Source organism: Bos taurus, chromosome 6 (genome assembly GCF_002263795.3).
Source record: "Bos taurus isolate L1 Dominette 01449 registration number 42190680 breed Hereford chromosome 6, ARS-UCD2.0, whole genome shotgun sequence".
Lineage (NCBI taxonomy): Eukaryota > Metazoa > Chordata > Mammalia > Artiodactyla > Bovidae > Bos > Bos taurus.
Window position 1 is genome coordinate 13,330,935 of NC_037333.1, and position 72,089 is coordinate 13,403,023.

The 72,089-nt window shown below is 38.8% G+C and overlaps 1 protein-coding gene and 1 long non-coding RNA gene across 2 annotated transcripts; one reads left to right on the forward strand and one right to left on the reverse strand.

Annotated features, from left to right (window-relative positions):
• Positions 1-1,445: 1,445 nt before the first annotated feature.
• FAM241A (family with sequence similarity 241 member A) lies at positions 1,446-44,727 on the reverse strand. Its single transcript, NM_001076961.2, is given in 2 exon segments — positions 1,446-3,630; positions 44,419-44,727. Coding segments are annotated over 2 exon segments (417 nt in total). The 5' UTR covers positions 44,590-44,727; the 3' UTR covers positions 1,446-3,384.
• Positions 5,156-33,330, forward strand: LOC101902721 (uncharacterized). The gene is made up of 4 exons (XR_807152.4): positions 5,156-5,393; positions 11,582-11,652; positions 28,156-28,307; positions 31,304-33,330. It is a non-coding gene; the product is annotated as an uncharacterized lncRNA (long non-coding RNA).
• Positions 44,728-72,089: the final 27,362 nt, after the last annotated feature.

The window sequence follows — 72,089 nt, forward strand, 5'->3', positions numbered from 1 at the left end:
AATCCAGCTTGTACATCTGGAAGTTGTTGGTTCACGTACTGCTAAAGCTGAGCTTGAAGGATTTTGAGTGTTAACCTTACTAGCATGTGAAATGAACACAACTGTACGGCAGAGAAATAGGACTTAGAAAATATTCAGTCCAGCAATAATCCTGAAGCAATAGTTTGTACATTAGTTGATATTCTTCTTGGCCAATTCTAGTACTAGAAGTACTAACAAGTATGACAGTCTGATTTTTTAAATTCTTATTTCACCCTGTCAAGCCATTAATTCACAATGAAAACTTCTAAAATAAACTGAAATCAATAAACATTTGTAAAATAACTAAATAATTAAAATAATAAATAGCTAAAATATGTAATTATATTATAGAATCACAAACCAGACAAACAGCCCTTGATTGCTCAAATACCCAGCTTTGATTATTTTGAGCTTAATACTTTACAACAGACCTTATGCTGTAATTTGCTCTCTCTCAGTTCTGTAACTGTTTCTTATTTCCTGATCATTTGGATAGTCTTTAATAGATTGGCAGTTTAGTGATAGCCCAGGAAGATTTTCTCTGATCAAAACGTGATTAAATAGAGATACACTTTGGTCAGAAGACAACTATGGTCCATAGTTCCCACATGGAAAAGATTCAAATGCAATTTTGGATGGGTCTGTGGGGATTTGCCTTGATATACTTCCTTTATCTTTTTAAGAGTAGAAATGGAAATGTGGCCTCTAGAGTGGCTAATCAGTGATGTGCTGATGATACATGTTCAACAACTGGCTTCCCACAAAAAAAGAGCCCTGATTTGTTGTGTTTGCCAATTATAGTGTAAATACTCCCTTCATATTCAATGTCAGGCCACCAACTTGATGTCACTGAAGGCAAAGAGGGATTAAATGTATACAGTTGGCTTTTGCAAGCCAGTGTAAGCTGGCTCCAGCACACTAGTGAACTAAGAATGATCTGACTGGTGGCCAGGAATGGAAATATACCTTGCATATGAGTTCAGCATATGAGACAACTGAATTCTACATAACTTAGTTTTTCCTTTAGTGAAAATTGATTTATTCATCTACAGTCAGTTTACTTATAGGTCTTGACCTTTTCCTTTTGAATAGAGGTATGAGTGATATATACATACACAAATCTAATAATATAGCACTATAATTTCTCTTTATTCATAGTAATAGTAGTTTCTAAAATTGCCTTGTGTCTGAGATTGAAATGATTGAGAATGTTTGTGAATCAATTCCTTATACCATGAACCAAAGAAATGACCAGTTTCTTTTTATTTCAAGATATCAGTATAATTTGCATTCTAATACCTTTCATAAAAGAAAATATTTTATTTCCATCAAATGAGCAAAGTTTGTTTTTTCCCTATTAAAGCAAATTATTTGTTGGTATGCTCTTCTAATAATATATGCAGAAAGGATAGCATCAAAATATCTCATTTCTTTATAGAATTTAATATACATCCTATTAACAGCAGTGTACAGATGTATAATATTTGACAATTAAAAATTACTTTTAAAAATATTTTCAATATTAGCTCTGGTAGAACCAGAGCTGCTATTATGCATACTATTTCTTTTTTTACATTCCAAAAGGAAATTAAAACTTCTAGTAGTATTACAAAGGAATACACTTTTAAATATTGAATGCAGATATACAAAATCTCATGACTTCTGTTAAAAACCTCGCAACTCTACTGGACACGAATAATGTCAAATAACTTGCTCTTATGCCAGGTTCATAAAGGTTACTATTAAAAATACTGCAAACCCAGTAAAAACACAATGATATAGTACAAAGTCTTTTTTCAAAGTCAAACTTTAAAAGATCTGTATTTACACAAAGGAATAATATTTTTTAGTGCCCTCTGATTGGTACTGTTGTTCAGGATAATCTAATTTTAGAAATCTAAATTGAACATTTTCACCATTTTTCTGCTTCAGTATGGAAGATGCTGAGGACATACAGAATAAATTTTAGAAACAGGACTGGGTAAAAACTTTATAAAGTAGAATAGTAAACATTTTACACACTTTAGTTATTGCCCTGCCAAAGATAAAAATAACCCATTGCTCCATCTTCCTCTATTTAACTTTCTAGATAACTATCTCAAATACCTATCTTTTGTCTACATAGAAAGTTTTTTTAGACCAAAGTATAAAGATTTTAGATTTTTTTTTTAACAAAATCCAAAATATCAGTAAGCCGTTTTTCATTTTCTAAATATGTTTACAGAAATGCTATTTTTCAATATAAAACCCCAAAGTGTTGAATTAAGACACATTAATAACATGCCTGGCCAATTACTGACTTGACTTTAGCATTAGAGGAATATGATACAATTGGCTGTTGAGTTCCAAATTTAAGCATTTGGTTTTATATTGTAATACTGTAATGTCTAATACAGATATTAAAGAAAATGAGCTTTTTCTTTTAAAAAAAGGAATAATAAAGAATTTCAGCCATAATACAAATCAACTTTGAGGGGAAAATCCATATCAAGATAGGAAATAGATTTTTAAAATCTTAGACTAATTGCTATAAAAGAATTATAAAAATGTAAATTTCTAAAAAAAATACACTGAAAATGTTTATCTAGGAAAAAATACAAGGAAAACATTCACTACTACGGGGTACAGTCAACTATGGACCTGGCTTATGAGCCTTTAAAAATTCACAAAAACTAATTAGCACCAAAATTGTCTAAAACTCCAAATGATATACTGAAGTAATTCCAAGCCCAAGTATTACATTATAAAAAAGTTATATTTAACTTGGAAGTTTTCCCAGTTATAATAAATATATTTCTTTACAATCTTTAGAAAATGTGCTAGCTTTACCAATTTTCAAAATATTAAGGTAGTGTATAGAAGTTGTCATTTACATTAGTTTTGGCTGAGCAGGGACAATGGAAATTCAAGTTATTTCCCAGAAAATATGGATTTATTTGGTTGGGGTAAGTGAAGAGCAATTCTCCAGTCAAAATTTTTCACTCCCTGTTTCACCCTTTTTCTTCTAAAATGTTTTATTAGAGCTTTTACAAGATCTATATTGTCTGATTTGAATTTTGTATCCTATTTTCCCTGCTCACTTTTTGGTGTTATTTAAGGTCTGGCATGGGAATAGGAGTATTTAAAAGTGGGCACAGATCACAGTAGTTAAACAAGTTATGAATAAGCTACTATATATATTCAACCCTCTTAAAATCAAGTTGAATTTAATTTTAAACATCAACTTACAAATTTAATTGCAAAACAACAACACACAATTTGAAACAAGGCAAACTTTTCAGCCTTTATGTAGTGAAATGTATAACTTCACTAATTACATATCTGGCTACCAAATGTCAAACCAAATGTTCATTTGGCCATATTTTACTGCTGCACATAAATAATGACAAGGCAAAGAAGAGCAACTAGTCCGAAGGCTGGTAGGCCAAGGAACCACAGCATAACCCAAAAGAAAATGACTATTACTGGTTCTACAATTTGTTCTCCAAAATACATCCTTGTGAAGCCCATGTTGAGGAGGCTTTTGTTCAGTTCACCAAAAAGCGTTCCCATCTTTTTGTAGTCATCTCCCACAGGCTCGCCAGTGTGGTTTTGTGATTCTTCAATATCCTTTGAAAAACAAAAACAAGACAAAATATAAACATAAAATGAGAAACAGGTGAAGGTCTTTTAAGAATAATGATCATTTCATAGTTCTTTATCTTCCAGAGTATGTACTGGGCATACTTGTGATAACCATTCGATAATATCTGGGAATGTTCCTTTTGATTGTCACCCAGAACAGCTGTGACTGTGATCACCTTTCAAGAATATGGAAAGCACTGATTTATTGATTTATGTGGCCTTGACATTGACTGGACACTCAACTACTAGAACACAGATTTACAAGATGAAGGAAGTAGCTGATCATTTCATTTTCTAGCTCCCTGGAATTGCACACAACAACTTATTAAGTGAAAAATCATGTTCGTATTGTTCTTATCAATGATTGTGATTACTGAACAACCTTTTTATACCAATCTGCTGTTCAGAGGCAGGCTCTGGATTGCTCTGTCCTGCTAAGTAAGCTTCTTTTCAGTCCATTCATTTGACACTAAGACTTCAATGACCCAGCCTCCTCTCTCTGGAGTAGAGCTTGCTGCTACTGTTGAGCAATTCTCAGCTATTATGTCTGTGATCCTTCGATTTTAGCTGGGAAGCTAAGAATTCAGTGTAGGTCCTTGATGTCCTAAATGCTTATTAATCTCATCAGAAGAAACATACAGTTTCCACATAGGAATAATTTTGTATAATAAGCCTAAAAGTTTACCTACATATCAGTTCCCCAGAAAATGTCCATGTGTACCCAATTATACATACCAAAAATTATGTACTATTTCTATTACCTCTCAGTCTTATTACAATTAGGGTCTTTATACTACTATCTTGCTGCCAAGTCACTTCAGTCGTGTCCGACTCTGTGCGACCCCATAGACGGCAGCCCACCAGGCTCTGCTGCCCCTGGGATTCTCTAGGCAAGAACACTGGAGTGGGTTGCCATTTCCTTCTCCAATGCATGAAAGTGAAAAGTCGAAGTTAAGTCGCTCAGTCGTGTCCGACTCTTTGCGACCCCATGGGCTGCAGCCCACCAGGCTCCTCCATCCGTGGGATTTTCCAGGCAAGAGTACTGGAGTGGGGTGCCATTGCCTTCTAGTAGATAGATATTAAGTTACTATCTCTTAGCTTCAACCCTACTCTTTGAAATTCTACAAACATATCTGGTTCCCTGTTAGGCTCTGCCAGTAGAGGAACTAGAGAGACACTGCACAGCAAGAGGAGGAGGAAGGGGCTTGCTCTTTCTTGTTTGCCTCTCATGGGTTTCTTGGTCCTCTTGGTCTCCAGTGATAGTTCACTCTGGCGGTAGTAGGTCCTTCTGGTAGCAGCTACTGATTTCAGTTTAGTGACTTCCCAGCACCTGCAGAAACTATCTCAATGTGCCTTCCTGAGACACCAGATCAAACCTGTGGGTTCCTTTCCCTCAGATCTCTGGTCCCCAGGGTCTGTGGTGTTCCTCCTTTGAGCTCAGAAACACCAGTACCAGGTGGGCGGTGATTGGCTCTTGGAAGCCTGAGTCTCAGCTGCGTGTCATGGGGCCTTCCCCAGTTTTCTCAGTTTTAGTAATTCTCTCTCTTCTCTGCTTCCTCAGGCCCAGGAGTGGTGGCTGGTTCCTGGTGTTACTACCTGTGGCACTCTAGCCTACTAAAGTGGTTTTTAAAACTTGATATGTTAGACTCCCTTGGAGGGCTCTGAAAGCCCACTGCCAGGGTTTCTGATTCAGTAAGCCACAATTGGGGCTTGGAGTCTGAGAATTTGCACTTCTAACAAGTTTCCAGGTAATGCTTATGATGCTGGTATTTTTTTTACATCTTTTGACTATGACTGCCTTCATGTTTTTGCCTTTCCTGTTCTTCAATGCCTGCTTAACAATTCTTTGTATTAACTTATCTTTGTTAAAATAATTGGTATAGTTTCTCTCTTTTCACTAGCCCCTAATTTGGTCACAAAAGAAAACCTATGTCACAGTGACACAGTTGTAATTGTAATTTATTAAACCTAATCTCTTTTAGGCATGATGATTCAAATCAGTAATTATTTATTGAACATATACTTGCTCATAGTAGGTGCAAGATAGAAAATTGGAGTTGGTGATGGACAGGGAGGCCTGGTGTGCTGCGATTCATGGGGTCGCAAAGAGTCGGACATGACTGAGTGACTGAACTGAACTGAAAAAAGACGACTTTGGGTATAGAGTTTCATATAATAACAAGTAAATATTAAAAGCTACTAAGTAGGCTGTCTAGGCCAGAAAATAGTTAATTAACTTAACTTGAGACACACTTCAAACACATGAATTGGACTTAGATTCCTTTAGTAGAAACCAAAACTTAATCATTTCAGTAATCAATAAGTAAATAACTAAAAATATTTTTTCACTTAAATGCATTATTTTTTATTCTACATAATAGTTTACATATATAAGGAAAAATGCAAAAAATCTAACTTTTATGTGCAATAGTCAGACAAAATGATTTTCAGTGTTTCACTGAAGTGTTTCACTTAAAGTGTTTCATTTTAAGGCAGTGTTTTCCCATATAATAGTAATTTATGTTGAGTACAGAGTATCATTGATGTAATGAAAAAATGAGACTCAATGGGGCATCATTGTTAAATGTATATAAGTTTAAGCCAGAATTAGAGTTAATCTATACATATAATTTAATAAATTACTTTTGGATTTTAATTTCTACCAAAAAAAGAATGAGAAAAACAAAATGTTGTTGAGATATTTGGAGAGTTTAAATCTAGGCTCCCAACACTTAAACTGAATGACCTTGATCAAACTACTTCAGTTTCCTGAGCTTCAGTTTTCTAATCCATAAAATGGGATTTTATGAATCCTTTTTGATACAGATAATATACTCGTGAATTATAGTTTATTTGTTAACCTTTCCTTATTTTTTGTATTTTAACTTTTAAATTATATTTTTGTTCACTGATGTGCTGTGATTAATTTTGTTTCTTAGCTTCTCATACTTTTTAATGTGTTCCACAATAATACACTATATTAAAAAAGAAAAACAAAAATCTTGAGATTTTTTTTGTACTTACTTGAGATTAAGGCTTTCTTTTCTTTAGGACAGAACTCAAAGAGTTCTTGATTTAGTTTGTAATTCTTCTGTTCCCTCAACTTCTCTTCTACTCCAGTGTCTATCATTGCTGGTATCATTTTTGGCCTCTTTCTTTATTTTTTAATTTCTTTTTCTTTTTTACCACCTCTAATTTCTTTTAATCTATGCACTTATTGTACTTTGGGGTTTTCTGTTGTTACTGAAGCTTTTTAAAACTTTTTCAGTATATTTGTGGTTTTAGTACAAAGTGAGTACCCTAATCTAAAACAGTTCTTTCTGAAGATTCACTTTAAATTCTTCTACAAACTGTTTGTGGGTTTTTCAGGGGAAGAAGTAGGTGTTGCAATGCTCAGTTAACTCCTCGAGGCCAGGGGGAGAGGCAGCAGTCTGAGATCCAGGGAGCAGCTAGGGGGACGGGGACTAGAGATGGGAGGCCAACTGGCCTGGGGATGCTGTGGCTGTGGCAGCCTGCTGCTGCTTCTTTTTTTTTTTAATATGAAAAATTTCAAACACAAAATTAGAGAAAATAGTACAATGAACCCCTAAATACCTATCAACCAGATAAAATAATTACTAAAAATCTGCCACCTTACAGAAGCATTTAATCTGGGCAATCTGAAGGAGAAAAAAAAGTCACTAGAAGAATGCCTAAAAGTGGCATATCTTCACAAATAAAGTTCTCTGGAAACATCAACGATATTCAGCAAAGAACTGGATAAAGGTTCAAATAACCCTAGAGGAAAGACACTTAAAGACATGGAAAAGAAAACAGGCAGCATTCTTAAATCACTGACATTACAGTCAGTCTCACTACAGTGTTTTCTGTATCAGTAAATATCTGTTGAATACATGGGGAGAATTTATCTTGTGGCTGGCAAGCATTAGAGCAATATCTTGACAGATTTTTACCTACCTGCTCCACTTCTTGCCAAACAAAAAGATGGCCTTATTTTTTCCAAATATTATTTGGATTATTTATATTTTATATTTATATTATTTGTATTATTTATAATTGTAATCTCAAAGCAATTATATATTTTTATGGAATTATCAGTATGTTTTGTTGTGGATATTATTAAGATCCACTTACTTTTTCCTTAATCCAGACCAAACTTTAATCCAGTCCATATTCTTTACCTGAGGAAAACCCATCTATAGCTTCAGAGATGGCAAGTCTAAGAGTAATCCCCTGTCCTTGATGAGAAGCTGGCCTTGGAAAGGGCATGGGATCTACTCTGGACTGATGACTTTTGAGTGTCTTCTGGGGAAAATTCTTTCAAGCTCTTCTGATACAACTTTGGACAGTGATTCTTAACACTTTAGGAGAAATAGAAGAACTATTTCTGCACAGATAGACAGTAAGTAAAGAGAATTTACTATATTTGGATTAGCTTTCCATCACTGCCATATGAAATTAGTACAAACTTAGTGACTTAAAATGACACGAATGTATCACTGTTTTCTAACCTGTTTTGCAGGTGAGAAGTCAAAACTGGCAGGCTTGTTTCTTTCTGGAGGCTCAAGTAAAGAATCCATTTCTCTACTTTTTCTAGCTGCTAGAGGGTGTCCGTCTTACTTGGCTCCTAGTCCCCTTCCTCCACCTTCAAATCCAGCAACATTGTAACTCTCAGACCATCCTTCTGTAGTTAACTTTTTCCTCTGACCATAACAGGGTAAGGTTTTCTGTGTTTAAGGACCAATGTGATTAAGTTTAGTCCACTTAGATAATCCAGGTTCATTTTCCCATCTCAAAGTCCTTAAATTTGATCATATCTACAAAATCTTTTTTGCCATGTAAGATATCATATTCATAGGTACCAAGGATTAAGATGTGGACATCTTTGAGGGGGGAGAAACCATTATTCTACCCACCTCAATATTTAATTTTAAAATTATTTCTTTATAGATCTACTTTCTGTCACTATCTATGATAGGAGGGGTAAGGTCACTGAAGACAAGAACCATATAAATTCGAAAAAGAGTACTTATTATACTGCATTATGCCTGGCCCTTAGCAGGCTCATAATAAATATTTGTTGAATGAACAATAGAAATATTCTATAATAATAACATATTAGGCAAAAAGCTCCTCAAAAATAAAAACAAAATTTACAAACAACATCAATTATTTTATTTCCCCATGAGTACATCTGTGAATTTGTTCAAATACATATAAATAAATTTTAGAGAGACTGTAAGATATAGTAGCTGTTAGCTAAAATTTACATGCTTAGTTCATTTGCTAAACAACTGTACTTTAAGAGCAGAGGCTAATATGAACAGATGAGTTCTTAAGTCCCTGACTTAGTCAGAGGTCTACAGTTTTCGAGTGCTCAGTGCCTACTCTGTGGCACACACTGTGCTGTACGCGCGTTTCCTTGTGTCGTCTTTCCAACAGGCTGTGAGGGAGGCACTATGATTTTCGCCATTTGCAGATAAGGAAACTAAGTTTCAGAGGAGTTAAATGTTGGCCACTGACTTATATTAGTAATTGAAGGAGCTATGATATGAACTCCGACATTCTTACTCCAGAGACCACACCAGTAATCCCTATGTTATACTCTCTCCAGGTATTATATTATTAATAGCTAACATCTGTGTAATGTAAGCTTTCAGAGAACTTCTACATATTTGATCTCTGAAAAAAGAAAAACTATGTAAACACATTTTCATTTTTCACAGAAAGAGTACATTTAACACAGTGAAATGAACATCAGTATCTTTCTGTGCTTTACATCTTTTCCCAGTTTATAGCATACTTGAAGGTGAGTTTTATCAAGCATAAAATTGCTCAAATTTTAATTTCTGTCTTATATAACAATTTAGACAAGGTAAAGCTATTTGCAGCAGTTTAGTAAATCTTTTTATAGTCTATTCAGTATTGACTAGAATTCAGATTCAAATGCAAAAAAGAGAGACTCCAAGCAAGAATGAGGAGATACGCTTGGCAGAGTTGCAATAAGGCAAAAACCCAAACCAACCAACCAAATACACACACACACACACAAAACTCTTTACACATAACACACACCAATATGAAAATGTAGATGGCATTTCTCCCGTCCTAACATTAATCACTTTGTATCTTTGCCAAATTTTATTCTTTGTATGTGAGGTCCCAATGGAAGAATATTTATCAAATGACAGTTTACTTCATGATCATATAATAGTACAGACCATGACATGCACATTAAATAGTGATGTTATTATTTTGTCCATAATTAATGACATACGAGTGTTATAATTGACTGAAAATCTCTTAAAACTATGCAGAATTAGTGATGAGAAATTAAAGGTGAGCCCTGAAATCATCATAGGATTTTTGAGAGCAAAGGATCTTTAAGGATAATTAAAGTCTCTTACTTCAGAAACAAGAAATAAGAGGTTAAATCAGACAATCATCACTCAGTGTATGGTAACTAATATTATTACTACATTTTTGGTAGAAATTATATCTTGTGATTTTTTTTTTATTTTGTTTTCTTTCTACTTTAACATGCTGCCTAATACCTTAGTGATTATCTTTCTTGTGATAATTAAATTCAGCTGTGTTTTTCTCCATGTGTTACGACAACTTAATCATATAGAAGTTGAGGTGGGATGTTTTCTATGGCACAACCTTATCTATGGAACAATCTGTGCACATTAGTATGGCAGAATCTGCTTATTCACTTTAAGAAGAGTACAAGCTACATTTTGTAAACAGGTTTTCACTGAGTGGGTAACAATTCAAGATTCACTTTCAACTGTTTTTTTCCGAGTGTAATATTGGAAGTCTGCTGGTTTTGCCTGTCTGGTTTTTATTCTACTTTCTTCTGTTGATATCATCTTGATTTAACCTTGGGAAAATCCTCCCCCACCCACTCTTGGTTCCTGTGTTCTGCTGGAATGTGTGCCCACTCCCAAGTTCCAGGCCTGGTCACTCAGAACATTTCGTTTCCTTGAGCACGTGATTAGTTAAGGAATGAGCATATAACCCAAGACAGGCCAGTGAAAGTTCTACCAAAGATGTTTGCTGCAACTACTGATAAATGGGCATCCCCCCTCCCCAGCTGGTAACGGTTAGCTGCTAAGGTGTAGAGCCTCTTATTACAATGAGGAGGAAGCTTGCTATGAATGAAGTCAATATAAAATAAAGCCAAGAAATGACATAGTGGATATTGTCTGAATACTTGAATCCAGCTAGGGCATCTACCTCTGTTTCTTGTTTGTTTTGTTTTTTAAAAATAACATGAGCCAATAAATTCCTATTTTGCAAAATCTAGTAAAAGTTGAATTTTTGTCACTTGGAACTGAGAGTTCTGATGATGATGATGATGATGATCAAAGTAGTTAACAGCTACCATTAGAGACTTCCCTGGTGGTCCAGTGGTTAAACCTCCACCCTTCCAATGCAGGGAGCGTGAGTTCCATCCCTGGCTGGGGAACTAAGATTAGGCATGCCTCAGGGCATCGCAAAAAGAAGAAAAGTAGCAATAGCTTCCATTAACTGAATGTCTACTATATGCTAGATACTGTGCCAAGTGCTTTATATTCATTATGCTATTTAATCATTATTTATTATAATAAGTATTATTAGCTAATTTCAAAGCCCTGTGTTAATAATAGTGCTCAAGAACTTCCTCATTAATTTTGTTTTATTGTTACTAGCAATAATTAACATGAAGAATATATTAATAATATTAAAAAATAATAATGGGGTTAGGCAAGTAGAAAATTTTAGATAACTTCTTGAAAGGTTTTAAAAACTACACAAGAATAAACCAACAAAACACTGTAGAGCAATTTCCCTCCAATTAAAAAATAAATAAATAAAAATGGGTAAATGGTGACTGTATTCAGATAACACAAAGAGTAAAGACTAAAATGCTGATTTCTTCTTGCTACTTTAGGTTAACCTTCCTGAGTTGTCAAGCAGAGCCAGCCTCAATAACCCAAGTCCATGGAAACCATAACTGAGAAGGTAAACTTATAAATGCACAGCGAGCAAAAGGGGAATGATTTTTGGATGATGTGAAGTGAAAGTTGCTCAGTCATGTCTGACTCTTTGTGACCAGGTCAGAATACTGGAGTGGATAGCTATTCCCTTTTCCAGGGGATCTTCCCAACCCAGGGATTGAACCCAGGTCTCCCGTATTGCAGGTGGATTCTTCACCAGCTGAGCCAATAGGGAAACCCAGAAGAAGGTCTTCCCTAACTGGGAACTGAACCTGGGCATGGTGGTGAGAGTGCCGAATCCTAACCACTAGACCGATAGCACATAGTAACCTGTAGACTGAGGCTTATTAAATGAATGAAGAAATGAACGAATGAATGAACAACTCCTAAATCTTTCTGCAACTTCTCCTTTCAACTGTTTTTTCAACTCTAGGTTTTCCCTGCTATCCAAAAGTAGAGTGTTCCTATGAAACCTTCGGTAAACTGAAGTGGTATAAAGTAAAGAAGCAATTATCTTAGGGCACATCTTGGTATTAATAATAGATACATAAAACAAACTGAGAAAAAGCACAGATGCTCACAGACACAATTCAGAGCGCTGTTGGCCTGATGCTGAGTGTAGTTCCTGAGGAAGGAGGCTGGTGTGGTCACTCTAGCTACTTGGGAGTGTGCTGCCCTCAAACAGTTCACTACAAACAAAAACTGAATGCTGTTTTTGCTTTAGACTTTTTTTTTTCTTATAAGAAAAAATCCTCTTTGGATTTCTTTGCTCATCAAAAACAGGTACCAACTTTCACAAAGTGAAGTGGTGCAAAGCAAATTTTTGAAAGCAGGGACTACCTGTATGTACTCCCACTAACTTCTTTTCAACTTTACTGGGATTGTACTTCTTCACTTTTCTCCTTCAGCTTGAGCTCTATGACCCAAATCTCTTTAAAATTTAAAACTCCATTGTCTCATGGGGAAACTCTAATCTTGGAATAAGAATTATTTTCTATGTCTGTACCTGAGTACCTGTGGTGCTGGAGAAAGTTATACCATAGGGTACCAACAGTTTATGACAACCCTAAACAGATCTTCAAGTACATTCCTATTTCATTTCTCTGCTGAATGTTTTTTTTTTTTTGCTCTTTACACAGAGCTATTTCAGATCTCTTTTAAAAATCTTCAACTGCCTCCTACTCCTTTCGCCCTCTCCTCCAGCAAATTGCTTGACCTCCTATTTCTCAGGAAAAAGAGAAGTCAGAAGAATTTCCTTAACTTTGTGATACTAAATGTATCAGCTACCAAAGTTTATGTCCATCTTTTCTCCTCTTTCGTTACAAACACAGAAACAAGGAAGTATTCCTTTTCCATTACCCCTCTGTCTCATATATATTCAGTCTTTCCCTCTGTTGGCTCCTTCTCATCAGTATTTAGACATGCTTAGATTTTCCTCCATTAATGCCACTAGCTCTGCCTGGCCTTTTCTTCTTCATAACCAAACTGTTTGAAACAATTCCCTCTGCTTGTTTCCATTTTTTTAATCTTTGTCAGGAACTGTGAAGGGACTGGTGTTTCACCCCAGCAGTTCCCAACCTTTTTGGCACCAGGGACTGGTTTCGTGGAGACAGTTTTTCCATGGACCAGGGCTGGGGTGGGGAAGGGATGGTCCACGCAGACTGTATTATTGTGTGCTTTATTTCTAGTCTGTGGTGATCTCAGGATATTCTGCCTTGACTTTAGGGTTAGGGTGCAAGCTCCTATGGAATCTAACGCCACTGCTGATCTGATGGGGGTGGCGCTCAGGTGATAATGCAGGAGATGGGGAGCAGCCACAAACACAGATGAAGCTTCACTCACTTGCCCTCCACTCACCTCCTGTTTTGAGACCTGGGACTGGGGACTCCTGTTTTATCCTCCAAGTTAGGATCCCTGTCTTGGCATCAGGGATATTGGTACCAGACACAAGTCTCCTGGGTCAGAGAGAAATGACTTCACTACTCATGCCACAAGAAGCGGCCTGAGTTTCATGTTGACGTTGGTTCTCTTTAAGTCCCACAGGGTGACAGAGTAGCCAAGCAGATGCTGCATGCAGTGCGTTTCTGTCACAGCTGAGGGACTTTGAGCTTAGGGAACTCTCATCTTTTATAATGGGCTGTAAGCAAATCTGCCTGACGTTTGTCCCGGGGGAGACATCATCTTTATTACACTGGGTGGCAAACAGTCTGTCCTCTACTCTGAAAGGAGACACTATTCCTATCTTCCAAGTCTGTTCATTTAGCAAACATCTTTGAAAAACAGTCCTTAACAAAAGTTCTCAATGCAAGAGACCCATGGAGAATTGCTCCTAACAATTTTCCAATCAGACCTCAACTTCTGTTGGCTTCTGTTCTTTTATACCACCAAAACAGCTCTTGTAAAGATTACCAATAAACTGCCATATCAATAAATTAAGAGATCTGTTAGGGGGCAGTCCCTGGCAGTCCAGTGGTTAGGACTGTGTGCTTTCACTGCTGGGGGCTCAGGTTCAGTCCCTGGTCAGGCAACTAGGATCCGACAAGTTGTGCAGCATGGCCAAAAAAAACCCCAAAAAAAACCCAAAAAACAAACAGAAAAAAGTTTTTCAGTTCTCATTTGATTCAACTTCTAAGCAGAATTACATCTACTTCTGCTTCATTGACTATGCTAAAGCCTTTGACTCTGTGCATCACAACAAACTGTGGAAAATTCTTCAAGAGATGGGAATACCAGACCACCTTACCTGTCTCCTGAGAAATTTGTATGCAGGTCAAGAAGCAACAGTTAGAACTGGACATGGAACAATGGACTGGCTCAAAATTGGGAAAGGAGTTATGTCAAGGCTGTATATTGTCACCCTGCTTATTTAATTTATATGCAGAGTACATTATGTGAAATGCTGGACTGGATGAAGCATAAGCTGTAATCAAGACTGGTGGGAGAAATATCAATAACATCAGATATACAGATGACACCACCCTTATAGCAGAAAGCAAAGAGGAACTAAAGAGCTTCTTGATGAAGGTGAAAGAGGAGAGCGAAAAAGCTGGCTCAAAACTCAACATTCACAAACCTAAGATCATGGCATCTGGTCCCATCACTTCATGGCAAATAGATGGGGAAACAATGGAAACAGTGACAGACTTTATTTTCTTCGGTTCCAAAATCACTGCAGATGGTGACTGCAGCAATGAAATTAAGATGCTTGCTCCTTGGAAGAAAAGCTATGACTAACCTAGACAGCATATTAAAAAGCAGAGACATTACTTTGCCAACAAAGGTCCACATAGTCAAAGCTATGGTTTTTCCAGTAGCCATGTATGGATGTGAGAGTTGGACCATAAAGAAAGCTGAGTGCCGAAGAATTGATGCTTTTGAACTGTGGTGTTGGAGAAGACTCTTAAGAGTTCCTTGGACAGTAAGGAGATCAAGTCGGTCAATTCTAAAAGAAATCAATCCTGAATATTCATTGGAAGGACTGATACTAAAACTCAAGTTCCAATACTTTGGCTACCTGATGTGAAGAGCCAACTCATTAGAAAAGACCCTGATGCTGGGAAAGATTGAAGGCAGGAGGAGAAGGGGACAACAGAGGATGAGATGGTTGGATGGCATCACTGTCTCAACTGACTTGAATTTGAGCAAACTCCGGGAAACAATGAAGGACAGGGAAGCCTGGTATGCTGCAGTCTGCAAGGTCGTAAAGAGTCAGATACGACTGAGCGACTGAACAGCAATAACTTTTTCTTTTCTTCTGAATTATATGGTATTATTCTATTTTTCTCTCTCTGGCCACGCTTTTCTCAGTCTGCTTTGTGAGGTCACCATCCCCAACCTAGCTATTAAGTATCGATCCTCAACCTCTGGTCTTAAGCTTTCATCTCTTTTCTCTCCATATTTTCTTCCCAAATAAGCTCAATCAAATTTTACAGTTTCAATTACCACCAGTACATTAATTACTTAAACATTATATCCAGCTCAGACCTTTCTTCTGCACTCTAAAACCATATATTCAACATTTACACTTGGATATCTTGAATATGGGCTTCCCAGGTGGCGCTAGTGGTAAAGAACCCACCTGCCAACGTAGGAGACCTAAGAGATTCAGGTTTGATTCCTAGGTTGGGAAGATCCCCTGGAGGAGGGCATGGCAACCCACCCCAGTATTCTTGTCTAGAGAATCCCTGTAGACAGAGGAGCCTGGCAGGCTACAGTCCACATGCTTGCAAAGACTGACTGACACAACTCGTAGCACAGCAGCATTTATCTTGAATATACTTCAATATTCAACACATCCAAGGCCAAACCTGATTTTCCTCCTCAAAACTGGTCTTCATTCAATGAACAGACCCTCAGGAATAAAATCTATCCTTAATTTCTACAAGTCAGAAACTCAAGAATGATCTGTAAAGCCTTCTTTTTCCTAATTTCCTGTAACCAATTTATCAATGGGTTCTGTTGATCTTAAATCCTAAATATTTCAGGCATTTATAGTTTTCTAATTTTTCTTCCGTGTTGACTGGTATACAGTCTGCCTTCTTAACACCTCCCTTTCTGGTTCTTTTTATTCCTTCCTATGGATGTGAGCTACTAGTTGGTGTCATTTCCTTACTCCAATACATCTTGATTTCCACCTTTGTATTTTGTGCTGATATTGTCAAAATATATTTCAGTATGTGATAGGCTCAACAATATAATTATATATATACTTTATGCAATTGCTTTTTTAAATCCATCAAGAGAAGATGTGCTATTATACTATCGTTTGTAATTATCCACATAATTGCCTTTATCAATCCTCTTTTTTTCTGGGTGTGTGGATTCAAACACTGTCGCTATCAACTGCTTTCATCCTTATGATTGCCTTTAAATGTTCCTGTAAGATAGATGTTTTGGGAAAAAATTGTTTTTATCTGGGAATGTTTCACTTTTATTTTTGAAAAGTAATTCTGCTGGATATAGGACGGTGAACAGGTTTTAACTCTCAGCACTTTTAATGTGTTGTCCTTCTGTCCTTCAAGTTTCTGATGAGCAATTGACTTGATCTTACTGGGGTTTCCTTGTATGTGATGAGTTGTTCTTCCTTTGCTGCTTTCAAGACTTTCTCATGCTCTTTCAACATTTTGACCACAATGTGTCTGGATTTCATTGTTATTTCTTGTATGTGTAGCTTAATGCTTTTCATTAAGTTTAAAAAATGTTAAGCCATTATATCTTAGAATATTTCTTATATTTTTAAAAATTACTTTATTATTCTTATTTTTTATTTAATTTTTGGCCATGTCACATGGCATGTGGGATCTCAGTTCCCTGGCCAGTGATCAAACCTGCTCCCCCTGCTTTGGGAGCATGGAGTATTAACCACTTGACCACCAGGGAAGTCCTGAGTATCTTATATTCTATAGAATATTTCTGTCTCTTCTCTTCTAATATTCCTATTATTTGTATACTGATGTGTTTAATCATGTTCCACAATTCTCTGAGGCTCTGTTTATTTTTTTCTATTCTTCTCTCTCTCCATTCTTCAGGTTGCATAATTTCTGTTGCTCTACTTCAAATTCACTGATTTTTATCTTCTGCTTATTCAATTGGGCTACTGTACTTTCAACTAACAAGCCTCTTGATAAAAGTGAAAGAGGAGAGTGAAAAAGTTGGCTTAAAGCTCAACATTCAGAAAAAGAAGATCATGGCATCTGGCCCCATCACTTCATGGCAAATAGATGGGGAAACAGTGGCTGGCTTTATTTTTTTGGGCTCCAAAATCACTGCAGATGGTGAATGCAGCCATGAAATTAAAAGACACTTACTCCTTGGAAGGAAAGTTATGACCTAGATAGCATGTTGAAAAGCAGAGACATTACTTTGCCAACAAAGGTCCGTCTAGTCAAGGCTATGGCTTTTCTAGTGGTCATGTATGGATGTAAGAGTTGGACTGTGAAAAAAGCTGAGCACCAAAGAATTGATCCTTTTGAACTGTGGTGTTGGAGAAGACTCTTGAGAGTCCCTTGGACTGCAAGGAGATCCAACCAATCCATTCTAAAGGAGATCAGTCCTGGGTGTTCATTGGAAGCACTGATGCTAAAGCTGAAACTCCAATACTTTCGCCACCTCACATGAAGAGTTGACTCATTGGAAAAGAGTCTGATGCTGGGAGGGATTGGGGGCAGGAGGAGAAGGGGAAGACAGAGGATGAGATGGCTGGATGCCATCACCGACTCGATGGACATGAGTTTGAGTGAACTCCGGGAGCTGGTGATGGACAGGGAGGCCTGGTGTGCTGCAGTCCATGGGGTTGCAGAGTCGGACACGACTGAGCAACTGAACTGAACTGTACTTGCAACTCCAGAATTTCCATTTAATTAAAAAGAAAAACAATTTCTCTCAATATTGTCTACTTGATGAGACACTGTCATCATACTTTAGTTCTTTAAGCATGTTTCCTTTAGTTTGTTGCATATTATAATAACTGTTTTGAAGTCTTTGTCTGCTAAGTATATATCATTCAGTTCAGTTCAGTCCAGTCACTCAGTCATGTCCGACTCTTTGCGACCCCATGAATCGCAGCACGCCAGGCCTCCCTGTCCATCATCAACTCCCGGAGTTCATTCAGACTCACGTCCATATATCATTGGGCCCCATCAAAGACATTTTTTATTGTCTGATTTTTTTTCCTATTGATGGATCGTATTTTCCTGTTTTTTTTTTTTTTTACCATGTTTCATAATCTTTTTTCAATAATTGGACATTTCTGATTTATTTTTGCAACACTAGATACTGACCCCTACCACTACTCTGGAGGTGGTGGTGGTGGTTTGCTTATTTGTTTAGTGAGTTGGCTGAGCTAATTCAGCAGTCTAGTCCTTTGCAGTGTTCAGCCTCTGATGTTCCTATTCATGTTTTCTCCCTTGTTTTCATCTTTTACTCTCATTACCTAGAGGCTCCCCCTGGGGTAGTATAGCCGTTTATTGGTTAGAGGTTGTGCTTATGATTCCTTAGCCTTTATTTTTATTCTTCACCACTAGCCGTACTAGAAACTGCTATCATAGTTCAGAGACTTTACTTCTTTGCCCTACATTCAGCCAGGGGACTGGTAGCGTGGAGGTGCCTACACTTACTACTCATGAGAGGGTACAGCCTCGGGCATGTATACAATTTTCCGGACTGCCGCAGGTGATTGTGAAATCTCTGATCCTTGCTTCCTAGGAGTTGTCCCTGGGTCAGCATAGCGTACCATTTAGTCAGTGTTTGGTCACAGGTTGTAATGAAGCCCCTTGTTCTTACTGAGGCTTCTGCCCTATGTCAGTGGGTCTCTGTGCAGCTTAGGGAATGCTTTCAAGTCTGCTCCACATCCTGCTGTAATGCTCCCAAGTAGACGCAGCCTCACACCTGCACACTTGCCTTCCTGATCCTCACAGGTGACTATGAGCCCAAGAGGGTTCTTCATGGCCGACTCTCCCTGGCTCTTTCTGCAAAACTTCTGGATGCTCTGTTGTTTTCATGTATTATGGGGCTACCAGACTCCTTTCAATTGCGCTTCAGCAAGATCTGTACTGTTTTCAACACCACCATTAGGCATGGAGTTCTCCACTCTTTCTTCCCAACGAAGTCAGATCCAAAGACCTCTCTATTTTTATTATTTGCCTTTCCCCTGGGCAGAACACCCGCACCACTGCACTGCAGCTGGGGGCAGAGACTCTGTTTTCCTAGAGTGACAGTCCTGCTCTGTAAGTAGGTACTGAGGGTGGGGAGCCGCTCTTGGTCTTGGCTTGCTCCTCTTGGTGTGGAGCCTCTGCTCTGTAGTGGTGTGGGGCAGGGTAACTGGGCCTCAGTGTTCTCAGCTGCTGTGCTTAGGGTGGGGGTTGCTTGGGGGAAGGGAGACTTGGAACAGACTTCAGCCACATAGACCTGAAACAGACTTCCTGTAACACGGAACTGAGAGGGGAGGCAGGGAAGGCATGAGAAGCCCTACCCTTCCAGGGTGAAACTATAGCCCTAGACTGAGAGTTAGCGGGACAGGGGAACCTAATTTTCTTGGCTACACATGCTGGGGATGGAGCTTCTGTAACACAGCACTGTGATGGGGAGGTAATGGATTAGGTTGTGGCTCACAAATACTTACTGCTCTTACCTAGATTTGGTAGATTTTTTAAAATGAATGTTTTTCACTTGCTGTATGCTCTTTAGGGTGATTCCCAAAGATTTTAAATGATATTTTATTTTAAATTTTCTCCTCTTAAATTGTTGTTTTCCTGGGACAAAGTCTGCTGAGTTCCTTACTCCATTTTTCTGGAAGTCCTACCACAGTTGTTTCTGGACATTACTTACTTTTGATGGTGTATTGAAGGATAATTCCTGTAAGGATAAGCCAGGGGATCCTGGGTAGTACTCAGCATGTTTTCTGGAATTAACTGTAGGACGTTAAGCATTTTGAAGAGTGTTTATTTTTCATATATGCTGTGATAGTCAAATTCTGGGTATACAAGTTCAATTTTTGAAGTTCCCATTTAGTCATATGGTCCCACTAACACTTTATTTTTTTAAAAAAGGACTTAAAAAAAAACTTTAAGCATTTACTTATACATAAAGCCTAAATGAATAAAAAACAATGGCTCTTTTGTTCTTTCTCATTTCCTCTCATATCAACCATTAAAGAGGCAGTTTTCCTTCTTTACACAGCAGAGTCTAGCAAATATTTTAGTTGGTAATTAATTCATTTTTTAAAAATTAAGCCTAAGGAAAGTTAACTGGAAATTCAAATCTCAGAATAGTCTTGCTTTTCCCTTTACTTGCTTCCAATACATTAAATCTTGTACCCCCAAGTTGTTTTTTAAAATAATTTTTACCATAGTAAAATACTTTGTTCTTTGTTATCAGTATTTATAACCCTCTGGAAAAGCTTGTAAGAGATGCAGAAATGTCAGAAGTAAATCAAGAATGCTTTGTGAGCATTAAAATCATCTCTTCCTTTCTAACTCCCCATATTATTAATAAATCTTTACAGCCCAGAAAGAAAAAAGTAAATAAAGAAATAAACATATTAATATATGTAAGAACAAATAAGGCTATCTTAAGCTATCATGTTTATTCAATAAAACATTTAAAATTATTTTACTTTCAAAACACTTCTGCTTTGAGAACCAATTCAATAAAATTTTCCTGATACCTAAAATGTATTAGATAAATAAGACTATATCCTTAACTCCAAGAACAATTGGAGTAACAATTCAGTAAAATGTTAATATTTATATAAAAATAAGTAGATTTTTAAGGCAAAGTATGATGTGTTTAAGAGTTGCAAAATGCTTGGCATTTAGATAACAAAAGGTGAATTTAGTAAAAAAAAAAAAAAAATTAAATCAGGAGAACTGGCAAAAAAAGTGACTGCAATGTTTTCAAATATTTAGATGATGTCTTTAAAAACGATATAAGCATGTTTAACTGCTTTTGTCTTATTATATAACAGAATAGTGGTTTATAGCACTAATGCACTATAAACTGACTCCATGGTTAAAACATCTTTACCTCAGCATTTCGTTACCTGAAGAGACTCATTTTTCCTCTCTTTATTCCTTTTCATCTCAAAGGCTGGCCCTCTGTGGAGATGCTCTAAACACAATATGCTTTAAACACAATAAATAATGCTTAAATGAAGTTTTTAAAGAATTTCACAACATAGCATTAATTTTTAAAACCCTAATATTTATTGAATATCTATTATGTGTTGGCTAGTGTTTTAAGTACTTCAATCTTCAAAATATAAAGAAAACTGAAGAAAGATTATGTAATTTAGTCAAGATCACTAATAACTGGTGGAGTGAACACACACGTTCAGACAGTCTGCCCTAAAGCCCATGTTCTAAAGCCCTATACTGTAAGCTCTCTTATAAATAAACATAAAATCACTCTTGTAATCACTCACATTCTATTTGTTTTAATGCATCAGTTTTAACAGCAGTTCAAAGTTATACTTGTCTTGGTTAATTTATATTCAGTAAAAATAATGGCATTTAAAAATAGCTTTGACTAGTTTACATTTGACTCACTGTACAATATAGCAACTGGTCTTCATTGTGATAAAATTTGACTAAGATTTAAAATTTTTCTTTCTTTAAAACTAAAAACCAAACCAACATCGAATTCTTAATTCCACCACTTGAGAGAAACATGTATTTTATTTGGACAGAAAATAAACACCTTTTCTTTCCCCTTGAAATGTTCTTGTCCTCACAGTATGAACAATGAATTTCTAATACAGTAGAATGTGCTCCAATGATCACAGAAAGGCTGCCTTTCTTAATAAAATGATTTTTGATTGATTATAATTAAGGAGAGGCAAAATGAAGGATCAAGAACAACAACAGAAACAAGCTGGAAGTCAGTTTCAGAGGGGTTTTAGACTGAAAGGGCTTCCCTGTGGCTCAGCTGGTAAAGAATCTGCCTGCAATGCAGGAGACCTAGGTTTGATGCCTGGGTTGGGAAGATCCCCTGGAGAGGGGAAAGGCTACCCACTCCAGTATTCTGGCCTGGAGAATTCCATGAACTGTCTAGTCCATGGGGTCGCAAAGAGTCAGACACGACTGAGCGACCTTCACTTTCACTTAGCCTGAAAAGTCTCCCCCTCCAAAACATCAGAATTTTGTTTCTCTCAATCCACCTCACCATCTTACTAGACCTCTCAAAAGAAAGACCTGTTTTGAAAAATATCTTGAGGCTTTCTTTTAAATGGGCAGGAGTCTCACATTTGCAAAAGATATTCAAGAGACAGTGTCATACTGTGATAAACAAATAGACAGTAAGAAAGTAGCTATAAAATTTAAAAGCCTCTGGATTACTTCTAGATTTAGCTATTTACTTTCTCCTTGCGGAACCCACAGTCTACATTCAACCACAAATTCATAGCTACATGTTCTCCCACACTCTCAGATTTCCAGCAACCTCCAGTCTCCCTGCTCCTTCTGAGCTGCTACATGGTGGTGGTGTTGGTAAAAACTGCTCAGATGCCTCCTTACAAAATCATGTTGCCTCAGCATCTTGGTACTCCTACATAAGTGGAGGGGGTCACCTCTTGATAACTACCCATCCAATTCCAAATTTTTATTGTTCCAAATCTTTCCTACTTTATCATTCCTCCTTAGAGGTGTTGTTATTATTTTTAAGGTTAAACAAGATTCATAATTCCAAATGTCTGCATCCATAAATTTAAATACAAAAATGGATTTAAACTGTAACATACTTTAATTCCTAAAGCAAAAGAAGCAATATGGAGATCCTGATTGAAACTGGAACATTTGTGTATCAGGCAAGTCACACTTCCTTCCAAGACAAAATCAAGAAAGGAAAAGACATTACAAAATCAAAGACACTTGTCAGAATGTGAAGCACTAAGTAGGTGAGGGCTGGTTCTTAAAACCACTGGGTCCATTGTTGTTGTCCCAGTTGCTTGACCATACCTATTGAAAGAGCCAACATTTATGACTTTGGAAATGCCCCCTTTTAAAATTAAATTTTATCGTAGGAGTTTTAAGTTTATTCCTAGGCTTAAGGAAGTATATAGCTTTATGAAAATTTGAAAATTCTACTTGGTTATGCTATTACGTTATCTTTTCCATAGTATATTTAAAGACTTAAAGATAAATATGGCTGCTATGTATACTAAAACTAGGCAAAAATATGGACCATCCTTGTTAGAATTAAGTTCCCTCTTTCCTCTATGGTTAGCTTTTTATCATTAATTTTTTACTAAGATCTATAATGGGATTTCTGTCTCACAGAAAATCTAAGAGTACTTACGAATGGGACAATGTTTTAAAAAGCTATGAAAATGCCACTCACATAACAATGTTCATGAGTGGTTTATTGTGTTCTGTATAATAACAGCTTCTTGTTTTATATACTGCACTTTTGTCTGATTCAGTGACTTGGCTGATATTTTTTCCTTGCATTCTGAAATAACCACTTCTGTGCAGTTTCTTATGAAATGAAATAAATGTCTATTGCATTAGCAATCAACCATTTGGACTAAGTGATGAAAAATTTAACTGCTTCTCCTTATTTATGACACTAAAGAATTTGTAGGAATCTAGTCTTGTAAATAAAAGTATGTGGGTTTATAAAATTTCTTATGGAAAACATTTTTTTTTGAAAAACAGTATATCTACATAAGCTACCTTATTTTATAATAAAGTGTATTACTTAGTTTAATCTTACGTAAATAGTAATATAATGAAAATGACAGGTTTTCTGCCTACTGTAATAAAGCCTATAGTCATGTTCTAAAGTTACAATCTTCTCTCGGCCTGTTTTGTACCTGCGTTTTATGCAAGATGTGCTGTGCCCTACTTGTGGCAAGCCTGCACAGATCTGAAAGATTTGCCAGACCAACAGCTGCTTACTTTCAGGAAATCATACTCTTGTTCTTGGTGTGTGTCACGTCCTCCCTGAGTACCACTAGTCTTTGATTACTAAACTCCAACTCTCATAACTCACAGTCCTTGACTCGCAGAATAATCTGGCTTGCAAAATAAATCCTTTAGTCAATTCAGTTCAATTCAATAAATAATAACTGGATGCCTACCACAAGCAAGGTAAGTGCTGTGAGGTACAGAAAGCAAATAATCTATACTCCTTGCTATTAAGCTGCTTAATATATAAGCAAAGATATGCACTCAAATCACCATATTCAAACACGGCTGAGGCTGCCCCTAACAATGAAAATGACCTGTACTTTTTATAAAAGATTCATAGTTTTCTTATTTTTCTCAGTTAAGGCAACTTTTCAAATTTCTAGACTTGTACGCTCAATTGCATATTCAACATTTCTATGTAGATATCTGAAGCAGAAGATATTAAGAAGAGGTGGCAAGAATACATAGAAGAACTATACAAAAAAGAGCTTAATGACCCAGATAACCACAATGGTGTGATCAATCACCTAAACCCAGACATTCTGGAATGTGAAATCAAGTGAGTCTCAGGAAATATCACTATGAACAAAGCTAGTGGAGGTGACAGAATTCCAGTTGAGCTATTTCAAATCCTAAAAGATGATGCTATGAAAGTGCTGCACTCAATATGCCAGAAAATTTGGAAAACTCAGCAGTGGCCACAGGACTGGAAAAGATCAGTTTTCATTCCAATCCCAAAGAAAGGCAATGCCAAAGAATGTTCAAACAATGGCACAATTGCACTCATCTCACATGATAGTAGAGTAATGCTTAAAATTCTCCAAGCCAGGCTTCAACAGTATGTGAACCATGAACCTCCAGATGTTCAAGCTGGATTTAGAAAAGGCAGAGTAACCAGAGATCAAATTGCCAACATCTGTTGGATCACCGAAAAAGCAAGAGAGTTCTAGAAAAACATCTACTTCTGCTTTACTGACTATGCCAAAGCCTTTGTGTGGCTCACAACAAACTGTGAAAAATTCTTAAAGAGATGGGAATACCACACCACCTTACCTGTCTTCTGAGAAATCTGTATAGAGGTCAAGAAGCAACAGTTAGAACCAGACGTAGTACAAAGGACTGGTTCCAAATTGGAAAAGGAGTATGTCAAGAATGTATATTGTTACCCTTGTTATATTGTTATTTAACTTATATGCAGAGTACATCATGTGAAATGCTGGACTGGATGAAGCATAAGCTGGAATCAAGACTGCTGGGAAAAATATCAACAACCTCAGATATGCAGATGACACCCTTATGGCAAAAAGTGAAGAAGAACTAAACAGCCTCTTGATGAAAATAAAAGAGGGGAGTGAAAAAGCTGGTTTAAAACTCAGCATTCAAAAAACTAAGATCATGTCATCTGGTCTCATCACCTCATGTAAATACATGGGGAAACAATGGAAACAGTGACAGACTCTCTTTTCATGGGCTCCAAAATCACTGCAGATGGTGACTGCAGCCATGAAATTAAAAGATGCTTGCTCCTTGGAAGAAAGGATATGTATGACCAACCTAGACAGCATATTAAAAAGCAGAGACATTACTTTGCCAACAAAAGTCCCTCTACTCCAAGCTATGGTTTTTCCAGTAGTCATATATGGATGTGAGAGTTGGACTATAAAGAAAGCTGAGCACTAAAGAATTGATGCTTTTGAACTGTGGTGGTGGAGAAGACTCTTGAGAATTCCTTGGACTACAAGGAGATCAAACCATTCAATCCTAAAGGAGTCTACCGGGAGCCAGCACGGGAGTCTCCACCCATGACAAGGTCATGTGGGAGAGTTCTGGTGCAAGGCGAGCCAGAACTCGAGGGGTGCCCCTCTGGGCCTGCCTGAGCGTCTACCCCAAAACCAGAATCTGTCTGTTTTACTATTTTACGACTTTCACCAACTCCTCTGACATTAACAGGGTGCTATCCCCGACCACCTTTCTCTGTAAGAAAATCAACTTAAAACCTAGTTAATAATAAGTCTCCTGGGTGTAATAGGAGTGTTTCAATTCAAACCCCTCTGATGACTTTTCTAGCTTGCCTGACAGGTTTGTTCATATTCACAGCCTCCCAACCACGAGAGGCACGGAAAGCTTAAGATATTCTAACAATGCACAGCTTCTCAGAGAGTTAAAATTGTTAAAATAGAACTAGTAGAGGATTTCTTTGTTGAGCTAATGCTTGCTGCCAAGTTTCCATATCCCTTACCTATTGTGTCCCTGGGAGTGTATTGATTCATATAGTTGGTGTATAGAAATGTAAGTAGTAGCTTTAATGTTTGTAACCTTGGACCCTTGAGTTAATTCTTTTCTTGTTGTAGCCCACCACACTTTTGCCCTATAGGAATACAACTTTACCTAATGTTTTCGGAGGGTGGCGCCTGACTTTAGAATAATCACCTTTAGAGAAAAATAAGTTTTCTGAAGAAAGGGTCACAAAATGTTAACAGGCTTCCTGGCCAGAAGATGATGTAAATCACCTAAAACTTTTGCATATAAGTTTGCAGAAAGAAAGCCTGGCTTCGATAAGCATCAAGGACTGCTGACCTTGCATGACTCTACCCGCTCCCCGCCACCCCCACCCCCCACCCCACCCCTTAGCCTCTATGCACAACTTAAGGTATAAAAACTACTTTGAAAAATAAAGTGTGGGCCTTGTTCACTGAAGCTTGGTCTCCCCATGTCGTTCTTTCTCTTTCCTTTTCCTATTCAGGCTGATTCCATGGAGCACAGGGGCTCTCTGTGTTCACTTTCCTGCCTGCGCTCCTAAGACCCACTTGAGAAGGTGCCTAAGGTGGGGTACCTTCCGTGATTCGAGAGGGCACCTTGGCCTACGTGAACAGAGCACGTCCCGTGCTGGGGCTTTATTGGCTTTCTGCGTAAACCAAGGAATATCAGCCTCTTTTCTCTCCTCTATTTTCTTAACTGCAAAATTCTTTCCTTATCTTTATCTCTTTATCTATTCTTTTAATCGCTGACGCCGTCTCCGGAGGGAATCCCTGGATCCTACTGGGGCTGGACCCAGGTAGGAGTCAGTCCTGATGCTAAAGCTCCAATTCTTTGGCCACCTGATGTGAATAACTGACTCACTGGAAAAGACCCTGATTCTGGGAAAGATTGAAGGCAGGAGGATAAGGGGATGACAGAGGGTGAGATGGTTGGATGGTATCACTGACTCAATGGACATGAGTTTGAGCAGGCTCCATGAGTTGGTGATGGACAGGGAAGTCTGGCCTGCTGCAGTTGCAAAGAGTTGGACATGACTGAGTGACTGAACTGATCTTGTTGTTCAGCCGCTAAGTTGTGTCTGACTCTCTGCGACCTCGTGGACTTTAGCACTCTAGGCTCCTCTGTCCTCCACTATCTCCCAGTTTGCTCAAAGTCATGTCCATTGAATCGATGATACCATCTAACTGTCTCATCCTCTGCCATTTCCTCCTCTTTTTGCCTTCAGTCTTTCCCAGCAGGGTCTTTTCCAGTGAGTCAGCTCTCACATCAGGTGGCCAAAGTATTGGAGTTTCAGCTTCAGTTATCAGTCCTTCCAATGAATGTTCAGGGTTGAATCCTTTAGGATTGACTGGTTGGATCCCCCTGCAGTCCAAGAAACTCTCAAGAGTCTTCTCTAGCACCAACATTTGAAATGATCAATTCTTTAGTGCTCAGCCTTTATGGTCCAACTCTCACATCTGTACATGACTACTGGAAAAACTACAGCTTTGACTACACAGACTTTTGTCAGCAAAATGATGTCTCTGCTTTTTAATACACTGTCTAGGTTTGTCATAGCTGTCCTTCCAAGGAGTAAGCATCTTTTAATTTCATGGCTGCAGTCACTGTCTGCAGGGACTTTTGGAGACCAAGAAAATAAAATCTATTACTGCTTCCACTTTTTTTTTCCTTCTCTTTGCCATGAAGTGATGGAAATGAATGCCATAATCTTAGTTATTTTAATGTTGAGCTTCGAGCCAGTTTTGTCACTCCTCTTTCTCTCTCATCAAGAGGCTCTTTAGTTCCTCTTCACTGAGGACCTGAAACTCAGCATCCCCTGTCCCAAACTCATAATCATCTGCCTTAATATTGGTTTTCCTCCACAGGTCCACTACCTCAGTAAACTGCACAATCCAGAAGTACAAGCAAGAAGACTGCTAGTTATTCTAGATGTCTTCATCACCCTTCTCCTTTTTGGTCTACGTTTGCCGGCTCATTCCCCTCTGAGTCTGTGCTGGATCTTCTCAGGAACTTATGGGTAGTCTGTCTTCTCTTCTTACCCTATAGTCTTTCTTGATGGAGGTTTCATGTACTCTAATGATTTTATTAATTCTTATATAGTTTATATGCTGAAGACTCTTTCATTTTAAATCATACCCTTGCTAAGAGAAAATTATTAGTGAAATATTTTTAATTTCTTCAGGAAAAAAATTGCTCTAGTTTTGATCCTCCCCCATTTAAAAATAAAATCCTATCCCCATTTTATTCCTTATTAGCCATTTGTTCAATAAACTTATTAAATACACATTCCAAGTGTTTGCTCCTCACAAAAACACCATAAGATGGGTATTATTAGACTCTAGAGGTCGAGTGACTTTTTCAGAAGTATACAACCAGCCAGAATTTGAGTTTTGGAAAACAGGAATTTTCTGACTATAAATTCTAAGCTCTTCTCAATAAACTGTACTGCAAATCTCTAAAGACCTTAGTACAAAGGAATCAGGTATATTAAGAAGAAAGCAAAATATTTAAACAAATGCATCATAAGGTGTGATTATATAACACTTAAGAAAGGTACTTTTTAAAAGATATAGTCTTTAATTAATTTACTTAAGCCCATAATTAATTTACTTTTTCCTCTCATCTTTCTACAAGGGAGTTGAATTTGTTTATAGTAGGAACAAATGAATAAAACAGTAATGAAATATAGAAACCTGGAATGGGGGATGGATAAGAAATAACTGAGAGTCTAGACTGGGGAAAGATGTAACCACGATTACCAACACTGATCCTCAAATTGGGTTCTATCCTCCAGGGATTCAAAGCAAGCATGGTATAGCCAAGTAATTCCTACTTCCTGGAAGTGTCGGCTCAAACATTACCTTAGTGAGCCCTTCCGTGATCATGTTATTTAAAATAGCAGCCCTATCCCTTATACATACTCTCTACCCACCTTCCATTTATTTTTTCCCATAGCACTATAACTCACCGATGTACTTGCTCATTGATTCACTGTCTTTGTCTCCTTCCTACAACGGGAGATTAAAGACAGGAGAGATTTGGGCCTCTTTCTGTTTGTTTCTTGGTATTCTGGGTGCCTACAGCACTGCCCAGGAAAGAATAGGAGCTCATTAAATGTTTTAAATGAATGAATTAAAAACTACCAAGAAAATAAGGAACAAACAAATAATAATACTTAATAAATAACAAATAAGGAATACAAACAAATAATACAGAAAACTGTCTATAATACAATGACTATTACCAGTTGCTAAAGCAATTGATGTTCCATATGATACAAATGAATAATGAAAATGTCTTTAGTGTATGGCCAGGTTGTTGGAGCAATTGAAGTCTTAAATTAGTAGCCTAATATAGAGTGCTCAAAGACTGATTTCCAAATGCTTAATCACTTAAATTCCAAAGGGAAAATGCTGTCATCCAGAAATGGAAGAATCATTATGCCATTTTCATGATGTTACTGTTAAATAAACTTCACATACTGAATAATGAAGGAGGGAGTTTAGTGTCTTCTTTTAATTTATTCTTCATATATTATTTTCATGTGTTTTCCACTGAGTATTTTTATGGATACCAGAAATGGTTATAATTAACTGGCTAATTCTCTATGAAGAAATCACTTCATTCTTGCCCTCCTTTAAATTTAAAAGCTTAAACTAAATGAACATCTACACTCCCATGAAACTCTTGAGAAGACATAATCGTCTGTGAAACCAATAACCATTCAACACATGGAGAAAGTATGCTAGAATGCTAGGAACAAGCAATTGGGATTTGTGTGCTGAATAAAAACTAGACATGAATATGGAATCCTTGGAGCAGCCATCCTGTTCTTATTAAAATTTGCTTTTGGTAGTTGTCTTGTGCTGTGCTGTGCTTAGTCACTCGGTTGTATCCAACTCTGTGACCCCGCCAGGCTCCTCTGTCCATGGGGATTCTCCAGGCAAGAATACTAGAGTGTGTTGCCATGTCCTCCTCCAGGAGATCTTCCCAACCCAGGGATCGAACCCAGGTCTTCTGCATTGCAGGCGGATTCTTTATCAGCTGAGCTACTAGGAAAGCCCCAGTAGTTATCTTAGTATCAGGTTAATTTCAGTTAAATAACTCAGCAGAAAGAACTTCAAATATAAATCAACCCTTGCTTTTCACATGCATATAAATCATGCATTTCCACATGTACTCTGAATGTATATTGTACAGTACTACCATGGAAGACTAGAATAGAATTAATCTTTTATAGCAGCACAAGAACACGAGACATTGTAAAGGAAAAGTTCAAGTGCCCTCACAATATACAAATTAATCTACTCTGTGTAGCACATTTTGGAAATGACTTTTTTTATACTTTAAGAAAATTAAGAATAAGTAAAAAAATTATGGGTATCTCCATGGAAAACTGTGCATCGTTTAAAAGAATGTTTAGCCTTTATGACTTTCAAGATATTTTACAAGTTGGTAAATTATAAATAACCAACAGCAATGCAAATAATTTTTATTAACAGACAGACAAATTCTGTTCCATTAGAGGTTCAACTGTCTTCCCACCCCACCTATGGAAAAAGCCAGTCTCTCGGCTATTTGTAAATTCATTTCAACATACCTTTTTCCATATACATTTCTGACTGATTTCTCCATTGAAGCAGTTTTCACATTTGTCTGGTTCCCTCACTACTGATGAGCTAAATAAACCCCTTAACATGTATTCATTTTATATTTAATGAGCATTATAATTTTACCTCTTTTTGAAAATTATCCTTCAACTTTGCTATTATTGAAATGGCTGATCTGAATTTTAACCTATGTTAGTTATGCATTTCATTTACTGTCTTTCCTCTGTTTAGTTCAAGAAAAATTAAAAACAAGATAGCAAGTTCTGACCACTTACATAAATTAATGCTAGTTAGTATTCCAAGATCCTGTTTGTTAAATTTCACCTTCTTCATACTGTGGTTTTTAAAATACAGCACATCAAGGAACATAATCTTTGCCTAAATTCTTACAACTGTTTTACAGGGATCTTTAGCTCAATGCGCCGAAGAATTGATGCTTTTGAACTGTGGTGTTGGAGAAGACTCTTAAGAGTCCCTTGGACAGCAAGGAGATCCAATCAGTCCATCCTAAAAGAAATCAGTCCTGAATATTCATTAGAAGGACTGATGCTGAAGCTGAAACTCCAATACTTTGGCCACCTGATGTAAAGAACTGACTCGTTGGAAAAGACCCTGATGCTGGGAAAGATTGAAGGTGGGAAGAGAAGGAGACGACAGAGGATAAGATGGTTGGATGGCATCACCGACTCAATGGACATGTGTTTGAGTAAACTCTGGGAGTTGATGATGGACAGGGAGGCCTGCCATGTTGCAATCCATGGGGTTGCAAAGCGTTGGACACAAGTGAGTGACTGAACTGAACTTAGCTCAATGCACAGCTAACATCATTCATTTCCTTTCTGTTGATTCTGACAATAGAATATGTTCCTGTTATACAAAAAGTTCTCTCTCTCTTAAAACTAATTTTTGTTATGAAAGTTTCCCCTGGGAAGCCACATTGCTTCAACAAAAACATCAACTGCATTTATACCAGCAGTGTCATTTTAGATAGAAAATTTTATAGACTCTATACTACCTCACAGATGCCAAAATAATTGTCTGAAGCATTTGCCATATGCAATTTCTGCTCTCATGGAGATGACGTTTCCTGTGTGAGCCTGTGAAGGGGAGAGTGGGAAGTTGCAGAGAATAAATATATTAACAAACAAACAAAATAATATCAAGTAGTGTGAGGGCTATGAATAAAACAGAGTAATGGCAGAGAGGAAGATGGGTTGGACTGCCTACATTAGGCAGAGCTGGGATCTCAGAGAGGTTATAGTTAAGCCAATGATATGAAGATTTGCCAAAGGAATATCTGGGGAAAAGAACCCAGGCAGAGGCTTTGAGACAGAACTGAGCTGTCTGGGCTAGTGCAGTGATTTTGACTGTGATCCACAATAAGAGATATATTTTATTTCTTGACCTAATACATATAAACTAAAGTTCCACAAAATGACATTCATACCACATGTGAAGCATTCTAATGATTTCTGTCCTATCCTATCCTGTTCACAATTCACTAAATTAATTTCATGAACCAACACTAGCTTGATAGTTATTTAGCATGGGTTTGTATCGCAACTCTGCAATGTTCTAGCTGTGATACTTTCAGTATATTACTTAGCCTCCCTGTTCTGCAGTGTTTACAACTTTAAAGTGGGAAGCAACAGCAGTAGATCAAACCTGTGAGGTTTCATACCAGATTTCCTTCCAGAAAGACCAAATCAATTTTACTTCTAACTTCAGTGTATTGTTATTTCGTAAACTATTTCTTTAAATCCACATTATTCATTTTTAAAATGATCAAGTTGCTAGGTGAAATATTATCTCTAATAGTTTTAATTTGCATTTCTTTTATTTCCAGTGATGCTGGACATGTTTTCCTCCTTACTGGATACTAAATGTCACTGCAGGTTTTATTGCCTACAAACTGTACAAAAACAAGATGTTAAATATAAACTTTTACTAAGTATGTAAAGCTTCACCTAGCTGCAGCATATATAATTTATAACATGTTTATTATTACATTTATAATTTGTCACTTTTAAATTAAATGCAAAGTTTTAACATTTATTTACACTGCTGCTGCTGCTGCTGCTAAGTCGCTTCAGTCATGTCCGACTCTGTGCGACCCCATAGACAGCAGCCCACCAGGCTCCCCCATCCCTGAGGTTCTCCAGGCAAGAACATTGGAGTGAGTTGCCATTTCCTTCTCCAATGCATGAAAGTGAAAAGTGAAAGGGAAGTCACTCAGTCGTGTCCGACTCTTTGCGATCCCATGGACTGCAGCCTACCAAGCTCCTCTGTCCATGGGATTTTCCAGGCAAGAATCTTGGAGTGGGGTGCCATTGCCTTCTCATCTTACACTAAACTACATATAACCAATAAAGGAGAAAAACTTTTTTTGTATCCATTTGGGAGGATGGATACAAATCATTGAGAATATCAGCTAGTTCTTGAATTAGTTTTTGAAATTACTATAAATGGAAAAATACTAAAATTTGCTTTCATTGTCATTTTAACCAATAGAATTCAGTATTTAAAATCATAGTTACAAACTTAGACAAATGAAACCAAGTATTAAAAAATATACACACAATTTCAGCCATATCTACCAAGCATATTAAAAGAGTTGCCTACTGCAGTGGAAGAGAACATTTCTGCAATGAAGAAGTAAATTAATTAAATAAAAAATAAATCAATTAAAGTTAATGCTATGAATGAACTAACGATAGATAATAACAGGCCATGAAGTGAAGAGTATGACTGATTCAAGCTGCAGGTTAAAATTTTCTACCTTTTGTACTTACCCTAAAATCAATTTTTTTTTTTAAAGAAATGAAGTTTCTGGTGACATTATTGAGTACCTTGTACATATAGGGAAGTATGCTGGCTGCTACCACAGATGGAACAGTTTGTTTATTTAAAGAAGCCAAAATCAAACATTTTTCCTTAAAAATGAATTTTTTCTTAATTCTCAATTTGTGGCATGACAACAGCTTCTGTTAGATTTTATTATCTCTGAAAACCATGGAATAAGGAATTCTGAATTTAATCAAACTCATGAAATTTGCCAGCCATGGGAAATACACCTTAAATTCCCTGCCTCTGTAGGTGGTGTGCACACATCCCAGTAAAATTTTGATGAAGAGGATAAAAGACAAAAATAAAAATTTTTGGATTGGAAGAGGGAATTAAAAAAAAACTCACCAATGTTAGAAAAAATTATATCAAAGGAATATAGTAAAAACCACAAATGGAAACTGAATTTTCTTAACACTGTGTTTGATATAAAGTATTAATAATAATTTTATCCTTTGTTTTCCATAAAGTTCAAAACATTTGGACCATGCGTTCCCTTTGATCAGATAAGCTCTAGTTTTGCCATAAGAAAACAGCAGCCACAAATAAAGCCAATTATTTCCTCTTCCTAAGCCAAGACAAGACATAGCTGCCAATGATGTTAAGTAGAAAAACAAAAAACAACAGAAAAAAATCCCCCTGGATGTGGGAAAAATTAGATCAGAAGACAGAAAGTATCTTTTGCATTAACTTAATTAGAAATTCAGTTTCTTTGTCCAAATGAAACTACCCTTTGATTATCTTGTTAATTCCCCTAAACACACACACACACACACACACACACACACACACACACACGAATACACCACACTCTTTAGGAACCAAAACATGACTAGTAGAGACTCAAAGTTTCTTGAAGATATGTGGCTGTTATTGCAAGATAACACTATGACTCCAGAGATCACAGAAATTAAAGATAGTGTGGCTAAAGCTTAAAGGAAATATGAAAAAAAGACATAGTTTCTACTTAGGTCTTTTGGTGCAAGGTTAATATCATAGAACTACTTTCGGTTTTTCCCTTTAGCCTTGCTTTGCCACTTCTGATCAGTAAATTGAGAACAACATGAACAGAGGAGGGTGGGTATTTTTCCCATCAAGGATCAGTGATCCACAACAAGAAAAAAAAAAAAAAATCAAACTAGAGATCTATACAAAAAGCAACATAATCTACTTTAAAAAAAAAGAAATATGAAATACTTATCTGATTTTCAGATTAGGAAATCTTAATACTTTATTCAATAAATAATACTTATTCTATAAATCTGAAAATTGCAGAGACTAAAAATACAGTTCTATGATGTGGTTAGATAAGAAAAAGAAGGCAACCAGAGAAAAAAGATGAGAGAGAAGATGAGGGTAAAACAGGTAGCTAATATTCATTGAGGGCTTACTATATGGTAGGTCTTTCATAACACAAAATGTTCCTGAACCCTCATAAGAATTTTAAGTAGATAGAATTATACCCATCACATGAGGAAACTGAGTCTCTGAGGGATTAAGTTATTAGGATGATAAGACCCATAAAGCAGTAAAGCCAAGACTCAAACTTAGAACAGTCACACTCCAATACCTTTTCCACTGCTCTGCAACATCGGCTTCTATAGAAGAGAGGCGGCAGTGGGGTGGAGAAGGTGCATGGAAATGAAGAGAAAGTGGCTAGGATGGGAGGTGAGGAAGAATAAAAGGCAACAGGAGAGTGCGACACTCAGTAAGCAGAGATGAAAAAGAGATGGGTAGTAGCAGAGAAGGGCAGAAAAAGAACATGAACGTATGTGGCCATTGGCATAAGTGACTCCACTGTGGGCCCACAGGGTTCCTCCTGTTCTGCTGACCCCACCCAGGACTGTACTGTGCAGTAAGTCATTTCTCTGTTGTCAAGGGCTTTGGAGCTAATCAGCATTGTTTAATAATCATTAGGGCCAGGCTGGCCTCTTGCTCTGTAGTCCCCAAACAATGATGAAAACCTTCACTGACTTATTCCCTGTGTCCACAAGACTAGTTATCTATTCATAAATATTGACTTAGGAAGGCACTTCCTGTTTCCAAGCATGTACCCCCATACCCGAGGTTAACTGTAAAATTGTCTCTGTGGCCCCTTGGCAGTGTGGAGTGCAGCTGCAAATGCTTGCATATCCTTGTCTCCTCAATCCCACTCTGTAAGCAAGTTACCCTATAATATAGTGATCCACTGATTACATGGAACTGCCTGCCTTGTTTCTTTCAGTCTCTAGAGATACCTTCTTAGTTTGGTGAGCACCTTTTGTTCCCTCCATCCTCCAACAGAGAGGGAAAGAAAACTGGAGAAAGTTGCATATAAGGAGTTGCTTGAAGAAAAGATGTGAGAAAAGATCTGTTGGGAGACTACGTGTTTGGAATGTAGGTGTCAAGAAAATAAACAATTATTACGTATCCACTGGAGTATCTATCAGTAGAGCATTTTCAACAACTCAAATCACTGTAACCGTAATTCATTTTGAGCAGAGTTTCTCAACTTGAGCACTAGTGACATTTTGGGTCAGACAATGCTTTGCTGTAGGCGACTGTTCTGTGCATTACAGGCTGTTCAGCAGGATCCCTGGACTCTTATTAGATGCCAATGGTACTATACCTCCTCAGTTTTAACATTCAAATGTCTCTCGAGACATTGCCAAGTGCCCCTTGTGAGTCTAATTGCCCTAAGAGCCATTGATTTAGAGGTTCCACCCTTGCATGACGACAAAAATGAACAAAAGGTATCTACCATATACAAAATTATCCCGGGAGTTACTCTAGTGACTAGATGCCCATTGGAAAGAAATTAGATTACGTCTAGGGCCAAGTTCATCTAAACTCAAGGAACTTGCTACAGTATTGTTTGCAGACTGTTTTTAAAAGATGTGAAAGGAAGTGGGTACAAACAGATATCTGTTTTTGAACTACACAATCTAAAGGGGGGCAGCAGATTTATCAGACTGTTCTTCCATCATGGGTGAAGGCTCTTATTTCTGAAAACAAAAACAAAACCGGCTCTGGAGTTTGGAGACCTGGGTTCTGGTGTGTTCTAGTACGAGACAGTTGTAAGACTGAGAGCAAATCACTTGGCCTGGGGAACCAAGGCTTGTTGGCTTCTTACACTTTACCTAGAGTTCAAATATACCCTTCGAGGGAAATAGTAAAAAGTAAAATAACTTCTACATTTCTATTACTGATACCATGTTGAAGGGAAAGGATGGTGGGTTGGCATGCTTATTACTCCCTGCCACTCAGAGTGTGGCCCACGGGCATAGCAGCAGCCTCACTTTAAGCGCTTGTGAGAGATGCAAAGTCTCAGGCCTCACCCCAGAACAACGAAATCATAACCTGTATTTAACAACAGATGCTTTGTTTGCACATTAAAGCTGAGGAGCACTGTTCTAGTCCTCCTTCTTCCTAGGGTGGCTTTCTAACTGTGGAGTGTGCAAAACTTATAAACAACATTTCTCAGATTTCTTTTTAGTTAGGGTTCTAGTTGAAAATTAGGTCCAAATACTAACCCTTACATGCTTATAGCCAGATACTACTCTAACATTCTACATGTATTACATATACACATGCATATATATACACACATATATATGTATATACATACGTATAACAATTTTGTGAGGTTGACACAACTATTTTCCCCTTTAGACAGATGAAGAAACTGAGGGCCAAAGAGGTCAATTAACTTGCCCAAAGTTACAGTTAGTAAGTAGCAGAGTGAGGATTCAAACTTAGGTATTCTGGATCTAGAATATGTACTGCTAATCATATCTTTAATGACAGATCAAAGAGCAGGTATAAGGCTTTCTGCTGCTGCCACTTTTTTTTTAAACAGATGATCTTGTGGAACATTCTTTGCTAAATGCTATTATGCACATTCCTTCATTTATTTATGTAAATATCTATAAGCCAACACTTATCTGAAAGTTCCAGGACTGCAAAAGGCAAGAAGCAGAAATAAAGCGTTACCATTTGAAAGAAATCAAAATCAACCTTATCTATAGAGTGGATGATTATACACCTAGAAGTCTAAGAGATATTAGTATATATTAGTGTTAGAATTAATAGGGACTTCCTCTGATGATCCCATGGCCAAGACACCACACTCCCAATGCATTGGGGCCCAGGTTTGATTCTTGGTCAGATGTCACATGCTGCAACTAAAAGCTGACCTGTTGCAACTGAAGGACCCACAAGCCGCAATGAAGACAGAAGATCCACACGCCGCAGCTAAGACCCAGAGCAGCCAAATAAATACATTAATATAAAAAAGGCTTCATCCCCGGAACACTCTTAAAAAGTGAATTAATACAAGAATTCAGAAAGGTAGTTAGTTTAAAACTAATATATAAAAACCAATAGCTAAAAACCAGCAGTAAAAATGTGATATGGAAAAAGAAACCCCCTGCAGAATGCCAACAGAAAAATGTAAAAGCTTATTTCAGTATTTATAACTACTATAAAGGATTGTGAACCCAAAGAGAAAGTGGATTATTCAGTGATTAGGGGGAAAATAAGATTAGTTCCATACCTCACACAATACATGAAGTCATTGTAAAGAGATTAAATACAGAGAGTAAAAAAAATAAAAATAAAACTATAAACACACACATAAAGGAAACATTGGTGGATATTTTAATTAACTGTAGGATTAGAAAGAATGTTCTAAAGAAATATATAAAAATATATGTGTGTGTGTGTGTGTGCATGTTTGAGGGTGTAAGATGTGTGTATTAAATTTCCAAAAGTATTCCTTTGGCTAATAAAAATTTAAAGCATTTCTAAATCAAAAACATCATAAAATTATAAAGCAAATAGCAAGCAGGGAAAATAATTATAAGCAATGTGAAATATGGCATTAATATCTTATAATAATGCCAAAAGAAAAAATGGTCAAAGACCATGATTAAAAAGAAATGCAGAACTTCCCTGGTGGTCCAGTGGTTAAGAATCTGCCTGCTGATGCAGGGGCTACGAATTCAATCCCTGGTATGGTAAGAGTGCACCTGCTTCAGGGCCACGACTATTGAAGCTGGTGTGCAGCCAGGAAGACCAGCGCAGCCAAAAATACATAAATAAATAACATTTTTAAAATCTAGGGGAAAAGTGCAGATGCTCGGTAAATATATGAATGGTCTAGTAAACCTCTCTAGCAATATCTTATGACAGTAAGATAATTTTTGCCTACTAAACGTGAACCGTGAACTTCCTGATGTTCAAGCTGGTTTTAGAAAAGGCAGAGGAACCAGAGATCAAATTGCCAATATCCGCTGGATCATGGAAAAAGCAACAGAGTTCCAGAAAAACATCTATTTCTGCTTTATTGACTATGCCAAAGCCTTTGACTGTGTGGATCACAATCAACTGTGGAAAATTCTGAAAGAGATGGGCATACCAGACCACCTGATCTGCCTCTTGAGAAATGTATGCAGGTCAGGAAGCAATAGTTAGAACTGGACATGGAACAACAGATTGGTTCCAAATAGGAAAAGGAGTACATCAAGGCTGTATATTGTCACCCTGCTTATTTAACTTATATGCAGAGTGCATCATGAGAAACGCTGGGCTGGAAAAAGCACAAGCTGGAATCAAGATTGGCGGGAGAAATATCAATAACCTCAGATATGCAGATGACATCACCCTTATGGCAGAAAGTGAAGAGGAACTAAAAAGCCTCTTGAAAGTGAAAGAGAGTGAAAAAGTTGGCTTAAAGCTCAACATTCAGAAGACGAAGATCATGGCATCTGGTCCCATCACTTCATGGGAAATAGATGGGAAAACAGTGGAAACAGTGTCAGACTTTTTTGGGGGGGCTCCAAAATCACTGCAGATGGTGACTACAGCCATGAAATTAAAAGACACTTACTCCTTGGAAGGAAAGTTATGACCAACCTAGATAGCATATTGAAAAGCAGAGACATTACTTTGCCAACAAAGGTCCATCTAGTCAAGGCTATAGTTTTTCCAGTGGTCATGTATGGATGTGAGAGTTGGACTGTGAAGCAAGCTGAGCGCCAAAGAATTGATGCTTTTGAACTGTGGTGTTGGAGAAGACTCTTGAGAGTCCCCTGGACTGCAAGGAGATCAGTCCTGGGTGTTCACTGGAAGGACTGATGCTGAAGCTGAAACTCCAGTACTTTGGCCACCTCATGTGAAGAGTTGACTCATTGGAAAAGACCCTGATGCTGGGAGGGATTGGGGGCAGGAGGAGAAGGGGACGACAGAGGATGAGATGGCTGGATGGCATCACCGACTCGATGGACGTGAGTCTGAGTGAACTCTGGGAGTTGGTGATGGACAGGGAGGCCTGGCGTGCTGCGATTCATGGGGATGCAAAGAGTCGGACACGACTGAGCAACTGAACTGAACGGAAACTGGCAAAGATTAATCTACCAATTAAATCATTGCTGACACGGATGCCTTCTAACTGACACTCTTACATACTAATGCCAGAAATGTACACTGGTGCAGGCTTTCCTGAATGTAATTCTTTAGGATGTTTCAAGAGACTTCAAAGAGTTTGACTTACTGACCTATGCCTTCCACTTTTAGAAATTTATTCTAAGGTAGAACTGTGAGGAACTGTGACAACAAGGTAGAACTCTATAAGCAAAGATTTTTACTGCAGTATTATGTATAAAGCACATTAAATATGTAGTATTAAGGGACTGACAATTAAGCAGCCTTAAAAATAATTTTTGCAAAGAATTTTTGATAAAGTTGGAAAACGGCATAACATGCCTAAGTAGATAAAACAAGATACCACATTCAAATATTACATTAAACCTTGTTAAAAAATGTGTGTATATACACACATACACACAGATATATGAATGCAGTAACACCAAATATTTCACATTTTATAGCACAATATTACTCAGATTTCAAATGCTCTTGTTTTCTTCTTTAGATTGTTCTATATTTCTACATTTTCCAAAGTACATAACACATAATCATGAAGACCTTAAAGCTAGAAATAATGATTCTAAAGTCAATCCAAGAATAGTGGTACCTTTCTATGCTCTAAGATGGCAGGGACATCTTAGGTTATTCAGGTTGTAAATGCCACGTCTGAGTGGATGCCACTCACATTACACACATAAATGTAATAAAAGGACTAGAAACTTTAACCTTCTAGGTATACAGCAGGGCAGATACTCTAAGGGACCTGGCATTCAGAGTCAGAACATATTTTGATCATCTCTCAATGGCACCCCACTCCAGTACTCTTGCCTGGAAAATCCCATGGATGGAGAAGTCTGGTGGGCTGCAGTCCATGGGGTCGCTAAGAGTCGGACACGACTGAGCGACTTCCCTTTCACTTTTCACTTTCATGCACTGGAGTAGGAAATGGCAACCCACTCCAGTGTTCTTGCCTGGAGAATCCCAGGGATGGGGGAGCCTGGTGGGCTGCCGTCTCTGGGGTGGCACAGAGTCGGACACGACTGAGCGACTTAGCAGCAGCAGCAGCAGCAGCATGCACACAGTTACCAACACACATTCAGGACAGCTATGTCCTGTCCCTTCAGTTCCTTGGGCATTTTGCCTGTCTCCTGGCTTTTCTTTTTGATGCCAAACTCCTACTTCAGACTTAACACAGTTCCTTCATCTGGGGAACCTGGTCCAGTCTTTCAAGTCCTCCTTTCCTAGGACACAGGCTGCCTTGTCAATTATCTTACCTGGAAAGATTCAGGTCAAAAGGACAGAGGAACCTTAGTTTTTCTCTCAGATGGAGTAGGATTTAAGGATAAATTGTTAAAAAAAAAACAAAAAACAAAAAAACGCTGACAAGATCTTAGTTATTGAGAAAACACCTATATAAATAACCAGTATTTTGGTACTACATGAAATAAATACTATTTTTATCTGGTATCATAATAACAATGAGCCAAAGACACATTTGGTATAATCAAAGCTGATGTAAGAGCCCTCCAGGTTGAAGGAAGGGCAAGAGCTTTTGAGTCAACAATGTAAAGAAAAAGTGAAGGGAAAGATGTATGTAGAGGAGACTTTAGCCTGGGAAAGAGCCAAAGGAAGAAACCTGCTTCATCAAATTATCAGGTAAGGGCAAACTGTGAAAGAACTAGAAATAGAAAGGGATTTAATACAGAAAATTAGGGACTGACAAAAATCTTGGGAAGAGCTGGAGGAGCAGAAGTCAGGTGCCTTCTGGAGCTACTGCATTCAAGAACACACCACCCTTAACCCTGGTCCAGATATAAGGGAGCCTCTGCTATTACTGTAGCCGCTGCTACCAATTCTCTCTTAACATCCATGAGGCTACTCAGATTCTGGAATATTGAGTGTGTCAAGCAGAAAGGACAGCAAGGAGATGGCCTCTGTCTCATTTCCAGCTAATTAGTTTTGGTTTTGATTCTGTTTATATCATTGTTTCTATGGAAAAGTTCACTCCAAGTTCCAAATATCAACACAAGTTTACAAACCAAGTTTTCAAAAGTACTCCATTTGTAATTTGGAGTTCACGTGTCCTTAAAGCAGCAAACACACACACACTATCTGCCTAAAGAAAAGCAAATTAAAACAACTCATTAGGTTATGTTTTACAGTTGTTAATTTCATTTACCTCTTCCTCAAATATCTTTATGTCTCTACTGTCATTACAAGACAGTGCATACAAAATTTAAGTTTCATTTTCAGCACTTGAAAAAAGCTACATTTATTGCTTCCCAGATAGCTCAGATGGCAAAAAATCCACCTGCAATGTAGGAGACCAGGAGACTTCCATCCTTAGGTTGGGAAGATCCTCTGGAGAAGGGAATGGCAACCCACTCAAGTATTCTTACCTGGATAATTCCATGGACAGAGGAGCCTGGTAGGATACAGTCTATGGGGGTTGCAAAGAGCTGGACACGACTGAGACTAACACTTTTCATTATCAAGAAGTGATATATCACAATAGCTTGTTTCTTATACCAATGGGTTGGGTTGTATCAATTTCTTGTTTATTTTTGACTTACTTATGAGAAGTTCTTTGGTGCATATATATTATTAGGAGGGAATGCATATCTCAGGTGTAATTTTCAAGTATTGTGTATGTGGGCTTAGAGTACATAAATAAACCATGTGATAAAAATAAAATCATAACTTTTTCACAGGAGTATAGGGAAATAAATGTCCATGACATACAATGATAGAGGCAGGTATGTAAAGTATATCTGTTTTCTAGGGTATATGTTTCTTTTTTTGTTTGTTTCATCCTTTTTTGTGTACCCTAAGCAATTCCGTTAAGACCAGAGCTGCTGCTGATGAAAAATCCACAAAAGCTTAGATGAAGTATTTTACATACTCTCTTACAACCGCTTGAAAATTACTTTGGGACCTTCAGTTCAAATATATTTCCCCTGCCCCAGGGAATTTCTGTTGCTGTTTTCTTCACTTTGCCAGTTGAACAACTAAAGTAAGAGGAAACAGTCCTTTAGCTACTGAGTCATGGTACACTTAATGGGGGAAAACCATCAGGAAACTAGTTAGGAAGATCTCACAGCTACCAATTATATGCTTCAGTTACCATCTCCTATATCGTCAAAAGAATGAAAAATTACACTTCCACATGGTGAGAAAACCTAATGCTAAGGCATATTTTGTGCCTGCCACACGGTTATTTCTGTTTCCTAAACACAAGGCAGAGAAATTACCTATTAATGCATTTAGTGATGTTGGAGTTTGTGAAATGTGGCAAAAAGATGCTGAAGGATAATGAGAGAAGACAGGCATCAATTGATCTCAACAGTATACCCTGTAATAAAGGCAAAGGATAATTTTATTTCTTGCGCTTTAATGGGATTCTGAGGGTAAACTAATCTCGGGTATTTTTGAAGGTCTACTGTATTTGATGGTGAAAATTCATCCCACTGTGTGGGATAATTCAATTTCTTTCATTAAACGTCTTGCCTAATTGTCAAGATACATGCTATAATGCCTATTATCACCATATTTTATTTAGTGAAAGCAAAGTCAGAGTTTCAAAAATTGCCCAACTTCTCTTTTCTTTATTATGGCTGGACTCATGCTTTTTCCCCCTTTGGTAACAACTGAAAGCAATTTTCCGGCGTTTTCAGTTTTTCAATGAAGTTTAGATCTCCTTTCTGTTCATGTAAAAAACTTGCTCTGGGAGAGTCCCCGTCAAGACATCCACTGTAATACTCGCTCCTACACATGCCTTCAGATACTGACTGCATGGCTACAGAAATACACCTACACCGTACGGAGGCGCTAGGTGTGTTCAGAAATGCCAAGATGGAAGGCGGGAGGGGAGTCGCTGGCCCCTAAAACACAGCCCCGGGGAACCTATTCCAAGTGGAAGAGTGTTTACATGTAAGGCTTTCAGATAAGTGACCGTTATGGAGGGCACTTCCCCAGAGCCCTGGGCTCTGGCCTGAGAATCCTCTCCGCCAGACGGGTGGGAAAGGGCGGCGCTCACCCAGCCAGGCACGCGACTCCGGGTCGGCCCTCGGCACGCGACCCCGCGGCCCGCCCCGAGCGCGCCGTCAACTGCTCTCGGGGTCAACTGTTCGGCTTCCCGGAATGCCGCGGAGCCCAGCTCCCCGAGCCGACCACAGCCCGGGCGCCGCCCTCCCGCCGGACCACTTCCCTCCGCCGCCGCGTGGGGCTCGGGAAACCGGCCGGAGCGCGCCGACCCGCCCGGCTCACCTGCTCCCGCTCCTCCAGCGGCCGCCGCCCGCGCCGCCGCGGGCTCGCCCCGGACTCCTGCTCTGTCCCCGCCGCCGTTCGCTCCGCCAGTGCGTCTCGATCTTCGTCGCGCTCCCCGCCGCTGCCTCCGCCGCCGCCGCCGCCGCCTAGCAGCTGCCCGGCCGAGCACATCCCGCCGCCAACTTCTGCCGCCCGGGACGGCCGCCAAGCCGGAGGCAGCGACCGAATGCCCGAGGGCCGCCGTAGGATCGTCCGCGCTTGCCACTGACAGGCGCCTCCAGAGCGCGCCCCGCCGGCTGGGGCGCCACAAGTACCAGCCAGGCTCGGCCCCTCGAGTCACGGGCTCGCCCCGCCCTCAGCCGCCGGGGCGGAGCCCGAACGGGGGCGGGGCCACGGAGGGGCGGGGCCAAGGCCGCGCGCGCGCGTGCGAGTGTGACAGGAGAGGGAGTCTGTGTGACTCTGTACGTTAAGAGACTCTGTGTGTGTGACATTGTGTATGAGAGAGAGGAGCTGTGTATGAGAGACTGTGTGAGAGACTATGCGAGAGAAATTTTGTGTATGAGCAGTACAACAACCGTGAGAGACTGTGTAAGAGATGGTGTGTGCATAGGAGAGACTGAGAGCCTACTAGACAGAACTGTGAGAGAGAGACTGTGAAAGACAGGATGTATGCGTTTGTGAGGGAGAGAGGAGAGCGTGTGTTGGTGTGTGTGTGTGAAACACACACAGACACTCCAGCGAGACCCCTCTGGGTTTGCCTGGCACTACTGGTGTGCCTGGGTACGCTGCTGGCTGCCTGTCCTGAGTAAACTGTCCATCCTTGCAAGTAATACACATTCTATGTCTATTTCGTTCCTTTTGCCTCCTTTCTGTGTCTCTCCGAAGGTCTGAAGGTATCTGTTGAGTGCTTGCTTCCCTGGTGTGTGTTGGTTGTCAAAGCCTTGGGACCATAGGTAGTGTATCTGCTTTTGTGTATGTTTCTATAAATGGTAAGAATATATCACTCTCAGTGTGGGGGATACATTTAGTTTATAATTCTTTTTCTTTCTACTTGTGGTGTTATGATTTATATATATATATAGCCTTTGTCCCCACTCCTGGCACAGAGCTCCTAAAACCTTGAAGCTTCCCAAGTGGTGAGAAGGATAAAGATGTCCTTTGTTATGTTAATGAGGTAACTTTTTGGTAGCCCCTATGAAACTTAAGGATGGGTCCTATTCCCAGAAGAACCAACCTTGTGATTAGAGGATTGGAACTTTGAGTCCCATCCCCTGATTTCCTGGGAGGGCAGAGGGACTGAGGTTGAGTCGATCACCAAAGCTCAAGAATTTAATCAGCCTTGCCTACATACTGAAACCTCTGTAGAAACACAAAGGACAGGGGTGTGGAGAACTTCCGAGTTGGTGAACAGGTGGAAATGGGGGGAGAGGGGCAGCTTAGAGTGCTCATGGAAGCTCTGCATCTTGTCCCACACACCTTGCCCTGGGTACCTCTTCATCTGACTGTTTACCCATATCCTTTGTACTATCTTTTGTAATAAAATGGTTAAGTAAATGCTTCCCTGAGTTCTGTGAGCAGCTCTAGCAAACTAACGGAACCCAAAGAGGGTGATCAAGGGAACCTTCACTATATAGCTGGCTGGTATTAATAGAAGCACAAGTTACAACCTGGACTTGCAATTGGCCTCTGAAGTGTGTGGGGTGGGGTGGAGGGGAGTTGGACTGAAGGAAGAGGCAGGCAGCAGTTTTGTGGAACTGAGTCCTTGGCCTCTGAGATCTGTGATCTTGTCTCCAGATAGGTAGTTTCAGAACTGAGTTAATTGCTTGGTGTGGTTGAAAAATACACATTAGACTCCCCTATCCATTTTGTTAAATGGAAGCCAGGGCACTTAAATCCCATATCAAATTTTGTAAATCTCTTATCTGAACTTTGAGAAAATATAGACTATTGATAGATATAATAGCAGACTATGTTTCAATGGAAAGTAAACATGCCTAGGTATGGAGAAGAGGGAGTTATTTGATTCTTTTATTAAAATGTCTTTAGGCCCAGAGAAGGGAATTAAAATAGGCAGGAACCTAAAGGCTTATTTTAAAGACCTGTTTCCTGGCTTTGGTAGTCAGGACTGCAGAAACCAGGAAATATGCCTTTGGATATCACAAATTAGAAAGAAAATGAATCTGATTTATTTCCTTTCTTAAAAGCCTTTAGACTCCAGGAGGAAAGTATTTAATGTTATATTATATATAATCAGAAACAAATGTCACCATGGGAACCCAAGGGCATTCCCTGATGGCCCTCATTGCTTTCCTCTAATGCCATTCTGTTGTGAAAATTTTGCTTTGGCTCTTAGTAGCGTTTCTTACGGAGAAGGCAATGGCAACCCACCCCAGTACTCTTGCCTGGAAAATCCCATGGACGGAGGGGCCTGGTAGGCTGCAGTCCATGGGGTCGATAAGAGTCAGACGTGACTGAGTGACTTCACTTTCACTTTTCACTTTCATGCATTGGAGAAGGAAATGGCAACCCACTCCAGTGTTCTTGCCTGGAGAATCCCAGGGATGGGGGAGCCTGGTGAGCTGCCGTCTCTGGGGTCACACAGAGTCGGACACGACTGAAGCGACTTAGCAGCAGCAGAAGCAGCGTTTCTTATAAAAAAAAAGACTTTATATATTTTAAGAAAACTTTAGGATTATGTGTAGTGGTACAGAGAATATCAGCTTTTACTACCAACTCTGTGGAGCTTAAGGCACATTTTGAAGTTCACCCTATTTTGGCTTTTATCTGTTAACTTGGTAAATCAAGCAGCTATGCATGCTTCACTCAGGTTACAGAGTGAACAGAAACTTCTTGTATACATGAGGACTCAGAAGGCACAGGGTGTGTATATGGCCAGGAAAAAAGAATAATACAGTTTAACTTTGTTCAACTTAGGGGACAAGTCTTATTAAAGTGCTTTAGAATATATGTCTGATCTTTTGAAGAGTCCCGCTTCTTGATTCTTTGAGAAGTGTATTCTTTCAGTTATTTCACAGATATTTATTGAATACCTCTAGGCATTAGACTCAGGTCTAGGTTCCTCCTCTCATGAAGGTTCCATTTTATTTCTTTTGAATTCTATTCTGCTTTTCCTGGCAAACACCAAGAATTTTCAGCAAAAGTTGGGCAGAATTCTCTGATTCCTGCCTAGAACTGATGTCAGAACCTTCTTTCTCAGTAGCTATCCTTTATTTAGTGCATGAGTTTCCTCTTTGAACTGTTATTTGTTTATAAAGACTTTGGTCTTTCTTAAAGATTTAGAGGCTCATCTCTTTCCCAAAAACCCAGTAGAAGCATTTTATACAAAAGACATTATTCAGATTGCATCACAGATCACATACTTTCAAGTGCAACTTATCGGGGGGGACCTTTTTACTCTGTTGCATAGTATGAATAATAAATACATAAAGCTATTACTGCCAGTTTCCCATGAGAAATATAAGATTTTTTATTACCTAGGCAACTATAATCTGTTGATCTCAAATTGTAATGTAGTTTAGTTGTGATTTTATTGGTGTGTTTACCTTGTGTTTTCCTAGGGATTAGTAAGTGGCAAAAACCAGATTCTTTTCTCAGGAGTGGCCTGTGTAGTGCAAATGTGTCTTGTGCAGTTGCTGTGGGAACAAGGACTTTGAATCTCTCACTTTCACACCTTTAATATCTTATTTTAAATCTTCTTCCACTCATGTGTACATCTTTCTAGGAAGAAAAAATGAATCAGAGTGATCTGTATTCATTTAGTAATATAGTGTTAGAAGCAAGTGCAGTTATTTATAGAAATTGAGCCAAACTTCATTTTTTCAGTTTAAATTTGACATACTATGATGTTATTATATGCTTCCTATACTTTAATTTTGGCCTCTCATTTTTAAAATTTGTGTTCTTTCTTGTTCAGCAGAGCCTTCGGTATGGGAAATACTTTTTGAGATGTTTGGAATCTTAAAATTCCAGGAAAAAATTTGTTTCTGGATAACATGAGTTTAAAGGAAAAGGAACTTACTAGAGAACACTCATGTCCTTTATTGTTCCTTTATTTTAAGGAAGCTATATCAGAAATATGTGGAACCAACAGTTTCTCAATATTCTATAGCCATCCCAGAGAACACGGTCTGATTGGGAGAAGGAAAAATTTGCCCTTCTTCTTGGAATTAATTTCTATTCTTTCTTTTGTTCAGTTCAGTTCAGTCACTCAGTCGTGTCTGACTCTTTGCAACCCCATGAATCACAGCACGCCAGGCCTCCCTGTCCATCACCAACTCCCAGAGTTCACTCAGACTCACGTACATCGAGTCAGTGATGCCATCCAGCCATCTCATCCTCTGTCATCCCCTTCTCCTTCTGCCCCCAATCCCTCCCAGCATCAGAGTCTTTTCCAATGAGTCAACTCTTCGCATGAGGTGGCTGAAGTACTGGAGTTTCAGCTTTAGCATCATTCCTTCCAAAGAAATCACAGGGCTGATCTCCTTTAGAATGGACTGGTTGGATCTCCTTGCAGTCCAAGGGACTCTCAAGAGTCTTCTCCAACACCACAGTTCAAAAACATCAATTCTTCGGCACTCAGCTTTCTTCACAGTCCAACTCTCACATCCATACATGACCACTGGAAAAACCATAGCCTTGACTAGACGGACCTTTGTTGGCAAAGTAATGTCTCTGCTTTTGAATATGCTATCTAGGTTGGTCATAACTTTCCTTCCAAGGAGTAGGCATGTTTTAATTTCATGGCTGCAGTCACCATCTGCAGTGATTTTGAAGCCAAGAAAAATAAAGTCTGACACTGTTTCCACTGTTTCCCCATCTATTTCCCATGAAGTGATGGGACCAGATGCCATGATCTTCGTTTTCTGAATGTTGAGCTTTAAGCCAACTTTTTCACTCTCCACTTTCACTTTCATCAAGAGGCTTTTGAATTCCTCTTCACTTTCTGCCATAAGGGTGGTGTCATCTGCATATCTGAGGTTATTGATACTTCTCCCGGCAATCTTGATTCCAGCTTGTGTTTCTTCCAGCCCAGCATTTCTCATGATGTACTCTGCATATAAGTTAAATAAGCAGGGTGACAATATACAGCCTTGATGTACTTCTTATCCTATTTGGGACTAGTCTGTTGTTCCATGTCCAGTTCTAACTGTTGCTTCCTGGCCTGCATACAAATTTCTCAAGAGGCAGATCAGGTGGTCTGGTATTCCCATCTCTTTCAGAATTTTCCACAGTTGATTGTGATCCACACAGTCAAAGGCTTTGGCATAGTCAATAAAGCAGAAATAGATGTTTTTCTGGAACTCTCTTGCTTTTTCCATGATCCAGTGGATGTTGGCAATTTGGTCTCTGGTTCCTCTGCCTTTTCTAAAACCAGCCTGAACATCAGGAAGTTCACGGTTCACAAATTGCTGAAGCCTGGCTTGGAGAATTTTGAGCATTACTTTACTAGCGTGTGAGATGAGTGCAATTGTGCGGTAGTTTGAGCATTCTTTGGCATTGCCTTTCTTTGAGATTGGAATGAAAATGGACCTTTTCCAGTCCTGTGGCCACTGCTGAGTTTTCCAAATTTGCTGGCATACTGACAGCACTTTCACAGCATCATCTTTCAGGATTTGGAATAGCTCAACTGAAATTCCATCACCTCCACTAGCTTTGTTTGTAGTGATGCTTTCTAAGGCCCACTTGACTTCACATTCCAGGATGTCTGGCTCTAGGTCAGTTATCACACCATGGTGATTATCTGGGTCGTGAAGATCTTTTTTGTACAGTTCTTCTGTGTATTCTTGCCACCTCTTCTTAATATCTTCTGCTTCTGTTAGGTCCATACCATTTCTGTCCTTTATCGAGCCCATCTTTGCACGAAATGTTCCCTTGGTATCTCTGATTTTCTTGAAGAGATCTCTAGTCTTTCCCATTCTGTTGTTTTCCTCTATTTCTTTGCATTGATCGCTGAAGAAGGCTTTCTTATCTCTTCTTGCTATTCTTTGGAACTCTGCATTCAGATGCTTATATCTTTCCTTTTCTCCTTTGCTTTTCGCTTCTCTTCTTTTCACAGCTATTTGTAAGGCCTCCCCAGACAGCCATTTTGCTTTTTTGCATTTCTTTTCCATGCGGATGGTCTTGATCCCTGTCTCCTGTACAATGTCACGAACCTCATTCCATAGTTCATCAGGCACTCTATCTATCAGATCTAGGCCCTTAAATCTATTTCTCACTTCCACTGTATAATCATAAGGGATTTGATTTAGGTCATACCTGTATGGTCTAGTGGTTTTCCCTACTTTCTTCAATTTAAGTCTGAATTTGGCAATAAGGAGTTCATGATCTGAGCCACAGTCAGCTCCCAATCTTGTTTTTGCTGACTGTATAGAGCTTCTGTCAATTGAGTACATCTTACTGGCTTTGTTTCCTGGTGGGTTGGTGGTAAAGAATCTGCTTGCCAGTACAGGAGACACAGTTTCTATCCTTGGGTTGGTAAGAGCCCCTGGAATAGAAAATGACAAATCACTCCAGTATCCTTGACTGGGAAATCCCATGGACAGAGGAGCATGGAGGGCTACAGTCTATGGGGTCACAAAAGAGTTGCACACAACTTAGCGACTAAACAAAAACAATAATAATATTGGCTTTATTCAGCCATTCATGAGTCAGGCAGTGTCCAATCTAGAAGATAGAAAGAAGCTTCAAAGAATTGTACAACAGAGTGTTATAGACCAAAGTGAGCAGGAACAGGAAAGTTATACTGGGCATTTGCTGATTGGTTGAAAGTGAAAGTGAAGTCACTCAGTCATGTCCGACTCTTTGCGACCCCATGGACTGTAGCCTACCAGGCTCCTCAGTCCATGGAATTTTCCAGGCAAGAGTACTGGAGTGGGTTGCCATTTAAAGCAGGGTTATTCCCTTACATGGAGCAAAGGGAGGTCTTAGAGCCTGGTGAGATAACTTGTGCTGGACAAGTAAGCACTGATCAGTTGACCTAGGCCTGCCTTTTCCAAGGATCAAAGCAATTAAGTTTTGGTTTGCCAAGGTAGGGTTTAGCATGAGTGATTCCATCTTGGGCCTAATCTGTTTACATTAACTGTTTTACTCCCTTTTTCTGATGTGGCTTCTTTGCACCCACATGTACTATGAGTTTCCTCCTAATGGTAGCAAAGTAGATTAAGAATTGCATTTTCATTAAAAAAAAAAAAAAAAGAGTTGAGAAGGCTATTCAAACTTGTTAGTAGAGAAAAAAAATCGAAATGTAAACAATTATAAAGTGCTACTTAATAAGTATTAGCAGTTTTTAAAATGTTGAATAAAGCCTAATGTGGACAATGTCTTGGGGAAATGGTTAAATCAATTACTGCTAGTTCACCACAAACTGATGGTATTCTTTTTTTATGATTCTGAATATGGCATATATTCAGAATCATAAAAATATCCATACCCTTTTGCCCAACTGCAGACCTAGGAAAAAATTGAAAAGAGGTTAAAAAAAACTGTTTGATGTTCAAGGCAAAACTATAGTAAAAAATTGAGAGAAGCCTGCCCTTCAATAGGGACATGGCTGAGAAAACTATGGTCTGCTGCTGCTGCTAAGTCACTTCAGTCGTGCTTGACTCTGTGTGACCCCACAGATGGCAGCCCACCAGGCTCCTCTGTCTCTGGGATTCTCCAGGCAAGAACACTGGAGTGGGTTGCCATTTCCTTCTCCAAAACTATGGTATACCAACAATTAAATGTATGAGACCTTATAACAGTAATGATGAAGATTTTATATCATTGTGGTAAACATATTTAATAAAATGTTAAATGAAAAAGCACAGCCTGATGGTAACAAAGCCACTTAGCTATCCTACATCTCAGGAGCTGGGAAGATAAAAAGAGTAATATGGAACTTAACTCTGTTCAACTTAGGGGATAAAGCTGACAGAAGTGAAATTATGTGAATGTATAGATAAAATTCATAAGAGAAAATTTTTAAATGCTTTCTGGATTTTGTGTTTCTTTGTAAAATTTATTTTAATGTTGTAATTTAAAAATAATCATTTTTATAGATCTGTTTCTGTTTTCTTTGTAAAATCGGATGGTTGGCACGAAAAGTCTGGTTGACTTGACTTCATAGCTGAAAGTTCTATTACCTTTTGTTGAATAATTTAGTTCTTGAATGGACTTTTGGATCTTTTATTCATGCTGTTCTCAATAATTTAGAATCTTAGAGTTGGAAGGAATCTAAGAGGCAGTTTAGAACAAACTCCCACCCAGTATAGGGATCCCTTCTATAACATTCATAACAGATGGTCACCCTCCTTCTGTTTGAAGGCTTCCAACTATGGGAAATTCATTACTTCATGATGCCACCTGTTCAATTACTGGATCTCTCTAGTTGTTAGAAAGTTCTTTACATCTACTGAGTTGAATCTGTATTCTTGTCTCTGCCTACTGGTTCAGTTCTTTCTTGAAATACGAGAGAATTGATTAATCTTTTTTTTCCCCTCAAGACAGTCTTTTGGATGTTTCTAAAAAGGCAATTTTTGTCTTCTCTTAGCCTTTATTCTTTCAACTCTTATTTATGGATAGGATGTAGAATTTGTAGATTTTGCCATTTGTTATCTGTACCTACTTCTTATTTCTTATGTTAACAGTACCTCAACTTTTTTTTTTTTTAACATTGATTCAACTTTCTTTCACTCTCAGTCTGTGATTTCAGAGAAAGATAAATCTATTCTTGGGTCCAGGAGTGGAGAATATGAACTTCACTAAGTAATTCAAATGCATCTTACCCTTCCTACCTCCCATGGCTACAGTGACCTGGTTTAAGGATATGCACATGGCCCCAGTCAGGTCCATCATGGCCAGTGAAACTCAATTTTGGGGTTTTTGTACTGTAGAAAAAGCAGATCTTGTCTACAGGATTGGCGCATGATGATATGAGCTTGAAACTACAAGTGAACCACCTTATAGGGCCTGAGAATGAAGTCTGTCCTGCAGAATTCATGACTGAGAGATGAGTTTCTTAAGGCCAGCTTTTAACTACTCCAAAAGTTGAGCTATCCCTGTATCCTGTAGTTTTTTCAAATATGCTAGCCAATAAATTATCACAATAATGCCATTTCTTCCCCATCTCTTTCTTCATACATCATCTTGGCTTGGCTTTTTGTCACTTACTGAAAAAGTTAAGTGATACAAGCTCTAAACTGGGATACAAAAGAAATGAGTAGTTCTGCTACTCGCAGGCTGAAGAAATGTGGGCAGTTCATTTAAAGTCTCTGATACTGGATTTCATCATCAGTAAAATGAGCAAGTTTAACTAGGCAATTTGAAAAACCCCTTCCTGCTTTAAAACTCTATGGTTTCTATGTGACTTCACCTCCAGGTTTAACCTGAGTGTCTTGGCTGCTGTCCTTTGCTTTTATCCCAATTGGTCAAGTTGTTCTTGTTGGAGAGGTTTATTCTCCAAAGCAAAAGGTTAGAAGGAATTGCCTGATTTTCAATCCTGGCTCTCTCTAATCCTCAGTTATCATGTTTTCAAAATACAGTTATTATTGGCATCTATTAATTAGTATTAATATTAAGCATATTAGTATTATTATATGAGTAGAGCTCACATGAGATGTGTGTGATTTGTCATTGCTTGTAGGAAACCATAGTTATCTGTGCTCTCCAAATAACGCTGGACCTTTAGATTCCTCACATGGGAAATAAATCTGTGGTTGGCCCAAAAGGGAATGCAAAAAGCTGAAACAGAAATGAAAGAGTATGTATTTTTGGCTGGGCAAGAAATTAGACCCCGTGCTGAAAGTTTCAAGTAGCTTCTGCCAACAGGGTACTAGTGGAAGTAAAACTAGCAGTTTGGTAGTAGCAGATGGGTTACATCTCACGTGCCAATTATTCTTCATGGCTGCCTGGTACACTGTATAAGATAGCTTGTGAGAACTTCTGGGGAAAGAATAACTGCAGTGGCATGGGAGATATGAGTGATGGCACAAGTGCTGTGCATTTACCTCTCTGATCTAGGTCTGAAAGACAAACAGAGTGAGTTTCAGGAATGGGAAGTGAAGTTGACAACTGGATAGTAAATACATTTAAGGCTGAGAGAGAAATATTACTAGATTTAAATGAAATATTCCATCAAGCCTGTTAGCAAACCAGTATTATGTGCATATGTCTATCTTAGCATTACCGCATTATAGCAACTCCTTTATTTATGAGTTTGTCTCTCTAACTGGAATAGAAGTTTCCAGAAGGAAGACCCACTATTACCCTTTGTGCATTATAAAGTGTTATGTATGTTCAGTTCAGTTCAGTTCAGTCGCTCAGTCGTGTCCGACTCTTTGTGACCCCATGACTTGCAGCATGCCAGGCCTCCCTGTCCATCACCATCTCCCGGAGTTCACTCAGACTCACATCCATTGAATCGGTGATGCCATCCAGCCATCTCATCCTCTGTCATCCCCTTTTCCTCTTGCCTCCAATCCCTCCCAGTATCAGAGTCTTTTCCAATGAGTCAACTCTTCGCATGAGGTGGCCAAAGTACTGGAGCTTCAGCTTTAGCATCATTCCTTCCAAAGAAATCCCAGGACTGATCTCCTTCAGAATGGACTGGTTGGATCTCCTTGCAGTCCAAGGGACTCTCAAGAGTCTTCTCCAACACCACAGTTCAAAAGCATCAATTCTTCGGCACTCAGCTTTCTTCACAGTCCAACTCTCACATCCATACATGACCACAGGAAAGACCATAGCCTTGACTAGATGGACTTTAGTTGGCAAAGTAATGTCTCTGCTTTTGAATATGCTATCTAGGTTGGTCATAACTTTTCTTCCAAGGAGTAAGCGTCTTTTAATTTCATGGCTGCAGTCATGTATGTAGTGGGTACATAATCAATGTTTGAGCTGATTTGGGTGTATCTAACTTTTGATTAGATTTGGGTTAAAAGTCCTTACCCTGTAAAACTCATTCCATTTCTGTGCTTCTTTTGAAGCCTTCTGCCTTCCTTAGTTTCTTATTAAAAATACATTTAGAAAATTCTCATCTTATAGCTAGTAAACTAAGAGCAAAAAGATGTTTGCTTGGGCATACACCCTGAGTAACCATAATTCAAACAGACACATTCAAAGAGACCCAGTGTTCACTGCAGCACTATTTACAATAGCCAGAATATGAAAGCAATCTAAGTATCCATTGACAGATGAATGGATAAAGATGATATGATACATATATACAATTGAGTATTACTCAGGCCTAGAAAGGAATGGAATTGGGTCATTTGAAGAGGTGTGGATTGACCTAGAGTCTGTGGTTCAGAGTGAAGTAAGTCAGAAAGGGAAAAACAAGTATCATATGTTAATGTATATATGTAGAAACCAGAAAAATAGCACAGATGAAACTATTTGCAGTACAGGAGTAGAGACACAGATATAGAGAACAGACGTGTGGTCTTGGAGGGAAGGGGAGGGTGGGATGAACAGGGAGATTAGGGTTGACATATATACACTACCACGTGTAAAATAGGTAGCTAGCTAGTGGGAACCTGCTGTATAGCATAGGAGCTCAGCATGGGAGCTCAACTCAGTGGTGACCTAGATGGGTGGGATGGGGGTGGGGTGGTCTAAGTGGAGGTCTAAGTGGAAGAGGATATATGTATACATATAGTGATTCACTTCATTGTACAGCAGAATCTAACACAACATGGTAAAGCAATTAAACTCCAATTAAAAAAAAAATCGAGAAAGAACAGTAAACCCCTGATGGCTAAACCCTTTTACAGAGTTCATGTAGGACAGAATTCAAGTAGGAAATAGAGATATAGAAGACCCTGGAGATGCAAAAGTTTTAGATCTTTTGTACATACTAACTGGCTCTTTTCTACCTCATAGACACATTATACATTAAATACTAAAAAACAAAGTCAAAATTCTATGATTACATGTCTTCTCAAATATTCAAATTATAGGTAGTTCGAAGTCATAACTTCTGAAATTATGTCAAACCTATAATTTCCATGTCATTAATTGACACTCACAGATAACACAGGTGGTGTGATATTCAGCAGCTGGAAAAAGATTGTTTTGAGCCATTAGAGGAAGAGGGCCAGTCACTCGGTTTTGGCCACATTGCTTTCTTTTTCTGAACACAATAGTGACAATTTAACTATTTAGTTGAACTTCGATATAAAATTTTTATAGATATGAAGCTACGTGCTAGAAAATTAAAGTTCTGTTGAAACATGAGCAGTATAGGCCTCATAAACTTAGTCGTGATTTAACAACAGTAAAACTCATCAGGCATGTCCCTAATAGCACAATTTTGGCCTTAACAATACACTATCTAGTTTAAGTTTGTTCAGTTATCTGTGAGGTTTATTTATGAGGGAAAGTAAAAATAAATAATTGATACATATTGCTAGACATATTTTTCAAATTACACCAATAAGATGTACCTAAAGATTTTTTTGTAGTTTTTAGCTTTTTGAGAATGTACACAGTTAACCCTCTTATAGATTTTCAGAACTGCATTACATGCAAAAGCAGGGGACTATCTATATATTTTACTTGGTAGTTGCCTCTTTTCTCAAGTTGTACTTTAATATGTTTGATTTTTCTTGCTCTAATGATGTCTTGCTATTTTCTATCTCTGCCTCTTAACAATCCTATCTATCCAGAACCCAACTGAGAACAAAGAACTAAGCAAAAGATCTTCTGAAAGACTGTTAAGCCTCTTGAGCACTATATTATAGTTCCTCTACTCAGAAAAAAATGCTACTTGGGTCCTTACTCACAGTCTATTCACATTCTAATGGTCCTGGTGCAAAAAGACACCTATATATTGTCTAAATTTTGTATGCAAGGTAGTTGTGTATGGAATGGTTTATGTGGAGGAGTGCAAAGAATGTTGAGACTCTTCATATTCTCAGGTGCTTAAATAAGCCATATAAAGCATTTACACAGCTAAGAATAAAGCAGTGTAGAATGAGGAAAGTGTCATAAGGAATTACACATGAAGTGCTATGTAATTCAGAAGAGAGGAAGATTACTTATCTACCTAAGTTCCATACCTACAGTGCACATCTAGAATAGCAAATTTAGAAGAGGGAAGAGCTGCTTTCGGCAGGGATGCTGTCAGCCACTACTTTTATAGCTGATGATTTAACATTAAGAAATAAATTGGCAATATTCTAGAAAGCAGGCACGTGAACTTGAAATGTCCAGGAACCACTTAGTGTAAAGCCAACTTTAAGAGCCTTTGAGGACATCATTGAATAATTCAATAATCAGTGTTGTAAAATAATACATAGATTTCTAGAATTAGAAGTTCTCTTAAAGCCCATCCAGGCTCCATATTTTATTAACGACATTTAGAAAGGGTAAGTCACTCACTTCAGTCTGGTAGCGATGGGGCTGGCCTCATCCTTGACTCCTTTTTACTTTTTCTCCAACTTTTCCATCCTTCCCACTTGCCATCTCCATCTAAGCTATCACTTTGTCTTTTTGTCTTTGTTTTCCTGAAATTTGTATTACCTTTTCCATCTCAGTTTTCACTGCCTTATATCAGACCCTCAGTATCTCTTGTCTGGAATTCTTCCATGGGTTCCTAATTCATCTTTCGCTTTCCATTTCTTTCTTTTTTTAAAAAAAATTTATTTTATTTTTAAACTTTACAAATTGTATTAGTTTTGTCAAATATCAAAATGAATCCGCCACAGGTATACATGTGTTCCCCATCCTGAGCTCTCCTCCCTCCTCCCTCCCCATACCATCCCTCTGGGTCGTCCCAGTGCACTAGCCCCAAGCATCCAGTATCGTGCATCGAACCTGGACTGGCAACTCGTTTCATACATGATATTATACATGTTTCAATGCCATTCTCCCAAATCTTCCCACCCTCTTCCTCTGCAACAGAGTCCATAAGACTGTTCTATACATCAGTGTCTCTTTTGCTGTCTCGTACACAGGGTTATTGTTAGCATCTTTCTGAATTCCATATATATGCGTTAGTATACTGTATTGGTGTTTTTCCATTTCTTATCCTTCTTAAATCTGCATACCGCTTATACAGCCAGAGACATCTGGTTGAAATGAAAATCTGATGGTGACATTCACTGATTGTATTGCAGTAGCCTCCATTGCTTGCAAGATGGGAACTTGAATTTTGAATCCCTATCCAGCCCTTCTCTGCTTCCTACCACTCCTTATACTGTATGGGGGTATATAATGGGGGAGGGGGTGTTTGGCACATTGTTCCCTCTCTCTCTCCACATTCTGTCTCCAGATTGACTTGGCTAATATTTCAGTCTTTAGGACTCAGATGTCATCTTCTCCAGGGAGCCCAGGCTGAGACTGAGGAGGTCTTTCATTGTCTAGGGATGGATTTTCATTGTGTCCTATTATTGGACAGACCTATACTATAATTTGGCTACTCTGTTTTGAACATGCACTCTTTGAGAGATCTTGTTTTATTCATCTTGTATACCGAGTACCTTATTCCTGCTGCTGCTGCTGCTAAGTCACTTCAGTCGTGTCCGACTCTGTGCGACCCCATAGACGGCAGCCCACCAGGCTCCCACATCCCTGGGATTCTCCAGGCAAGAACACTGGAGTGGGCTGCCATTTCCTTCTCCAATGCATGAAAGTGAAAAGTGAAAGTGAAGTCGCTTAGTCGTGTCTGACCCTCAGTGACCCCATGGACTGCAGCCTTCCAGGCTCCTCTGTCCATGGGATTTTCCAGGCAAGAGTACTGGAGTGGGGTGCCATTGCCTTCTGCGGAGTACCCTATTAGGTGCTCAATTTTAGGACATGTTAGATGCCCTATCATTGTATGTTGAATGCATGCACAGGTCTTAGAAATAAAGCTATTTGAATACAAATAGGCAAGTGTTCTTCCTCTTATGCTCTAAGTGTCATGAATCTGACCAGGATCACCTGGGAAGGTTTTTAAAAACACAGATTTCTAGGCTTCACTCCTGCCCTAGTAAATCATATTTTTATAAGGTTTCTCAGGTGATTCTTATAAATCAACCTAGAATCCGAGCTCAGGCTGGAGTTTGTAAATCATTATACAGTGTTTCTTATCATAAGCCTTTAAGACTAGTTAAGAAAGCAAAGTAATAGATAATCATTTAAAATAAAATAACAGATTTTAGAAAGGTTTGCATTTGAGAAGGCAAATTTGTTTACAATGTGTCAGTTAAAGGATAACCATCCAGCTCTCCCAAAATCTCTGCATGCCATAATTCATTCACTAGTGATTCTGAAGAGAAATGGTTTAAATTTTTGTTTACATTACTCAAAGTATTTTTCCTTTTCTAACTCCCTTAAAATGGATTTTATTTACCATATGTTTTCTTTATGTGACCACTTAATACGTTTTGCTCCTTTTTCCAAGTATAATTAGGAAAACACAATTGCTCCATGCTTCAAGCCTGCATTTTTAATGACATGTATCTTTTCAGCTTTTGCTGTTTAAAACTCTTGCTACTTCATTCATCTGCTCTGTGGGTTGATTGAGTCTCTGCAAGAGAAGCGGGTCCTGCTTTCATCTCGCATCGCATGGAGCCTATTGGTTTCTGTGGGTTGTCAGGGCGCTGTTGAGGAGAGGAACTGATGTGGGTGGGAATTTGGCTGACTCTAAGATTTTCCATTCGCACCGTGTGCTCCTCGCGCTTGAGCTGGAAGCTGGTCTCCTCGGGCAGGCCTGAGAGGAGCAGGAAGACAGCCACTGTGTGGGTGGTTTCGAAGAAACCTCGGTTTTTTTCGGTACCCAATTGGTTTAAAGTTTCTGGGCAGTAGTGCTAAAACAACCTTCAAGTTTTGCCTTTGATTTAGTAAGATTTTGGGTCTGGGTTAAAGATTGCCTTTGGTTTTGGACCTATGTTTTGATGTATCTTACAAGACAGTTTATCTCCAGCTTCGGTGTTCCATCAGATATAGTTAATGCACATATTTATTATTTTTAGTTTTAATTATATTATTTGGTACAAATCTAATGATCTACCAATGAAAGTGTATACTATCCTCATCCTAACTGTAGGGGTAGGGAGTGAATTGATTGTAATTTTTGTGCTATGATTTACACGGACTTAAGTTACATTTTACGACTGAGTGACTTCACTTCACTTCAAGTTACATTCTAGGTGTAAGGTTTGGAACTCTTAAGTTTTTTTTCTAAAATATTCCTTGAAATTTAAAACTTTTGGGTCACCAAGAATATAAACTTATTTAATGTTATCTTCTGATACTATTTTTCTTTTTTTTTCTAGCTAGCAACACATGCTTGTTTAAGAGATCCTCCTTGTCACGTGCTAAAAATCTGATAGGGACTATATAACATTTACACAAGTAAGAATAAGAGATAAAGTGCTAAAGCAATTTAATGGAACATCTCTAGGGTCTTCAAAGGTTTCTATTCTGAAAAACATCTTTGTTCTGCCTTGTTATAGACCTAAACTGGCAGATTCATGTAAAGAGAGGAGGACAATTATGGTTAGAAACCATATGATTAACTGGTTACAGTATAGCCCTGAGCATATAAAATGACATATTACTCAGCCATTTTTATTTAAGTATTGTTGAAGTGGTTCATTTTTGGTTATTTAATGAAATGTCCTTTACTAAATTTTGCTTGACTTTTCTGTATATCTCCAGGAAAATCTGCTTTATATTCTTGCATATTAGACTTCAAGATTAAAACGTTAAAGATATAATTGGTTAGGTTTAAAAATCCATAAAAGGCCTATGACTTTCTCCAAGCTAGTACATATTTAGATAATATAGGTGGTGTCTTCTAAAGTGATAGTAATAGTAATCATATGCTGTGCTAGTGTATCTTCCTAATGCTGAAAAAATGGACTTTTACACACACGTATATATGGGCTTCCCTAATGGCTCAGATGGTAAAGAATTTGCCTGAAGTGCAAGAGGCCTGGGTTCGATCCCTGGGTCAGAAATGGCTACCAACTCCAATATTTGTGCCTGGAGAATTCCATAGACAGAGGAGCCTGGTGGCCCATAGTCCATGAGGTTGCAAAGAGTTGAACACAACTGAGCAACTAACACTTCCCTTTTCATATATGTTTTATACATGCATATTTTAATTTTTTAAGATTAAAAAGTCTTGATGGAAGTTGGTTTTAAATACCATATGTAGAAATATAGTTATAGTTTTGGGGTTGTCATTTAAAAAATTATTTTAGGCAGTATAATATTCCTCAAAATTGTAGCTATTTCATATTCAAGGACGTAGTCTATTATGAACTATTTCCTAGATTATTGGTCTCAGTAGATATTTTTAACATGTGCTGACAAAAATCACTGTGGATGGTGACTGCAACCATGAACTTAAAAGACGCTTCCTCCTTGGAAGAAGAGCTGTGACAAACCTACCCGCTACAGCTGCTAAGTCGCTTCAGTCGTGTCCAACTCTGTGCAACCCCATAGACGGCAGCCCACCAGACTCCGCCGTCCCTGGGATTCTCCAGGCAAGAACACTGGAGTAGGTTGCCATTTCCTTCTCCAGTGCATGAAAGTGAAAAGTGAAAGTGAAGTCGCTCAGTCGTTTTGGACTCTTAGCGACCCCATGGTCTGCAGCCCACCAAGCTCCTCCATTCATGTGATTTTCCAGGCAAGAGTACTGGAGTGGGGTGCCATTGCCTTCTCCAGTGACAAACCTAGATAGTGTATTAAAAAGCAGAGATATTACTTCGCCTGACAAATGTCCGTATAGTCAAAGCTATGGTTATTCCATAACTTCAGATGTGAGAGTTGGACCAAAAGAAGACTGAGCACCAAAGGATTGATGCTTTCAAAATGCAGTGTTGGAGAAGACTCTGAGAGTCCCTTGGACAGCAAGGAGATCCAACCAGTCCATCCTAAAGGAAATCAACCCTGAATATTCATTGGAAGGACTGATGTTGAAGCTGAATCTCCAATACTTTGGCCACCTGATGCGAAGCGCTGACTCATTGGAAAAGACCTGGTGGTGGGAACGATTGAGGGCAGGAGGGGAAGGGGACAACAGAAGATGAGATGGTTGGATGGCTTCACCCACTCAATGGACATGGGTTTGAGCAAACTCCGGGAGGTTGTGGAGGACAGAGGAGTCTGGTGTGCTATAGTCCATGGGGTAGCAAAGAGTCTGAAATGACTTAATGACTTAACAACAATAACAAATGTTGAATATACTTTTCCCCCTATCTAAACCAATAGCATGACTATTATTACTTACTGTAATAATAAGCAATTAAGTGATTGGCCAAGAGATATCTGTTATAAAGACAGGAAATATGGTGTTTTTATGTATGTCAGGGCTACAAGTAGAATGACAGATAAATTCAAAGCTGGGACATTACTTGGTGAATTTTTTAGTTTTAGCTTTAGTTTAGAAGAACCAGTGCCCTGCAGACAAACTTGGTTTTAATTTTGATTCTGTCATTCACTAGCAATGTAACATCAGTCAATTTTCTAAGTTCTGTTTTCTGTGTTTGTAGACTGGGTCTAAGGTACCTACCTCATGTGTGATAATTATGTGAGAAGATACATGATGTGCTTAACATAGTGCTTGGCACATAGTAAATACTCTATAAATGTTAGTTAATATGGTAATAAATAATATATAAGGCCTTTTAACAATTTATACTTCAAAATTACAGACTGATTATTTATATGGTAGATTGTAAGTCTGATTGTAAACTGTTAGCTACTTTCAATCAAGTTTATTTGTATTTTACAAATACACTGTGATTGTAAATGCTTTTTTTCCCCCTAAGCAGAAGGCTTAAAAATCTTTTTACTTAGAAACATTTCTGATAAAAATCTCACTTTAAAATTGGGCTGATAGGATGGTAAAGCCACACTTAAAAGCTCATATATTCCACCTGCTAATTTACTAATGAGGAAGGTGAGTCCTGTAGCATTTAACTGACTTATTCTAGTTAAAATATAAAAGGAAGAAAAATCCATAAATTTGGTCATTGTCTTTTATGGTGATAGACATTAGCCCCTTATAGAAAGAGAAGAAATGGGATGATCATCTGGATAATAGAGGTCTGATACATTTTTAAAATAAACTCTACAAATATTTAATGATAACATTTTCTTTTTATAGATCATGGTTCTGTTGTCTTGGTACAATTGTTGGTGCCCCTTTCACCCTCAGAAGTGTCTCAGTTTGGACAACATACCATGCGTTCTTCCAGTTTAGTTGTGTTTATACAGGCCAAGCAGAGAAGGCAATGGCACCCCACTCCAGTACTCTTGCCTGGAAAATCCCATGGATGGAGGAGTCTGGTAGGCTGCAGTCCATGGGGTCACTAAGAGTCAGACACGACTGAGCAACTTCACTTTCACTTTTCACTTTCATGCGTTGGAGAAGGAAATGGCAACCTACTCCAGTGTTCTTGCCTGGAGAATCCCAGGGACTGGGGAGCCTGGTGGGCTGCCGTCTGTGGGGTCGCACAGAGTCGGACACGACTGAAGCGACTTAACAGCAGCAGCAGCAGCATACAGGCCAAGAGTAGCAACCATCTGGTAATTTGTGGACTGGGTAGATCCCAGAATAAACTGTTTTTTCCCCTTGATCTAAAATTGGGGAATAGTTGAAATGACTGGACAATTACTCAATACTTTCTTCATCTTCTGAGTGTAGCCCTCTAGAAGAAAAGTTATTAGTCAATAGCTTGACAGGAATGGAAGGATCTGTTAACAGCTGGAATTATATACAAAATTGTGTGTGTATGAATGTGTACATTTTTCTGAGAAGTGTATCCATATTTTCTGTCAGAGTCTCAAAGGCTCTATAACACTTCAAAAGACTAAAAAGCATTGCTCCACCTTATGTTCTATTTTTATTGGTCATTGCTTCCCTGCTTCACTTTTTAAAGACCAAATCTGTGACAGACAAGAGGAAATTAATTTCCAATAGTGCTTTTATAATTAAAATACTTCTATAACTTGAAAACTCTTTAGTGAATGTTTTTAAACCAAGCTGAATGAAATGTTGGCAGAAATTACTTCAAAGTGAGGAGCTAATTGGAGAGCCTGTTTATAGGGAAGGAGGAAGATGACACTAAACAGTGGGTTTCTGAACTTGATTTGGACCAGGTAATGGAATTCTTGCCAATTTTTAACCCAAGGAAATGGCCATTCAATAAGGCTTAACTGAATGATCTCACAAGTGAATTTAATTCAATGAACTGTATTGAGGACACATTTTATGAAATCATTGTACAGGGAGCTGTTCAAGGAATATAAGTATCACTTAGACATCCTTCCCCATTTTAGAAGAATTTGGAGAGTTTTAAATTGGGAAATGACTAGTTTTTTATTCAGTGTGACTCAGGAGTATTCTGCCACAACACTTGAGGAAAAATAATTTTTGATGGGGGAGACAAAAATTTAACTAACTCATATAACATACAGCAGAATAAAATAAGTGTCAGATGGAGTCATGAGGAGCATGCTGAGGGGCCCCAGAGGAGAAGTGGGGTTGACTGTGACTTCAGCGGTCCTGGAGGGCTTCGCACGCAGGCAATGATTCTTGTGAAGAGTGGGTGGGTGGACATAACAGATTCACAGAACTTGATTTGCTGTGATCTTTCTTATTGCTTATCCTCTTTTCCTGCTCTTAATCAAATTGTTTCTTTTTAAATTAGCTCTTATACTTTTTTTTTTTTAGGTGGGAAAGGAAGAAGTAATGATTTCTGAAGATGACTAACAATGGAAGAGAACATGCTTCAGAGTGTAAGCAGTCTGCTCCCTGGGATAAAGAGTCTAAATATATACTTAAATCCAAATATAGATAGATGAGTATCTGTTGTGTTTCAAGGGAACACACTGACCAGTTGAAGAAGGTTTGCTTTATTCTGTTTTTTTTTTTTTTTTTAAGTGCTGTCAGTTTTTGAAATGATAACTATTAGAAAAAAGACAGTACAATTGCTCAGTTTTAAATAACTGCCTAACTTGGGAACAGAGTCCCAGGAGAAGGTTGGCAAAAATAGCTCATGATTTTTTTTAGCTGTCTTAATTTTAACTCTACACAGAGGGAGATGGAATCTATGTAAAATATGAACAAATATGTATAGAATTAGAAGGCCTATGTTGCTATGTGGGTAAAAATTCCTTCAAAGAATACTTAAACATCCAAACATGATAACACATACACACAGGGTTAGAATTATATATTTTAGCCTAGTAATAAAGACACAGGCTCCATCAGGAGAAAAAGAAAATCATAATGTATATTTCTATCCATATTTAATATAAATTTTTTTGGTCAGGATATAATCCGTATTACTATTTAACTCATTGAAAATTTGATTTTAAAGCTAATTTTCTAGGGCATGCAGGAGGTCATCTACCCCAACTTTCTCACTTCACAGTTGAGGAATTGGAGGTCCAGGAAGAGCCCAAGTGGCTCACTCAAGTCTTCTCTTCCATAGGTTAATCAGCTCTATGGCCTCTCCACTATTCACTTGTTTACAAGAATTTTCAGGATTCATGGCAACCATTCACAATAGACATTTTGTAAGAATTTATGAAACTTGAAATCACTGATTATTACATTACAATTCTCTCTATAACCTAATTATTCCAAGAAAAGAAAGGAATTTTGTTTAATTTTTTTTCCAATACACATTCTTTGGCTGTAACTCTGTACTTGGAAAGGAAAGAAGAAAATGGAGGGAAATATCAAAATTTCAGTTCTAAAAAGAAACATCAGGTATATTGAGATAGAATTTACATACCATAAAGTTCACACTAAGGGGATAATCCAATGGTTTTTGGTATGTGCACTATTTTGTGCTAACATCAGTTGAGTTCAGTTCAGTCACTCAGTCGTGTCCAACTCTTTGCGACCCCGTGGACTTAAGCATGCCAGGCTTACCTGTCCATCGCCAACTCCCAAAGCCTGCTCAAACTAATGTCCATTGAATCAGTGATGACACCATCTCATCCTCTGTCATCCCCTTCTCCTCCTGCGCTCAATCTTTCCCAGCATCAGGGTCTTTTCCAATGAGTCAGTTCTTCGCATCAGGTGGCCAAAGTTTTGCAGTTTCAGCTTCAGCATCAGTCTTTCCAATGAATATTCAGGACTGATTTCCTTTAGGATGGACTGGTTGGATCTCCTTGCAGTCCAAGGGACTCTCAAGAATCTTCTCAGATACCATAGTTCAAAAGCATCAATTCTTCAGTGCTCAGCTATCTTTATAGTCTACCTCTCACATACATACATGACCACTTGAAAAACCATAGCTTTGACTAAATGGACCTTTATTGGCAAAGAAATGTCTCTGCTTTTTAATATACTGTCTAGGTTGGTCATAGCTTTTCTTCCAAGGAGCAAGCATCTTTTAATTTCATGGCTGCAGTCACCACCTGCAGTGATTTTGGAGCCACCAAAAATAAACTCTGTCACTGTTTCCATTGTATCCCCATCTATTAGCCATGAAGTGATGGGACCAGATGCCATGATCTTAGTTCTCTGAATGTTGAGACCAAGCTTCGGTGAGCAAGGCCTGCACTTTGTTTTCCAAAGTAGTTTTTATACCTTAAGTTGTGCATAGAGGATAATGGGGGAAGGGGTAGAGTCATGCAAGGTCAGAAGTCCTTGATCTTTATCGAAGCCAGGCTTTTTTTTTGTAAACTTATCATATGCAAAAGTTTTAGGTGATTTACATCATCTTCTGGCCAGGAGGCCTGTTAACATTTTATGACCCTTTCTTCAAAAAACTTATTTTTCTCTAAACGTGATTATTCTAAAGTCAGGCGCCACCCTCCAAAAACATTAGATAAAGTTGTATTCCTATAGGGCAAAAGTGTGGTGGGCTACAACAAGAAAAGAATTAACTCAAGGGTCCAAGGTTACAAACATTAAAGCTACTACTTACATTTTTATATACCAACTATATGAATCAATACACTCCCAGGGACACAATAGGTAAGGGATATGGAAACTTGGCAACAAGCATTAGCTCAACAAAGAAATCCTCTACTAGTTCTATTTTAACAATTTTAACTCTCTGAGAAGATCTGCATTGTTAGAATATCTTAAGCTTCCCGTGCCTCTCGTGGTTGGGAGGCTGTGAATCTGAACAAACCTGTCAGGCAAGCTAAAAAGTCATCAGAGGGGTTTGAATTGAAACACTCCTATTATGCCCAAGAGACTTATTAACTAGAGTTTTAAGTTGATATTTTTTACAGAAAAAGGTGGTCGGGGATAGCCCCCCGTTAATGTCAGAAGAGTTGGTGAAAGTCGTGAAATAGTAAAACAGATTCTGGTTTTGGGGTAGATGCTCAGACAGGCCCAGATGGGCACCCCTGGAGTTCTGGCTTGCCTTGTCCACCAGAACTCTCCCACATGACCTTGTCATGGGTGGGGACTCCTGTGCTGGCTACCGGCATCTCCCCCTTTTTTATTTCTTAAGACAGCCAGATGTAGTTCAGTCGCGAGCTTTTGAGTGCTCTGTTGAAGAATTTTGACAATACAAGGAATAATAATTGTGAAAAGCAGAATTAGAGCGGCCACAGTAGCATAGCTAAAAATAGTAGACAGAATGTTTTTTCCTGAAATAAAGTTAGAGAAAGTGTGGAAAAAGTCACTTGTTACTCCTGTGTTAAAGAAACATTTTTGGACATAATATCAACATATTGAGCAGTATGTACTTGTTGAGTCAATGATATTGCTGCCACAGTAACAGAAGTAATCGTAGTTATTAGAGCTGTTATTTTCAAGATACGTAAGCCCACAAACCGTTGTGATCGCATTAAATCCTGTAGTTGTTGTAATACAGCAGATCAGATCAGATCAGATCAGTTGCTCAGTCATGTCCGACTCTTCCGACCCCATGAATTGCAGCACGCCAGGCCTCCCTGTCCATCACCAACTCCCAGAGTTCACTCAGACTCACGTCCATCGAGTCAGTGATGCCATCCAGCCATTTCATCCTCTGTCGTCCCCTTCTCCTCCTGCCCCCAATCCCTCCCAGCATCAGAGTCTTTTCCAGTGAGTCAACTCTTCGCATGAGGTGGCTAAAGTACTGGAGTTTCAGCTTTAGCATCATTCCTTCCAAAGAAATCCCAGGACTGATCTCCTTCAGAATGGACTGGTTGGATCTCCTTGCAGTCCAGGGGACTCTCAAGAGTCTTCTCCAACACCACAGTTCAAAAGCATCAATTCTTTGGCGCTCAGCCTTCTTCACAGTCCAACTCTCACATCCATACATGATCACAGGAAAAACCATAGCCTTGACTAGAAGAACCTTTGTTGGCAAAGTAATGTCTCTGCTTTTCAATATGCTATCTAGGTTGGTCATAACTTTCCTTCCAAGGAGTAAGCATCTTTTAATTTCATGGCTGCAGTCACCATCTGTAGTGATTTTGGAGTCCAGAAAAATAAAGTCTGACACTGTTTCCACTGTTTCCCCATCTATTTCCCATGAAGTGGTGGGACCGGATGCCATGATCTTTGTTTTCTGAATGTTGAGCTTTAAGCCAACTTTTTCACTCTCCTCTTTCACTTTCATCAAGAGGCTTTTGAGATCCTCTTCACTTTCTGCCATAAGGGTGGTGTCATCTGCATATCTGAGGTTATTGATATTTCTCCTGGCAATCTTGATTCCAGCTTGTGTTTCTTCCAGCCCAGCGTTTCTCATGATGTGCTCTGCATATAAGTTAAATAAGCAGGGTGACAATATACAGCCTTGACGAACTCCTTTTCCTATTTGTAACAAGTCTGTTGTTCCATGTCCAGTTCTAACTGTTGCTTCCTGGCCTGCATACAAATTTCTCAAGAGGCAGATCAGGTGGTCTGGTATTCCCATCTCTTTCAGAATTTTCCACAGTTGATTGTGATCCACACAGTCAAAGGCTTTGGCATAGTCAATAAAGCAGAAATAGATGTTTTTCTGGAACTCTCTTGCTTTTTCCATGATCCAGCGGATGTTGGCAATTTGATCTCTGGTTCCTCTGCCTTTTCTAAAACTAGCTTGAACATCAGGAAGTTCACGGTTCACATATTGCTGAAGCCTGGCTTGGAGAATTTTGAGCATTACTTTACTAGCATGTGAGATGAGTGCAATTGTGCGGTAGTTTGAGCATTCTTTGGCATTGCCTTTTTTTGGAATTGGAATGAAAACGGACCTTTTCCAGTCCTCTGGCCACTGCTGAGTTTTCCAAATTTGCTGGCATATTGAGTGCAGCACTTTCACAGCATCATCTTTCAGGATTTCAAATAGCTCAACTGGAATTCCATCACTTCCACTAGCTTTGTTCGTAGTGATGCTTTCTAAGGCCCACTTGACTTCACATTCCAGGATGTCTGGCTCTAGGTCAGTGATCACACCATGGTGATTATCTGGGTCGTGAAGATCTTTTTTGTACAGTTCTGTGTATTCTTGCCATCTGTTCTTAATATCTTCTGCTTCTGTTAGGTCCATACCATTTCTTTCCTTTATCAAGCTCATCTTTGCATGAAATGTTCCTTTTGTATCTCTGATTTTCTTGAAGAGATCCCTAGTCTTTCCCATTCTGTTGTTTTCCTCTATTTCTTTGCATTGATCGCTGAAGAAGGCTTTCTTATCTCTTCTTGCTATTCTTTGGAACTCTGCATTCAGATGTTTATATCTTTCCTTTTCTCCTTTGCTTTTCACTTCTCTTCTTTTCACAGCCATTTGTAAGGCCTTCCCAGACAGCCATTTTGCTTTTTTGCATTTCTTTTCTATGGGAATGGTCTTAAATTTGGCCTTGGAATACGGAATGAAGCAGGGCAAAGACTAATAGAGTTTTGCCAAGAAAATGCACTGGTCATAACAAACACCCTCTTCCAACAACGCAAGAGAGGACTCTATATATGGACATCACCAGATGGTCAACACCGAAATCAGATTGCTTATATTCTTTGCAGCCAAAGATGGAGAAGCTCTATACAGTTAGCAAAAACAAGACCAGGAGCTGACTGTGGCTCAAACCATGAACTCCTTATTGCCAAATTCAGACTTAAATTGAAGAAAGTAGGGAAAACCTTTAGGCCATGCAGGTATATAATACAGCAAGACTATAGTTACCATATAGGCACCATAAGATAGGGTGGACGTTGCAACACTACAAAGGAGCAAACATTATATTGAGGGTTTAAACAAGATGAAAGCATACATTGTTCACAAGTTACTATATTAGGTCTAACTCTTTTTTACTGACTGTTTTAGCCCTGATCACTATGTCTGCATTGCAAAACGCCTGTTGTGGGTGTTCTGGGAAGCAGCTGTAGGTGTTGGCCCTGGGGAGCAGTGTCCCCAGCATCAGGAGGCAGAACGCGAGAGGCAGGCTGTGGGCTGCGGGGCCCATGGCGGGTGGAGGGGTGGGGTTCGCGGCCTCGGGCTAGCCGCCGCCGCCTGGGCTCGGGCGTTTCCCTCTCGCCGACGGGACCCTGCTGGTCTGCATGGCACTCCGTGAGCGCTCTTTTCTCTCCGGCCCTCACTCGCTGCACAAACTTTCCTGGCTCTAGGTCGTGGGGTACAGCGAGGAGGGTGTGGGGCGTGGATGGCAGCGCGGAGGCGAGAGCTGGCTGGGGGGCGGCGAGCGAGTGAGTGGTCTCTGGGGGACTGTGACAGGACAAATTAGTCTGCCCGGGATCCAAATCGGAGAATCTGTGTCCTGAGGAAAAATACAAGCATACCCTCTCCCACAGGTTAGCAACACATCTGGCCAGGATATGAAATTTATACCTTAAACCAGCTGTATTTTGATGGTTAATTTTGTGAGAATTTTTCACCTTATCAGTCTTTTTATGTAAGTTTAAAGCAATTACTTTAGTCAATGTATCTGCCAAAGCATTTCCTTCATGTAAAGGGCCGGGCAAGCCGGAATGGGCTCTAATATGTCCCACAAAATATTTTTATCTCTGTGTTTAATCTCTTTCTGTAAATCAGATAACAAGGAGAAAATAGTAGTTTTATTTTTTGGAATATTAGCAGTCTCTATATGAGGAAACAGCCCTATAATATATCGGGAGTCAGTCAAAAGATTGAAGGTGTGGCCTCTTAAATGTTGAAAAGCCTAAATAACTGTTCGTAACTCAGCCCTGACATTTTATTCCCTTGAATTAAAAGATCTTTTAAAGGCCTTGGAGCTGTAATTTCTTGCACCCAGAAGGCTAGATCACTAGATCCAAATGTTCTGTGGCTCCTAGCTTGAGAGGTCAAGTTTTTTCCTGTCTGATAGTAAGGTAAAAGCAAAAGCTGTGTTATTTTTTGACCTTTATTAATTTGCACAGTTTTTGGTAAGCGGTGAGATCAAGAACTTTAATTTCTCAATATAATCAGAATCTACTACACCAAGCACCACCGAAATTTTTTTTTTTTTTTTTTAAAGAAAGCGAGTTATGCCCCAGCACAAATCCTACAATGTCTTCAGGTAGGGGGCCAGCCACTCCCATTGGAATTGGAGTAACCGGCACGTCAGGGGTTAATATTGTTGCTAAATCCCCTTACAGGTTCCACTTTTCTCCTAGCCTGGGTGAGACCACCCCCCCGAGGGGGTTTTCTCCAAGGAGCACGCTCTGCTCTGCATATTGTACACGCATTTGCTTTAAAATCTCCTTTGTTCAAAAAACTTTTTATCTTCCTCAGGCTTAGGCAACGCTTTGGGAGGCTTTGGAGGCAAAGTGGGGAATTCTTGGG